The sequence below is a fragment of the Monodelphis domestica genome, chromosome 2 (assembly GCF_027887165.1).
Source record: "Monodelphis domestica isolate mMonDom1 chromosome 2, mMonDom1.pri, whole genome shotgun sequence".
Taxonomy (NCBI): Eukaryota; Metazoa; Chordata; class Mammalia; order Didelphimorphia; family Didelphidae; genus Monodelphis; species Monodelphis domestica.
The window spans coordinates 265,222,778-265,291,599 of NC_077228.1; the positions used below are offsets into that span (position 1 = coordinate 265,222,778).

General features: G+C 39.8%; 1 protein-coding gene across 3 annotated transcripts; it reads right to left on the bottom strand.

The window, feature by feature from the left end:
* Nucleotides 1–18,464: 18,464 nt before the first annotated feature.
* GABBR1 (gamma-aminobutyric acid type B receptor subunit 1) lies at nt 18,465–45,965 on the bottom strand. 3 transcript variants are annotated; one of them, XM_056817807.1, is made up of 23 exons: nt 45,611–45,923; nt 44,924–44,999; nt 44,294–44,497; nt 42,954–43,139; nt 41,797–41,817; nt 40,237–40,409; nt 36,983–37,117; nt 36,322–36,492; nt 34,619–34,720; nt 34,313–34,378; nt 33,740–33,931; nt 29,993–30,247; nt 28,997–29,060; nt 27,740–27,817; nt 25,934–26,084; nt 25,247–25,379; nt 24,216–24,332; nt 23,936–24,043; nt 23,367–23,460; nt 22,432–22,559; nt 21,348–21,476; nt 20,849–20,992; nt 18,465–20,544 (listed from the first exon to the last, which is right to left on the bottom strand). In XM_056817807.1, exons 2-23 carry the CDS (start codon nt 44,997–44,999, stop codon nt 20,371–20,373), a joined length of 2,901 nt encoding a protein of 966 aa, XP_056673785.1. In that variant the 5' UTR covers nt 45,611–45,923; the 3' UTR covers nt 18,465–20,370. The 3 variants fall into 3 exon arrangements, with proteins under 3 accessions (XP_056673785.1, XP_056673786.1, XP_056673784.1); XM_056817808.1 differs by lacking the exon at nt 41,797–41,817 and having other exon boundaries at nt 45,611–45,965; XM_056817806.1 differs by lacking the exon at nt 41,797–41,817 and having other exon boundaries at nt 42,933–43,139; nt 45,611–45,946.
* Nucleotides 45,966–68,822: the final 22,857 nt, after the last annotated feature.

Genomic DNA, 68,822 nt, shown 5'->3' on the forward strand with positions numbered 1-68,822 from the left:
TTTTCTTTCTTTTCTTTTGTTTTAACATAGAAGCCCTAGAATTTGGTTCTGGACTTTTTATTTTGTGGTTCTTTTTAAGGGGGTGATCTATAAATTTTATTTTTACTTCGTCCTCTAGGTCTAATACATCTGGGTAGTTTTTGTTAACAATTTCTTGAAATACAGTGTTCAGGCTTTTTTATTATTGTTTTCAGGGATTACAATGATTCTTTTTTAACTATTCAATTTTATTTTATTTCCCTTCTTTAATCCCTCCTAATTAATTGAAGACAGAAATACAAAATCCATTTCAAATATGAAAACATGAAAAACACATTTTTTCATTAGTCGTGTTCCAGGCAAAAGAAAGAAACAAAAATATATACTTGAAACGGCACTCTAAATCTATCAGTTCTCTATCTAGAAGGGGGTAGTATTTTTCATTATGAGTCCTTTGAAACTGGTGGGTAATTGTGTTGATCAGTTACTGAGTCTTTCATAGTTGATTATCTTTAGAAAACTGATATGATGAAGAGGAAGGTTTCAGAAAAACCCAGGAAGACGTAAAATGTACTAATACAGAACCAAAAGAACCACTCACACAGGAATAGCTTTTGGGACTTTGTTCTAAATTACCTTTCAAAATATGAGGACTAGTTCACAGCTCTTCTAATAGTACATTAGTGTACCTATTTTCCCACATCTCCAACATTTGTCATTTTCCTTTTCTGTCATCATAGCCAATTTAATGGGTATGAGGTGGTACCACACAGTTTTAAAATATTTTATTATTATTGCTTATTGTTTATTTATTACTTGGAGTGGAGTGCTGGTTTTGGCCCTCTTAGATTCTTGAAATTTCACCCATCTTCCTGGGTTGGACTTGAATCTTTGAGGCTCAGAGTGCTGGGTCTTCAGTGCCCTCTCTAGCTTCTCAGAACTGAGTATTAGGTATGTAAGAACCCATGGGCTAGGTTGTCTTCATCTAAGCACTGGAGGGCACCTGGGTCCTCTCTCACTGCTGTCTATTTCAATTCCCCAGGGCTCTAAAAGGTTCCATTTTGGGACAATCTCAGAAGAACCTTCCACTTTTTCTGTCTCTGGACACAAAGCTTCATCGACTACATATCTTACATCTCTAGATAGTCTTTGGTCATGGTAGTATGTGGATGAGATTCAGGGTGTAATTCTCAGAGAAGTATTTGGCTTGTAACTTCAATTTTCAAGACCCCCTAGTTTTACTATTCCTTAGACTAAAACTACCCCACCCAACCCATAAAACCTTTAGTTTTCCTGACCTATTTTCAAAAACCTTGAGAAGAGTTTATCTCTAGCCTGGGAAACTTGCCACCTCTAGGAAGAGGAGCAAGATAAGAAGGAACAAGTTTCAAAAGTATCTTTTTGTCCCAGGCTGGGAATCCCATGATATTCACAGGTTTTTCTTGATCTTGGGATCTTTAGGGGTATGTAATGTTGAAAAATCACACGTTCAACATCACAACACCCCCCTTCTGTGGGATTGGATGGAGCGGAGCAGGAGAATCTTGTGTCAGGATTATTATAAAAGTCTATGAATTGCACCTAGAAGAAGAAAGGGCATTTTTTGGCCCAAGCAAGCCCCTTCTGTGGGCAGAATCCCTTTTCCTTCCCTTCCCCTCCTCCTTCTCCCCCACCCTAATCCTAGCCCCCCATCTGCTGTTTTCTCCAAATAAAGCACCTTTTCTCTGCCAGCATCTTATCAAGTCTCCTGTCTGCTCATTAGAGTGATTTCTGGGGGTACGAGCCTCCCCAGAATTCCACTCTTCACTGTAGGAAGCTACCATATACTGGCACTGACTTTGCTGGAAGAATCTTCTTTCCTATTGTCCATGAGCTGCTAACTGACTTTTAATGTCATTTCAGGGTAGAGGAAGGCATGTTATTTCTCAGTGGATTTCTTGATCATTATTTAATCTGCTATGAACTTTAGAGTTTTGCTGAGATAGATATGTGGGAACTGGGGGATATGTTTCCCATTCAGGTAATCAGTTGGTCAGAAGCCTCAGATAAAATTTCTTTTTTTTTTCTTTTGAATTCTAGTTTATTTCTTTTCCTCCAGTCTTCTTTTTTTTTTTTTTTGAAAATTTTATTTAGTCAATTTAGAACATTATTCGTTGGTTACAAGAATCATATTCCCTCCCTCCCCTCACCCCACCCTTCCCATAGCCAAAGGGCAATTCCACTGGGTATTATATGTGTCCTTGATCAGAACCTATTTCCATGTTGTTGGTATTTGCACTAGGATATTCATTTAGAGTCTACACCCCAACCATATCCCCTCGACCCATGTGATCAAGCAGTTGTTTTCCCTCTGAATGTGGTTAGTGTTCTTTCTCATAGATCCCTCCAGGTTGTTCAGGATCACTGCATTGCCACCAAAGGAGAAGTCCATTACATTCTATAGTACCACAGTGTATCAGTCTCTGTGTACAATGTTCTCCTGGTTCTGCTCCTCTCACTCTGCATCAGATAAGATTTCTAAAGATGCTATTTCCTAACCTACCCAGGGCAATCTTAGATATGTTAAAGTGCCTTCATAAGTGATTGAAAATAAAGACACAGGAAGACAAAGGAAGGTCTGATTTTAATTTGAATCATAACCCAATTCCTATGGTAATCCTAATTGTAATCCTAACTCTAATCTTAACCAATTTTCCATTTTCCCTCAGTAACTCTTAGTTTGAACACTACTGAGCATCTTTACTTCCCTAGGCTAAGATGATCACCGAAATTTCATTATCAGGCATACTGATTTAGTTGTTTGTTTTTCATAAAAACCCTTACCTTCTGTCTTAAAAAAAAAAAATACTGTCTTAGTCCCAAGGCAAGTAGAGGCTAGGCAAACAAGGGTTAGGTGACTTGTCCAGGGCCACACAGCCAGGAAATGTCTGAGGTCACATTCAAACCCAAAATCTCTTATCTCTAGGCCTGGCTCTCAGTCCACTGAGCCACCTAGCTGCTCCTAATTGATTCCGTTTTTGTTGCTCAATACCTTTTCAACTCCATCAGTTGCTTTATTGGAGGGCAGAGCAATAAACTTCTCCCAAAGTCTTCCAGGTAATTTTCCATTTTCCATTAAAGGCTTTGTTTCTTTTCAACTCCACGAGTGTATTATAAGCTCCTTGACAGCAGAGATTGCCTTTTTCTTATTTGTATCCCTAGCACTTAGCACAGTGCCTGGCATATAGTAGGCACTTAATAAATTTTATTTAAATGAATTGAACGATAAAATGTTTACTAATTACATCATCTCTAACTATAACCTCACATCAAAGTCAGAATCAATTTCAGTCTTGGTCTCCATTTTGTTCTTAAATTTTTAGAACTAACCCTAAACTTAATCCTAATTTAAGTTTATCAAAAAACATGAAACAAAGTAGGGTCAATAAATTGGGAAAGTGATAAACAAATTTTAGTATATGAATGTAATGGAATATAAGTCACAGAAGAGATGAATATGCAAAATTCAGTGAAGCATGGGAAGATATATAAACTGTTGCAAAGCAAAGTAAAACGAACCAAGAAAACAATATAGAAAATAAATATAATTAAGTGTAAAGAAAACAAGAAACTAAATCCTGTGTAATTATAATAAAATTTAGTGCTAAAGAGATAAAAAATATATATTTCCCTCCAGAGGTTGGGAATTGTGGGTGCAAAACATTGAATATGTTGTCAGACATATATTATTGAGGTATAGTTTAGCTGAATTGTCCTTTTTCCTTTTTCCTTCTTATTCTTTGTTACAGAAAATGTAGCTTCCTTCATAGGAGAAAGGAAAGAAGATATATAATATATGCATATATATGGAAATGAAGATGAAGTTTAAAATAAAGGAGCAATATATTTAAATAAACTAATAACTTTTTATAACACTTTCCAAAATCATGTTTTTACAAACCTATCTGGCCTTCAATACCATCTTATAAATTCTTCAAAGGCAAGGACTGTTATTTTTCATTGTAATCCTATGCATTTAATTTTGAAATATGATGGGTATTTTCAATAGTTTCCTTGCTCTTCTTCACCTCATCCAGACAACTCCCAAGCCTTTCCTTCTGTTGATATCCCATTACTCAGATATACTAAAGTCAAGATTTGGCAAATACATAAAATGGCCTTGCCAGACCCAGAAAAGTGCAAATGAGCAGAATAGAGAGACTACAGTGAATCTGCTTCTATAAAAAAGATTCACCTCATTAAATGACTGAATATCTTGCTTCCTTTTAAATATGTCCAGAATTAAGTTCAATCTAAAACCTCAACACCTAGAATTAATAAAAATCCTATATTATCCATTCTTTGTGCAAGTTCTTCCTGAGCAACATAAAGTGCTATTGAGAATTCAGGTCCTTTGGCTCCTCTGGTCCTGAGAGAACTAGCAAATGTGACTGCTAAGCCACTGTTGATCATAGATAATAGGACAAGTACCACAAGATTAGATAGGGAAGGACAAATGTTGTGCTGGCTTTCAAATAAAGGAAAGAAAGCAAAGTCTACAAACTATGGGATAGAAAACTTGGCTTCTAGTTCTATGAAATTATAGACTAGATCATTAAAAAGATGGTTGGAGAACATCTTAAAAGGAAACCAAGGATTACAAAGAGTCATCATAGTTCCATCAAAAATAGGTCATGCTAGTCAAACTTCACTTCCTTTTTTCACTAGATTATCAAGCCAGTAGATGAGAGAGTTCTGTGGATATATTTTACCTAGATTTTAGCAAAGATTTTGATACATATCTTATTATTCTTGGGATGAAAATGGAGTGATGTGGACTTGGCAATAATACAATCATATTAATAACCTGCTGGATAGCTGGATTCAAAGAATAGTTCATGAATGGTTCATTGTCAGCATAGTAGATCTCCAGTGGTATCTATGGTTGACCTTGTGCTATTTATTATTTTTCTTAATAACTTAGGTAATCATAGATCAGTGCTGGCAAATCTTGTAGAGATTGAGTGCCCAAGCTGCAAAATGCATGGAGAGGGGGAGGGAAGAAACCTGGCCTTGTGTCCCTCTAGCTTTCTAGGAATGAACTCTGGCAAACTCTATGCTGGGGCAACAGCACAAGTGACCATGGAGAGGGCTCTGAGTGCTCCCTCTGGCACACATGTTATAGGTTCACCAACATGGACATAGATTATATGTTCATTGCATTTGAAGACAACGCAAAATTGTAGGAGGAAGGGGGTGCATAGCTGCCACAATGGACGAAAGGGCCAGAATCTAAAAGAATATTAACAGGCTACAGTACTGGGCTAAATTGAATAAGATGAAATTCACTGGGGATAATGTCTTGCCCTTGAGTATAAAAAAAAAATATCCACATCAAAAGTATAAGATGAGAAGTGGAGAAAGGAAAACCAAAGCAAGTTTTGGACTTTCTGCCACTCAGATGGAACAAACAGTAGTTGGAATGTTAGAAAGAAAATATTGACAAGAATGACAGTTGGTGGGGGGGGGGGGGACTTGAAGAGTGACTGTTGGTCTCGAAGCTCTCTTTTTCCTGGCCCTCAGACTGGAACTCTCCCTCTCTCCGGATAGAAGTACCTCTGTTCCTGGATCTTTCCCAACTGTGTCCTCTACCTGGATTCCAGTGATCATGTCATCAAACAAAAGGATTTAAGGGGAGAGGTTTGAACTGTAAGGCCGGTCTTTAAGGGCATCAGCCCGAAGAGACAGGCCCAACCAGTTCTGAAAGTCAGAACCTTTTCTTCCTCTTGCTGTCTACTGCTAAAGACTTTGAATTTAATAAAACTACATAGTTTAGCATAGACTGGAATAAAAGAAACCTTCCACCAGCCTGAGAGGCCTGGCCTCAGCTCTAAAGCTGAAAGAGACTCAAACCCAATCTAGGGAAATCCCAATTCCCTCTTCCCTGATATCTTCCCAATCCAAACTTGTTATTAAATTCGTTTTTATTTAAATAAACCGCAGTCAGATAAGAGGAGAACTATGGAGCTAAACCTAAGGACAGCCATTCAACCATAAACAGTCCTTATAGGACCCCTGCTGGGTGACCTTGGTCTAAGGGGAGGCTTGTCCTTCAGTAGGGTCCATGCTTACCTGCTCTGGGGTATCTTCAATATCAATCAATAGAGAAGACATCCCCTCAGGCTATCATAGTTGGCCCATTTCTGGGAACCTCATTTTTTAAAGCTAACCTCTTGGCAGAGGGCATCTCTCTCCTTTTACCTCACCTCAGTCATATTCCCTTTGTCCCTTCAACTCCTCCATTCCCTATTACAAAACCTTCCTTATCCCCTGTTCTTCAATCCTCTACAATTCCCTTTAATTATTACAGTTTTGGCAAGCCAGCTAGAAGTGGTTTCTCATTGGCTGTGGTGTTGCTAGGCAGATTAGCTGCACTCAACACTGCTCTCAAAATGGCTACTTTCCACAGTCACACAGACTTTTGAAATGTATGTAGGCTCAATTTCTCTGAAACTTCCCTGACCCCTCCAACTGCCTTCTTCTTCCCAAATTCTTTGCAAAATAGGCTTGAAAACCTAGCTGACTCTGATATACTAAGATCAAAATCTTCCAGGGTTTCTCTTTACTCCCCTCCTCAACCTTGCCATTATGAAGGTAGGATTAACTTTTCCCTTGTCTATTTTTAGCTAATGAAATCAAGAATTCAAAGAACCTCTACTTAACTATTAAATACAAGAGAGTTCATAAGTCACTTACTAGAGTAAGTGGCACCTCCCAAGGCCACTGCCCACCCCCTGGGCACTGCTAGGCAAATTGGAAGGCTGCGATTGGTAAAGTGGGGAAGTGATAGGAAGTGGCTTTGAGAAAAATGCTTTTAAAAGGCCAGCTTGAGGATTCGGTGGTTCACTCTGTATTGGTGAGTCAGGCTGAAGGAGGACTCATTGCTTCTTTGGCTTTGAAGGAGGCTGTACTGGTAGACTTCTGGATGAAGACTCCACATGGAAATGGAGACCGGAGGAAGCCTCCTGTCAGGATGCTGAATGGGGCTTCCCTTCACTGGAGAAGCTCTTTGGGCTGGTAGGCTTGTTAAGAATCTGTCTATCTACATTTCCACTTTCCCTCTTTTCACCTCTTTATAAATAAAGGCTGCTAAAAGTCATTTTGACTTAATCCATAATATTTTAAAATCAGCAACCACAATATAACTTTATAATTCCCTTATTTAGTCAAAAACCCAAATTTTAATTCTTACACCATGTGGGTTAGGAAAGTTCTTTCCCTAATAGTTGGCCTAGAGGGCTGACTCAAGCCAGTTTCCTAGTGGAATTAGATCATTTTAATAGGGTGTTGTGGTCACTATAAGGCATAAGAAGGCCCACAAACACACACATGAAGTAGGGCCCTTAACACTTGGTAGATATCTCAAGACAATACAGGTCTCCAGACTCTGCCCTGATGACCAGATAACCAGTACAGAGGCTATGTGAGCTAAGTGCTATATTCTTATTGTGTATCATTTTTAATGCTATGAATAAGCTTCCTTTTCTTGCCATCAAATGACCTATTTAAAAATAATCTCTTAGATTCTACTATCAACTCTAAATTACCAGGGTACCAACTGAGTCATGCAAATAAGCCTATAATAAACAGTCAGTAGCTAGAACAAGACAGAATCATAGTTCATATCGTGATTAAACTGGGAGAAATGCAATGCACATCCAGAGGATAAGGTGATGAAATAGCCAGGTACCGCAAAATGGCACCCTGTGACAATGGACCTCTGTGGAGGGAAATGCTATGAAGAGTGCTCTTAATGGAACAGAGAAAAAGCCCCACAGATGCTTGGCTGACAGACCACCATGATCAACTCAGAGACAGAGAGCTTCGTTCAGATGAATCAATTAAAATATCTTTGAGGCTGTCAATCATGAAATCAAATCATACTCATATATAATCAAACTCATATATAAATGTTATGACTAAAATTCTCTGGAGATCATTTTTATAATTAATTTATAATTACTATTTATTAAATTGTAAAACACAGGTCAGAAAGAGAGAAAAGTATGACCACATGTGGCTGGCTAGCCTTCTCCATGAGCAGGCTGAGGCAGCCCAGAATGAGACTGTAAGCCCTCCAGAGTTCTTGTTTCCAAGAAAAAAAACCCTCAATTTCTTGTCCCCTCTATCAATGTATACACTTAGTGGTGTCCCTTTCTCAATCCTCTCTGATTGGAGGACTCAGACCTCAATCAAGACAAGAAGTAAGTCTTCCAGATGCCAGGAATAACCAAAAGCAGCATTTGGAATGGCCTCACAGGCATATGCACTTTTCTCTACATGGCTCTGACTAGCTCATTTAATTACTTCACTGCACAAGAGACTTCTTGTTTACAAAAAAAGAACTTGTCTCCATCCTGCCTCAGCCTAGAGGGAGAAGCTAGTTCATAGCTTCAGTCTAAAACCAAACATTTTTCTAGCTTTAAAATCAAAAGGTTTTTGGGGGGAGTGGGGCAAAAAGGAGTACTTTTTAATATTAATTAACTATTGTTAATTAATATTAATTTTCCACATAAAGAAAAGGTACTTTGAGGCCAAGAGGGTCATAAGCCAGAACACTGCACTGTATAAGGGGGTACATGAGTGTCCTCATAGAGGAGAGCAATGGTTTTATACACTCAGACAGGAAAAAAGGGGAGGTCAGATAAATTGATTGAACAAGGAATCCACAAATTATTTCTTGCAGGATAATGGCACTTTCCTGGAAAAGTCACAGGATAAATCACCTTTAACAAACAGAGGCAGGCCACTGACTTGGTCCCAAGAGGCCAAGAGGATCACCTGTAGGGTAAACAAGATAGATGAACTACAGGGAGGAAGGGATTGTAAAAATATAACGGGAAAGTTAGAAACTGCTGGTCAGAGTAGAGATTCTCCAAGAGTTTGCCTTAGGGGTAAGGGGAGTGAATAGAAAATATTAGTCAGAACAGAATAAAAGTCCAGAATTTTCCACCGGTTGACAAGGCAAATCCTAGATGAATGTATTTAGCCTATCATGGCTAAATAAATCTCCTTCTGTTAACTATTGAATGACATACAAGCATCTCATTTCATCCCAGTAATAAACACACTATTGGAGGACTAGTCTGAGGCAGGCCCAGCCCAAAATAACCAGCACAGTAATACAAAATTGAAATAAAATGATCTCAATGAAAAAATGAGTGCAGCCAAAGGTGAGCTCCTATTGGCCTCTGCGCTTCTATTAGTGCTTCTGGTGATGACTCTAGAGGTGAGATTTGCTTATCACGAGGCATCCTGTACATTTGGGAAATCAGAAAGCAAACTGAAGCCATTCTCTAAGAAAATACTGAGGTTTCTATATGATTATATCCTGCCCTAAAGGAATGGCTGAACAAATTGTGCTATATGATGGTGATGGAATACTATTATGCTATAAGGAATGATGAACTGCTTGATTTCTATAAGAACTGGAAAGCAGAACCAGGAGAACATTGTACACAGAAACTGAAACATTGTGGGATGAACAAGTATAATAGACTTTGCTACTAAAAGCAATACAATGATCCAGGGTAGTTCTGAGGGACTTATGAGAAAAAACACTATTCACATCTAGAGAAAGAAATGTGGGAGTAGAAATCCAGAAGAAAACATATGATTTATCACTTGTTTATATGGGTATTTGATTTGGGATTTTGATTTTAAAAGATTATTCTATTACAAAAAATAAATAACATGGAAATGTATTTTGAGTGATAATATTGCATAACCCTGTGAAATTGCTTGTCAACCCCAAGAGGAGGAATGGAAAAGGTGGGGGAGACAAGAATCATGTAACTATGGGAGAAAATTTTTTTTAATTAAAATAAAAAACAAAACAAAAAGAATAGTGCCCTAAAGAGAATTGTAGCAAACTGCTGGAAGTTGCTTTTGTGAAATGTCTTATATTGCAGGATAGTAGTGGCATATTAGTCAGTAGGTTTAGATCTGATCTCCCTTGCTTCATTCCCAGACTGTAATTTTGGGATAGACTGAAAAGTTGTGCCAAAAGAACTGATTGGAACTTTTTATGTGGCATTTGAGAGGTCATTCAGGGCTGTGCCATGGGGAATTTTTCAGAGGAACTGAAAGGAAATTGATTCTTGAAAGGAATGCTTGATTCTCCCAAGGACCTCAGAGACTTTTATGGAACTATGAATATGGACAAATATGCCAATTATATCCTAGCTAAATTGCAAAGGACAGAAGGTTCTGTATCAATTTTTAAAAAAGATATAGCTTTGAATTTTAACCATGAACTATAGCTCTGTCCCTCTCTGGGTCTGTCAGTGATGGGTCTAGGCAGAGCTCAGGTCCTGGGTGCCCTCCCTTGCCATGGAAGAGGTGGCTACTGTTTGTACATGGCATAAATGGGTAACCCTAAGTGGGATATGAGTTCAATGATAGCCCTGAGAGCCTGAGATATCAGGAGTTTCCAGGTCATTCTGTGAGGATCTACTGTCAGAAGGGAAAATTTCTTACATTGAAAAGGAAGATCACAAGCAGGAAGAACTCAAATCCTGGTGTGATCAACCAGAATCACTTGGAATTGCCTGAGTTGCCCCATGTGAGGGGACCTGACCTCATCAACTATGAAGGGCCAATCAGGGGCAGTGACATTCTGGCCTGTAGGACCTGACACAGTAGAAGAGGTGGGGAGGGAGGAGAATTAGACCCAGGCAATGAGGGACAACACCTGCCCTGACTTTGGAGAGAACTTTGGACTTGGCATAGCCTCTGCATAGAGCAACAAATCCCAGACTTCAGTAGTGACTGTTGTCCTATCCTGGCAAATGGGAGAAGTGGAAGCACCATATCATTCAGGCCCCAGTATAGGAAGGTAGCAGTTAATCCAGGAATTCAGATCCTTTCAAAGGGATAGAGCCTATAATATCTGGTCTTAGTTCCATCACATTCAGACACTCCTTCAGGAAGCTTACATTGTTTTATCTTTCTAGTTTAGTGTTTAATTCTCCACCCCACCTCCCTTAGTATTATTTATTATTTTACTTTATTTTATTTAGTATTATTTATGTCAGACTGCTGGCACCCCTGAGATTAGCATTGCCCAGTAACTGACCTAAATTATTTAAATAGTAGAAAGTCCTCTAGAAGACCTTAAGGTCCTTACCACCAAGGGGTAGGGTGTGGTGAGTGCAACGCTCTAACTTCTTTCCCTAGCTAAGGTAGGCCAGTATTTCCTTAAAAGGATGAAATCATCCTCCAGGTTCACTACCAAATTTAATTGGCTCAGTACTAAAAAGCCTAAGAATTCCAAGTACTCTCTCTCAAACTTGGCTGGTAGACTATGAACAATTCAGAAGCAGGAGATCTTCACTCAACTGAATCAATTCTGAATATCTCCAGACTATATCCTTAGAGAATTTCTTTTCTCTGATACGACTAAGTAAATATCCTTTTGTTAACTGTTGGACAATTTGAATGTCTCATTTTGCTCCACTACGGTACTTAACTATCAGAGAATTGGCCCAATCAGATCCAGCCCAGAACACCCATAAAATTGAATTGCCACTGAAGCCAGTTCTCAGATAGGATTCTGCAAGGGAAGAAATATAGTTATTAAGGAAAATGAATTTGATAGATTGAATTTATGCAATCTGCCATAAACTTGGCAGATGATTCTAAAAATAGACTAGAATAATCTGACATTCCATTTCCCATAATAAAGAAGAAAGCCCAGATTCATTTTTGGAATCTAGCTTTTGGAGAGCCTACATTCCCCACATGGATATATACCCTCATAGCCCTTATTAACTGAGTTATCTCAAAACAGGTTAGAGTCTAAAGAGACCTCAGTCTCTTTAAGAGGTATTCAGTAGTCTTAGCTCCTGGACCATTTTGACCTTGTGGAGTATATGTTTTTGGAGGTCTCTGATCTAAAGACTTAAGCCAATTAGAGATTTTGGCAGGCACTTCGATTGCATTAAGAAGAGCAAAGCTCCCCAAGAATAAGGGTTCTAGTGCACTATAGTGATAGTTCTACACTCATGATGTGTCCAGTTCTAGGCATTACCATTAAAGAAAGACATTGATAAGCTTGAGATCATCCAGAGAAGGGCAATCAGGATGGTGGAAAGTCTCAAGTCCATTTCACATGTGGATTGTTTGAAGTTACTGAGTATGTTTGACCAAGAGAAAATAAGACTTGAGAGGAGAGGGAACGTGGCAACTATCTTCAAGTATTAGAAGGGCAAGACTATCATGTGGAGGAGGAATTACATAATTCTGTTTGGCCCCAGAAGGAAGAATCAGGAACAATAAATGAAAACTAAAAAAAAAAAGGCAAATTTAGGCTCAATATCAGGAAAAACTTTCCAACAATTAAGGCTATTCAAAGTAGAATGAGCTAGCTAGAGAGGTGGCAAGTTCCCTGTCCTTGAAGGGCTTCAAGGAGAGCCTGGACAGACCACTTGTTGGGTATGTTATAGTGGGGATCCATTTCATGAGTGAATTGAAAAAGATGGTGGCTGAGATCCCTTCCAGCACTCAAATTATATGATTCTGAATCTCCCTTTAGAAATGCTTTGTCTAATGACAAGAAAGGGAAACATTTCCCCCAGGTGCGAGATTTGAAAATGCTTTTTTTGAGGAAGAAGAATAAAAGACTAAATAGTGTAGGGAGAAATCAACGAAGGCTTTAGTGGTGGCTTGAAATGAGATTGATATACCTTGTATAAATCACATTCAATAAATTTTTGACTAATTAATGGGGAGGAAAGGAGTTAAGGCAAGCCATGAAGGGAAAATGGTCAATGTGAAAGGCCAGATGTTAAAAGAAGTCCTTTATAATGTGACTCCAACCTACCTTTCAAGATTAATTATATTTCACAGTCCAACTAAATCATTCTTGTCTGTTTCTCACATGGCATTCAACCTCTCATCCCCATTTCTTTGTGCAGGCTGTCTTCCATGTTTAGAATGTACTCTCCCTTCACCTCCATCTTTTAGAATTCCTAGCTTCCTTCAAATCTAAGCCACTTCCTGAAAGAAGCCTTTCCTGGACCTCAGCTGCTACCACTCTGTCTATGTGCATCCCTCCTCAATATACTGTATACACACAATATAAAACTATATAGAAATATAACCATGAGGTACTAAAGAGTACAGATTTCTTAAGAGACGTTGTCACCCAATGCATGCTCCAGCGTGACCTAGAAGCTCCAATTTCCTCTACTAGCCAAAAAACTGGGAGAAGTTAGAAATAGAGCCCATGACCAGGGAAGACCCTAAAGATAGGGTACTATGGGAAGAGAGATATGTTTCAACATCTGGAACATCTAAGCCTGAGAAAAGCTCTGAAATATAAGAGCAGCAATGGAAAAGAGCTATCCAAAAATAGGATAAAACCTATTCTTTAAGAGTTAAAGGGACTCTAAAAGTCATAACCCATACATGATAAATAATCCCCAAGGAATAGGTAAGGCAAGAGAATTTCACACTTGAAATTGGAAATTATTCATGTTTTTCAATATCACAATAATAGGTGTGTGATCGAGAGAAATGAATGTCCCTTACATCAACTGTTTTCTGTGTCACCATCTTTCTAGTCTCCCTCTCTCAATATCCATCTTCACTACATAGGGCATTCTCTAACACCTGAGGATGAACAAAAAACATAAGGTGAACACCTAAGGAAAACTAGTTAAGGCAAGGAGGATAAGTATCAGCATTCACTCTAGGAGGTTCAAAGATCAAAAGGTCAGAAAGTGAGCTAGAGCAGAATTGGTAATTTGGGTGGTAAACTCTGATTTTAGGAAAAAGCTATTTCCTCTCCGCTATTTTAAACTTGATGTTGTCAGCTCTGAGCACTAAAGTATTAACTGGGGCAGGAAAGAGGTCAGTCCTGAAGGGGAATCCTGTCCCAGATTGATGAAAAGACAGAGATATCACTACTAGGTCTATGCCCCAAAGAGATCAAAAAAAAGGGAACTGGACCTACATATAGAAAACTATTTATAGCAATTCTTTTTGGGGTGGCAAAGAATTAGAAGTTGAGGGCATGCCCATCAATTGGGGAACAGCTGAACAAGGTATATGATAGTGATGAAATGTGATTGTGGTATAAGAAATGAGAAGCAGAATGCTTTCATAAAAACCTGGAAAGCCTTATATAAAGTGATGCAAAGTGAAATGAGCAGAACCAAGAGAATAGTGTGAGTCATAATAGTAAAATTTTATAATGATCAAACTGTGAATGATTTAGCTATTCTGAGCCACACAATGATCCAAGTCAATCAAAGGGTACAGGATAAAAAATGCTGTCCACCTTCAGAGAAAGAACTGATAGAATCTGAATGCTGATCAAAGCATATGTTTTTAATTTAATTTTTTATTTTGGGGGGCATTATTTTCTTTGCAACATGGCTAATATGGAAATGCATTGTATGACTTCACATATACTATTTATATGAAATTGCTTGTCTTCTCAAAAGGGGGAGAAGAAAGAGGGAGAGAATTTGAAACTCAATTTTTTTAATGAATGTTTTAAAAAAGAAAATAAGACTGGGAGAGAGAGGGAGGAATAGAGATGCTAAGTTTGTTTATAAACCTTTAGGATATCAACAATTCTGATGAGGAAAAAATGGGAATTATTTGAAGAGATTTTCAGTGTATAAATGAAAAACTCATCAACTCATTTATATTTTAAAAGGATATGTATAGAAGATGGAAACAAGGCAAAAAAAAAGAGGATGAATATAAAGCATGGCACAATCCTGTAAAAACAATGTCAGGGATAAGAAAGCTCAAAATGAGCTGAGACTGGTGAGGAAATTTAAGAACAATTAAATGTAAAAAAAAAAAGTTTCTTCAAGTTGGGAAATGAGCACAGTATCTCTAGAAACAGCTAGATAATACAGGGGGTAGAGCCTAGTATTAGAAAGACCTGAGTTGAAATCTGGCCTCAGATACTTACTAGCTGTATAACTATGAGCAAGTCATTTAACTTCTGACTCAGTTTTTCCATCTGGAAATATAGATAATAGCACACATCTTCCAGGGTCACTGCAAGGATAAAATGAGATAATATTTATAAAGTGTTTTGCCACCCTCAAAAGTGCTAAATAAATGCTAATTATTGGAATCTACAAGCTATTGGACTGTCATCTTTACTTTTATTTCTGGCAAAATTCTGGAATAAATTATTAAAGATATTGTTAGTGAACAGCAAGAACAGGAAGTGGTGATCACCAAAAAAAAAAGCTTGAAGAAGACAAGTCACACCTTACTCATCTTCTTTATTTGACAGAGTTACTAAACTGGTGAGCCTGGGGAATGCTATGTAGATTTTGACCAGAGCTCAATAAAGTATATCATGTTATTCTTGGGGGGTGGGGGGATGGAAAGTTATAGGCTAGGCAAGTATAGTAGACAGATTCAGAACTGGATGTAATGGACAGATTCAAAGAGTAGTCTTTAATAGTTCAATGTAAATATGATGTCTCCAGTAGAATGCCCTAGGCCTCAGCACTATTTAACATCTTTATCAATCACTTGATGGGGATGGGGGGAAGCATAAATATTTAAAGCATTTTATGCATAAAGCACAAATAACGCATCAGATTTTCAGATGACCCAGAGTTGGATAGTTAACAATAGCCTTCCAAATGGACTCCCTTCCTACCTCCTCCTGTTCATCGCCACATGGCTGCCCAAGTGATATTCACAAAGCACAGTTCTGACAAAGTTATTCTCTTACACAAAAAGCTCCAGTGGTTTCCTCTTGCCTAGGATAAGATGCAAGCTCTGTTTGATGTTTAAAGCTTTCTAGGCTTATTATACATTATTCCCCTTCATGTATTCTTTGGTCAGATCAAACTGGTTGCTGTTCCTTGTATACCTTTAAACTCCTGTCTTTATGCCTTTGCACAGACTGTCTCCCATATCTAATATGCACTCCTTCTTTACCTCTAATCTGTAGAAAATGTTTGCTCCTTCAAAACTCAGCTCAAATGTCACATTCAACACAAAGCTCCTCCTCTTTAAATTTTGTTTGGATATAGTTTATAATTACGTATTATTTCCCCTAAAAGAATATGAGCTCCTTGAGATTAGGGATTTTTTTTTCTCTATATGCCTAGTGCCTGGCACTCTTCCTGACTCACAGTAACATGTTCTCAATAAATCTTACTAAACAATCAGATGACAAAAAATTCAAAAGTTCTTGACATACCTCAATCTGGTAAGAGGAAATTTAATTTTTTTAATATAATATCTTACACTCAACTTCATAAGCATCAGATGAAAGAGATGGGTGTAGATAGAAGTTTATCTGAAAAAAATCTTGGAATTTTAATACATTGAAAGCTCAACATGAGTCAATAGTGTGATATGCCATTTGGGGGCACATTAGGAAAAGCTTCCTACAATAAGTGATAGTCCCAATGCCTTTTACTCTGGTCAAATGACTTCTGCAATATTTTTCAATATCAGTTTAGGATACTGGTAAGGTTGAGAATATCCATAGAAGATAAATCAGGATAGTGAAGATCCTTGATTCTATAACATGAGGCTCAGTTGAAGGAAATGGGAATATTTGGCCTGGAGAAGATTGCAAGGGGAAGGGTGGAGGAACCTAGACATAATGCCTGTGTTCAGTGGTACAAAAGAAAGAACACTGGTTCTGGGGGGAAAACACCTATGTTCAAATTACACCTGTGATATTTACTACTTAGATGATCTTGGGAAAATTCATTACCTCACCTATCCTCAGTTTGTGGTTATTTTTCAGTTGTGTCAGACTCTTGAGACCCCCTTTAGGATTTCCTTGGCAAAGATACTGGAGTGGGGATGAAAAAAGGTACCATTTCCTTCTCCAGTTCATTTTACAGGTGAGGAAACTGAGACAAACAGGGTTGTATCTTGCCCAGGGTCACATAGCTAGCTGTGTCTGAAGCTAGATTTGAGCATGACTTCCTGATCTACCCTAAGTGTTCTATCCACTGCACCACCTAGCTGCTTCCTGGCCTCAATTACCTCCTCTCTAAAATGAGGCTGGACTAAATGGCTCCTTTCCAGCCAAACATCACAGAGTCTAAGTATCTGAAGAGCTGTCATGTGAAGGAAGGATTTGTCATCTTTGATCCAAAAAAAATGGAATGAGAACTGGGCAGAAGTTGCAAAATGGTCCATTTATATTTGATGTTGGGGAAAATGTCCTAATAATTTAGAGCTATCCAGGTTCAGGACCTGAAGACTTCTTACCTCCTTGGGAAGTAATGGGATTCCCCTAATTGGAAGTCCTCAGGACATGCATGAATGCAGAGGGGATTCTTTGGAGGAGGAGGGTTGCAATAGAGTTGCAGGACAGACAGTGGGTTGAGAACCAGGCCTAGAGATGGGAGGTCCTGGATTCAAATCTGATATCAGACACTTCCTAGCTTTGTGGCAAGTCACCCCCCCCCATTGCCTAGCCTCTACCATTCTTCTGCCTTGGCACCAATACACAGTATGGATTTTAAGATGAGAAATAAAGGTTTAAGAAAATAAGAGAGTTGCCAAGATCCCTTCCAACTTGCAGGTTCCATGATTTCTTTCCATGATCCACTCTTTCTCAGAGTGAAAGATGGAAGGGGGAAAAGAGGAAAGAAAAGCCTTCCTAACTATTCTGCTTTCTACATATTTTGTGTTCTTATCCCCCCAGGCCCTGTTCCTCCATTCCACCTCCCATTTACCCACCACCCCCACACTCATGCCAAGGAAGACTCTTGATTTCCCCCTTATGAACTCAGCTCCTGAAAACACTTCATTCTTCAAACTCTTAATTTTTGCATGAGGATGATAGAAACTATTCTTTCTCCATCCTACCTAACAGGAATTTTCCAGGCCATAGTTATTTTCTTCCACCTCATCTCCTCCCTTGAAGTTATATCACTGCAGGGAGAAGATGGAATTCAGAAGATTTCAACTGCCTATATTCCTTCTATCTTTATAACAATATAGAGAATTGGAAATCATTAATTCTCTTTAAGCTTTAAATAGGATGGTAGAGGTCAAGCACTCTCAGTATTTCTCTGCAAAGACTTGGTCAGGTAAAAGCAATAAACCTTAAGTTCTAAAGCATGAAAAGTAAGGGCCAAAAGATAACTCCCTACAAAGAATGAGAGCCTGAGAGCTCACAGGACACAAAAATCTCAGCAGTATAGTCTTATCTTTTGGCTATTAAATAATAGACTTTTATTTCACTGTCCTCATACTTTCTAAGAAGCAGAGTTCAAAGAATCTCGCTGCTGAAGGATCCCTTATAACACTATTTCATCTGTTCCCTATAAATGTTCTCACTAAATCTTAATTGCAGAGGAGATTTCTCAAACTCTAATGGAAACATGCTTCAGGACCTGGAGACTTTCTATTAAGGAATTCTTCTCTGCAATGATTCTAAATAACAGCTGACCACCACCATCTCCCCAAAAACAAACCTAAAAAAACCCTCCTCTTCAATATCTCTTTATTAACTTCTAAATTTAAGAAATTCTTCAGTCTTCTTTTCTCCAAGGAAAAGAGGTGTTTCTCCTTTCTCAACAACAGAGGAAAGAAGAGATGCCATGTGTCACATTGATCTCTGGTTTATTGAGGGTCTAGGAGAATCTTCCCCAAAAGACACCACAATATAAGGAAATATCCATGTCCAATATGTCCATCTGTTTGTCCTAGTTACTGAAGGCATCCTTCCTTCAGGTCAAGACTACTTGCCAGCTGGCCACGAGAAGTAGCTCAATTGTGCCCCCATGCCTCCTCCTTCAATCCTCCCCAAAACCTCAGCCCAAGGGAGTTGTGTCAGAAGGGAAAGATCATGGAGAGGGCAAATATGAATACGGATCAAGTGGTAAGTGGTTGTGATTACAGGAAGGAGAGTACCATGTGAGGGGAGGCAAATTGTGGTTATAGAATGGATATGATCGTGGGAGAGAGGAAGCAAGTAAGCATAGAGGAATGGAAATCCATCAACATGAGCAAGGAATGTGTGGGAGGACTAAATGGGTTTCTGAATGAGCATACATAGGGAAAGTGAGTATGTGTCTATAAAAGTACAAAGAATACAGAGGTAGCTAAGCAGAATACTTGCAAATGGGGATACCGGTAAAAGCACACATGACCATGAAAACATGAAAATGCACACAGAACCATAAGCATATATGAGAGCATACATGTGATGCTGAACATAGGAATAAGGACTGAAACTGTGATTTTATTGGTATAGGGGACTCTTCATTAAGGAACCTCTATCACTGTCAAGTGGCACCCTCTCTGCAACTTATAGTCTTAGGATGTTACTGAGAGGTTAAGCCACTTGCCCAGTGTCACAAGCTAGTATGTGTCAGAGTCAAGTCTTGAACTTGGGTCTTCCTGGTCAATGTCTTATGCATGTTATCACACTGCTTCTCTGATTTGTTAGACATCTCTAACTACAATGATCCTTCATTTGCTCACATCACCCTGAAATTTCACATGTGTTTAAAATACTCTAACGTATTAAAATTGATTGTTGATATGTCTAATCTCCTCTACTAGACTATAAGCTCCACAGGGACAGGGACTAGGGATTTTTTTTCATCTTTCTCTGTGCCTAGCACATATTAAATCCTTAAAATACATTTGCTAAATTGAATGCAAAACAAGTACTTTTGTGAGCAAAGATGTGTGGGGAGGATCCATATGCAATGTTGAGCATGGGCAAGAACAAACCAGAGGCAAGGAGCAAGTAAACCTGGGCAAGGAAAAAGAGGACATGGGTAAGGGAAAAGGGTAAATAGGACAGCCTAAAGGTATGTGGAGGGAACATGGAAAAGAATGAGAGAAAGTGCAAGGGTGCTAAATTGAGCATTGGAATGGACGAACATTGGAGAAAATAATGGGAAAAGGAGGGAAAAAAACACACGTTTAGAATGGGGAGAACTGTGAATGTACCTTGCATGTGGGAGGAGGGTTCCAGAGGGCACATTGAGTATGAAATAGATGAGCTAAGTGGCTAGGAGATGGAATTAGATGTGAGTCACAAGAAGACAGGAGATGGCAGTGATGAAGATGTATACATCAAGAGATGACTGAGAGCAATTAGAGTTGAGGTAATGAAGCTAGGACATGAAGATGTGTGAGTATGAGGAAAGAGGCTTGCTTCCCAGACTACTGGAAAGAACCCCAAGCCAGCCTAGGAGAGACAGATAGACAGCAGTGGGATGAGGAAGCCCATTTCTGTCACTTGGGGATAAAGTTCTCTCCCCAAGGTCCTCCAAATCTTTCCCCACTTCCCTCTCCCCAACCCTCACCTGCTTCCCTTCCCCAATTCCCACCACCCCAAAGCCCTCATCTGTTTCCCTTCCCCTCACTACCACTCCTTCACTTATAGAGCAAATGGACCCGACTCCCATCACAGCTGAGCCGATCAGGTGGCTCAGAGGTACCCCGAGGAAGGCCCCCTGCAGAATCTGGGGGAGTTGGGGGGTGACGCCGTGAACGAAGCTGCTGCCGAGACTGGAGCTGATGTCGGAGCTCAGAGACACGTTCCTCTTTCTAGTGACAAAAATACAAGAGTAAAAGGGAAAGAGATGATAAGGAGTAGGGAGAGAATGTTGAAGCAGAAGGGAAGAAGATGTAGGGGAAAAAATGGGGAAGAATTGAGAAAGGGGAAAATAGGAAGTAGTGGGGGAGATACCAGGAGAATGGCAAGAGATGGAAAAAGAAAGAAATTGATGGAAGAAGGAAAGTTAAGAAAAGAAAGCTTTCAATATATTTATAAACCCCACAATTTCTTGTTCCCAAGATTATCTGTCCCCCAGAATCACAAGCTGACCTTCCCTTAGACTCCTCTACCCACCTCAGCAATGATCTTCTCTAGCTCCCGGTTCTCTTTCTCTAGGAGTCGTGATTTCTCTTCCTCATTATTATTAGTAGATGAACCTGTCTTCATGGTATCTTGAGCCTCAGATTGCCACTCCCCTCGGGTGATCAACCTCCGCATCTGAGAGCAATTTGTACAGAAAGGAAGGAACAAAACAATCAGCTAAATCTAATGGCAGAAGTAGGAAGGGAAGGAAAAAGCAAAAAAAACAAAAACAAATTAAGTGGACAAAGATGACAGCACAGGGATAATCTGGGAAGGGAGAAGTAAAACAGAAAAAGTCTAGAAGTATGTAGAGGGGGGAAGGAACTCAAGGGTTATGAGAAGGGATAGAACACAAGGGGAATAAGAAGGGGGGCTAAGGAAAAGAGGGAAAGAGATAGAGCCAGGAAGGAATCAGAAAACAAAGATAAATCCAGAATAAGGAAAGGGAATGAATTAAGAAAAACTGCTTCCTTCTATCCCAAAGCCTCACCTTGGGCACAAAAAGCACAACTAGGGTAATGTAGGAAGAAAATACAATGGCAAGAGAAGCAAAAGCAAAAGCGGCATCCTGTTGACTGGATAGGATCATAGTAACTGGGGCAGTGATGAGACACAGGACCTGAAAAGGACAGTAAGAGATTGAAGCCAGTAGGAATTTTAGCATTCAATAAGAGGGGACAAAAGCCCTCCCTCCCTAATTCTTACCTCAATGACAATTCAGGAAGCTATTGAGAGCAGCATGCTGGTGTTGGCCATCTCACTGGACGTAACCCTTGTCAGGGATCACGTTTTCAGGGATCATGGTCACCAATGATTTGGAGATAAACTCCAAAGAAATTTATCCCACCAATCATTTCCCCAATCCTGAACAATCTCTTCCTCCCTTCTACTGTCTCAGAAGTGTGAATATAGCTAATAGGCAGCAAAATATCTGCTACACAGACATTTGCTATTCTCCATCTGCCTCAGAAGTGAAAAGACATTTAATTTCATTCAACAACAACTTCTTAAGTGACCACTGTAAACAAAGCACTATGCAGAGGCAGAGCAGAATCCATTTCTTTTAAACTTACTATGAATCTTAGCCAGAGCCTCAAGGCAGCTTTTATCCAGGGAACTAACAATGGAAGGTAAACTTTTAGTCTGTGTCTCCCAGCTCAATCCATCACCCAGTCCAAGATCATTCACTCATCCCAAAGTCTCTTAGAGGTGGCACTGTTCTACTATTATATCTCCTCTGCAACTCTTCCTAAGGTTGGGGGGAAGGTGATAATGGGGCATGTGGAAAGGTCAGGGACTTTTCCATACCTTAGAAGTATAGGCCAGGCTCCCTGGGGGACAAATCAATTATTTTCCCAGCATGATTGCAACTAGAGAAGACTGTGCCACCTCCCCACCTCCCTACCCACTCTAAGTGAATTTGCTCTAGTATCATAAATTCCTGGTTATGGCTCTGATCTTAGGCTCCACCACTTTATTATTGTCAGACCCTCCATTTCTGGATCCTGTGATGATCTTCCCATATGTAGCCAATCATAGGCCCTAGATTCAAAGATCATGTCAAAGTGGCTCACCGCCACATTGTAGATTGCCATGCCAACAGCACGGTGGTCATTGATTTTCTCAGTGGAGACACTCTTGGTCTCATAAGCAAGGAAAATCCCAAGCAGCAGCAACAGTCCCTTGTACCCATAGAAGATGCCTAAGGGATTAAAAAAAAGGGGGGGTCACATGGAAAAAACTGATCTTCACTCATTCCCAAAACCTATTCTTTCTTCAGCCCCCTCTATTTCCCTAATCTTTTGCTAACTGCCATCTTTTATAATAACTCCATAATTTATCATTAAAGGTAGGTGACCTTTATAGCCTCTCTTATCCAGTAGCATCACCAATCTTTTCCACCCTTCCACACCAACCTCACCTCCCACTCATCTTCCCCAAACCACATCCCTTTTCCCTTATAAGGCACTATCCTTTGAATATAAGATGATACTGCTGGTCTCTTTTCAGCAAGTCATTTTTTCCCCTAGTAATGATAATGGTCTATACCGAACTGTGCATAGTGGCTTACCTAGCGTAGATAACAACAAACATGGTATATATATGAGAGGACTTTCCGAGGCTATAGATGTAGTCTGTGACTATAGAATAAAGTAAAACTAACTAAATGAAAGGAGAAGGAAGCCTATGATTTGCCAATTACAGATGGTAGATACTTGTGGATAAGGTAGTCTCAGTTTATTCTTCTCCCACTACAAAAGTCTGACTCATATCTTTATCTTTGAGTTTCAGTTCCTTATAGACAAAGACAAATTTTCTTCCATTCTTGGAAAAGCCTTTATCAGATTTCATGGGAGACATGCAATCCAAATTGTTGAAAATGTTAAAACTTTGGCATCTTGCCCCAGGTGCATCCTACCCATGTCCCCTAGCCCCCTTACTGTTCCTGTCCTCCTCCCTTCTCTTTTCATGACCACTTTTATCTCCAGATCCCCCCTGCCCCACCCACCGAGCCAAGTATTCATCTTCTTGGAGCTGCAATGCTCCAGCTGGGGTAGAATGGAGATATCAATATCTTGCTTTGGCTCCTCCTTGGTGAAAGACTATGGGAAAAAATGGGACCATAGGTACAAAGACTGCCAACTTTCACATTCTGCTTCCTTTCTAGGATTTGGTCTCCAACTTCTCCCCATTCCCCAAGTAAGTTATCATCACTATCAGTGACTTCCATTCAATAACATCCCCAGTTCCCATTCTCTATCCATGATCTTCCAATCCCCATCCCCATCCCCAAATTCCAGTTTCCCACTTTTGAGAGCATTGCTTCCTCAAAAGTACCCTGCTATCAAAAGTACCTTACTATCTACATAACACCTTTGGTCCTCTGCTTCCTTTCCCCACCCCTCCCCGCAACTTTAAACTGTATAATTAATGTCTTTGACAGAACTCCTTCTAATGTCTAGTAGAGACTAGAAAGCTATCTCAACTGTGGTCTTCTGGACTAATTTCTAACAAGGTCAAAGCCTTTATGATTGCCCTCAGCCCCTTCAGTTGCAACTTCATAGCATTTAAGTATACCTCAATAGTTCGATGTAAGGGATCCACAATCTGCCAAATAGCCAATGTAAAAACATCCAGTCCCACCAGCAGCCCCACTGTAGCATAAAGTTTCCAGGATTCTAGAGTCTAGACCAAGGAGGACATGATAATTATTACTAGAGAGAGTCTTGGATCCAACCATTCCCCCCATCTTCAGTACCACCAAAGACCTATTAATTATCCCTGAGGAGGATCAGTGGATTGAGGTAGGGGAATTTAGGCTTGGCAGAGGATCAGGGGAGAGGGCAGACCAGTTCACCTTTCTTCTTTCCTTTTTCTCTTCCTTCTTTGTGAATACTGTGTGGACCCACCAGATCTTAGTGAACATGGAACCATAGCCCAGACTGAAGCCCAGGCCTAAAAGCCAAAGTCGAGCCTAAGGAAAGAAAAATAATGTATACATACATTGTAGAATAGAAAGTAGAGAGAAGGTGAGGGGCCAAAGAAAGTGGAGACTAAGGAAGAGATTTGAACAAAGAAGTTTAAGATGATGGAGCAACAGAGAATGGGAGACAGAGGAAGAAGATTGAGAGAGTACACACAAAGTATGAGGATTCAGACAAAAAGAAAGAGAGCCATAGAGACAGAAGAGAGTGAAGAGGATCAAGAAAATGGACATAGGATAGATTTGATAAAGTACTCCCCATTAAATGAGTCAGAATACAACATAGACTTCACTGGAGTGAAGGAGATATTTCCCTGAACATACCTTGAGCTCACTCCTCACCACATATCCTGAAACTTTCTCTTGATCTTCTAGCTCACTACTCCCAATTTCCAGTTTTCTGAACCCAATGTGATGCTTTCAGTTGTTATCCTGAACCCTACACTGTTAGGCCATTGCCCTACCAGGTTACTTGTCCATGCATGTTTTTTTTTTCTTCTCTCCACTTTATCCCCTACATCCAAGTATCTAATAGTAACTTTGGAATCTTTTTTTTTTAACAGAATTTCATCCATATAGGGAGCTCCCACTCTGGTTACTATCTTAACCAATATGGATGGCACCTGCCAGAGAGTTGTCTGACATACTGAAGTTAATGGATTTGCCCAAGGATCACTTGCCCAAGTAGAACTTGAAACCAAATCATACTGATTCTGAGGCCATTCTTTGTTTACCATGCCATTCCCTGGAATTCACTGCAAAATGAAAAAGGTTTGGAAAGACTTAAATATTCAGAGACAAGTATGGAATATCACTGGTTGGAGGAAAAGAATACGAAGGACGAAGTTGTAGAGGGAAAAGGGAAAAAAGAGAATAAAGCAACTTCTAGAATCAAGGCTCTTCACCTGACAGACAAAGGGAAAGTGGCCCTTTCTAATATGATGGCCATCTAGCCCAAGTGGGAAAACAGCAGCCAGAGCCAAGGAGCAGCCCACAGCAGTCAAATTGTTCAAGTTTGGCTGTGAGTTCTGGATATACCTAGAATAGAGGGAGAAGGATAAAAAGTCAATTACCCCTCTGTGGATAAATCTAATCTTTCCCACTCAACACCACAGGTCTAAGCCCAGAAATAGAGACCATGGAACCACAATAAAGTATGCTTTAGGCTTCAGAGAAATCAGGTTAAGGGAAGATTAGTATTTGAATATAGATGGAAATTTCTCTCCCTAATCCTAGGAAGGAAGAGTGGAAGGAAGCATGTTCACAACTGGGCAAAAGGTAGGGTTATATAGGACCTACCAATATCAGAAACACTTTGCCCAAGAAAAATGCCTCCAAGGGGACATTTTCACCCCAGATAGATAACTTGCAGGACAGGAAGAAACGTATAACCTATATCCCTACTCTGATTTCCAGGGCTTACTTGGAAGTCAGTGAGTCAACATGAACCCTTGGGATACATGGCTTTATGATGAGGCAAAGCTTTGTTTCTACCACAAACTCCATTTGTGGGTAGACTGATTGGCCATAGTGATCATTTGAGAGGTAGAAACAAACAAACAAAATCAGAGAAAGGGGTAGGAAGAACTGACCGGACATGAGAGTTGTAGATGTTAAAGGACAGACAAACGATGGCCAGCACGATGCCCAAACTGGACAGTACTGAGACTGAGATAAAGAGCTTCTGGGACAGGAAGCGGAATGTCTTGATGACCACAGTTTGGTCAGCTGGAGGAGACCCTCCTGGATTAAAGAAGGAAAAGGAAACAGGAAAGGAAAAAAAAGAAAGAACATTAAAGGGAGAAGGATCTCAAGCAAATAGTTCTGAGTACACACACACACACACACACACACACACACACACACACACACACACACACAGATACACACACATATGTGAAATCCTAATCTCACTGAAGAAAGGAGAAAGACTGACAAGGAAGTACCTGTTGTACTACAGGAACAAATATCCCTAACAGGTTTGGAAAAGATGCCAAGTTTCATCACCAAAGTAGGATGTTAAGCTTTCATTTCTTAAGCAAAGGGAATTATAGTATAGTGAAGGGAGCAGAATACAGCCATGATCAGGCAAAAAGGTGGACTAAAAGAAGTTTCTTCCAGGCTTGAATCAAAAAATCAACAAGTGAGAGAACTATAGCATCACAGAGCTAGAAAAAACCTCAAACATATAATCTAATATACAATGCTTGCTTTTACACAGAAGACTTTCTAAACAATACCTCAGAGTACCTAAAACTACCTTAAGGAGCACCACAAAATTCTTCCAAAATTCTCCAAAAAAATCTTCACTTAAATAGGACACACACACAGAGTACATGTGTGTATATACACATATACACATAAAACATTTATATATATATATGTATATATATATACACACATACATATTATATAAGCAAACAATACTTAGGAGTGGAGCAAGTTGTATTTACATAAAACAATAAGGTTCTGAAACACCAAAAAGAAAAAAATTAGGTATCAATAGCCTAAGTCAATATGATCTGATATTTGGCTAGCTTCTAATCTTTCTCTTAAATGTCTTCAGGACAGAGCCTACACATTTATCCTCAACTGCCCACCTAAGGTCTCCCCCTTCTGAAATCCTTTTTTATCTAATTGTTATCTCTATTTTTATTTAAACTCATTTCCACATAAATGAAGAGTAGCATTCTTCTCATTAAAAACCCTTTATATGCTTGCTGGAAAAAAACTATACTCCTCTTTAGCCTTCTCTTCCATAGGATAAATACAATTTATAACCTGAATTTTCATCTCAAGTCAGTTCAGGGGTTTAAATTCTCTGGAATATGTCTATGGTAGCACCAGAATATAGAATTGTAGAAAAAGAATAAAATATCAGATAAAGATCTATAAAGAGTCTTAGATATTATTGAGACCAATTACCTTATTTTTCAGACTAGAAAGTAAAGCACTGTAAAGTTAAGTGTTTTGCCCAGAGTCATACATTGAGCCAGTGGAAAGAACACAAGTTCTCTTATCCTCATGGTCTTTTCCATTGTATAAGAAACTCTCAATGTGGAAATCATTTCCTTCCCTTCAACCACCCCATACCTATGGTGGTAGATGCCAACCCTGTATTTTGATATACTTACTGCCAAAATCTCTGACTCTCTTTGTACTCTATTCCATGATCTGGCTATTAACTACTTAACCTCAACAGTTCTTCACAAAGATAAGAATCATTATCAATTCCCCTCTAATTTTCTGATCTTAAGTCCTATGCTATAGGTTACTTCATGGCTATTTCAAGCCACAGCCCTCCACCAACATTAATGACCTATTTGTTTTCCCTTTTCTCAGAAGGGCAAAGGATATGAAAAATAAAGTCACAGAAGAAAACTATAGATGTCACTTACCAATCCACTTGTCAGCACCCAACCAGTGGAGATCATCCTTGGTGCTGTCATAGTAGCCAATCTGCATGTATTTTCCACCTGGGAGGAGGAAAGGAAGAGGGCAGTCACAAGAAAAATCTAGAAAACAGAACCTGAATCCCCTTCTCTCCCCATTTCCTGGAAAGCCACACCATCATTGTCTTTCATTTCTCTTTTATCTGGCCCTAAGGATGTCAAGAATCGAGGAATCCTAATGATAGGAGGGATCTTGGGAGTGGTCATTTCATTTATCCCCAAGAAAGTAGTACAGCATACCTAAGCCAGCTCAGACAGGTAAGAATTTCTCCTAACTTTAAAACCCTATAGGGAAGGATTGCTCCACAACTTTTCCCAGTTACCTATTCCAATGTCTCACACTCCTCTGTTCTAGGCCGCTTCTACAAGGACTACCTTATATCCCTTCCACCGTGGTTAAATATCTATTTCTTATCCTGGACACAAAGAGAAGGGGGTGGGGTAGGAAAAGAATCTTTTCAAAGAAGCTGAAGAAATAATTCTCTTTACCAAAGACTGGAGAGGGAAATTCAGAGAAGCTGATTGCCAATCCACATCAAGAAAACTCAATACAATACTGATTCATAAAATTAAAGAAATGTCATATTTAAAAATCTAAGTGGTTGCTGGCATTAAAATTTTTTTGATGAGTTCATTTAAATAGAAATGTTGTTTGAAATAATTAGATTCCTTTGTAAATTTAAAACATATGCTTACAGATCAAAATTCCTTAACTGGAAGAGCTAAGATGAGATTGAGAGTACGGTGTAGAGAAAATTTAATATAGGAGACTTGGCCATTTTAAGATCTATCAGAAATGAAATTGAAGGATCTATGAAATAGTAATGTGTCACAGGGAAAATAGGATTTAATTCAATTAAAAAATATCTTTTTCAGGGCAAACATATTACATCATAAAATGTGTTATATATGTATAGCATACACATGTATGTATATGCATACATAAGTAAGTTAGAAAAAGAGAGACACAGAGAGAAGGCAAAAGACAGAAAGACAGAGATAGAGAGAGATGAACTTTTAAGGTTGTCACTTTCTTAAACCTGAGAAATGGAGATGATAAGCCAAAGCACAAGAGAAAAGGAAATGAGACAACCTTGTAATTTTTCTCAGTTTTCCATTTGACATCTCTCCGTTTGGTGTCTCCCTCTCCATTTAGGAGCCCTCCCACATCCCAGTTTTCCTCCCCACAAACCTTGCCCTCACCCTGCAGCTGTTCAATGAGAGTCCGTGCCATCCTAGAACCACTAGCATCAAATACCACATGGCCCTAAAAGGAGGAAATGGGGTAGGAGGAGGGAAGTGAGGAGGGATGGATAAAAAGAGGACAGAAAAAAAAAAGAGCAAATCAGGAATACTTTCATTTCTCGTGTTTTCAATAAATGCTATTTATGGTATTTTCCTACATATAGGACACACCCCAGTTGTCAGTACCCTAGATTTTAAAACATCATTCCCCTAAAGAGATGAAGCTAAGCATCTGTGATAGCAAATCACCTTCAAATTATAAAGCATTCTAGACTCAGTTAAGAGATCTACAATCTAGTCTTAAATTTTCCTTTAGCTAGCTGTATGACCCTGAGCAAGTCATAAATCTCTGTGGGCTTCAATTTCCTCATCTACAAAATGAAGACATTTGTGTAGATGCTTTCTAAATTATCTTCCAACAATGAAAATTCTATGGTACTAAGGAAATTTATGAAAAATAGATGATAATCTGATAACAGATCTAAAGGAAATTGAATACTCTCACTTTTATTATAATAATTCCCTTTTATAATAATAGGTAGCATTTATATAGAGCTTTAAAGTCTGAGGATTATCTCATTTTATCCTCACAATTCTAGGAATTAGGCACTATGATTATCCCCATTTTACAGATGCAGAAACTGAGACAGGTGGCTTATTCAAGGCCTCATAATTAGGAAGTCTCTGAATTCATTATTTGAATTCAGGTCTTCCTGACTCCAGGTCCATCATTACTACATCATTTAGCTGCCTTTATATTGGGTATTTCTATAACTCCTTTAGATACAGGTAAGTGCCAAAAATGATTCTGAGGGCAAAGGAAGGTTAGTCTAAGGAAATTCAAAGAAATCTTAACTGTGGGTCTGGAGCAGGTAAGGAAAATATTCTAAAGCATAAAAGTATTTGAATGAGGGGGGAAAAACAGTGGAAAGTAAAAGATGAAGGAATACTCACAGAAACTCCTTCAAAGGATGAAGAATTCATTGCCCGGTAGATCTGGTCCGTAATGGTCTGGTTATTATAGTTGAAATCTTCCAGTCGTACCCCGCCACTAGAATGGACACCACTGCCCCCTGATGTCTTGTTCAGTGCCAATGCCAAGGCCCAAATGGCATCATAAGCCAGGGGTGCCTCCTGAAAGCCACCAGTCTCCTCAGCTTTCTTGCTCCCCAATCGCTGGGTCAGTTTTTGCACAAACTCCTGGGATGTCTGATGAGGGAAAGAATAAAGGAATAAATATGCAGGATTCTCACTGGCATATCCAATTCCCATGATTCCTGCTACATTTCCCATTTAACTTCTATATGTGTTAATTTAATATACAAATGAGGATCATAAGTCTAGAGCTAGAAGAAACCTCAGTAGCCACGTAATCTAAAAACCATCATTTTACAGATGAGGAAACTAAAGTCCAGGAAGCTAAAGACACCCAGAGTCATACAGGTAGGAAGGATTTGAACCCAAGTCTTCTGACCCCAAAGCCCTTGCTCAATCCATCATACTATGCTTCGTTCTTGTTCTATACATCTGTCTTGGACTGTGTATCTGACATAGCTTAAAAAATAAATACATAGAGTGGGGGAATTGAGTCTTTTTAATTTACTTTGATTAGCATTTAGCAGAGAACCACATATAAGCAGATTAATTTATAAAGACTTTGATTTATTGAGGGTTACCAAAGAGTGAAAATTAATGAGGATGGGGAAAAGGGGGAAATAAGCAGAAATTCAAGATGGTTCTCTCTATATTGATACATGAACTTTCCTCAGAATTCATCAGTTTAAGGCCTAGGGATAAAGTGAAAAGAGAATCAGATTTAGGGTCAGAAGACTCAAATTTGAATTCCTGTTTTGCTATTTAGCCTCAGAAAAATTATTTACTTCCACAAACTGTTTACTCCTTAATAAAACGAATATTATTTGACCTCAAAGGTCCCTTCCAATTTTAAATCCTATGCACACTTCACCTCAGATCTAATCTTTTATCACCAATTACTTAAAAAACATCTCCACATGCACAACCCACTAAATCATTCCTTCCCCAGAAAACTAGCTATCACTTATTTTCTCTATTTTCACTATTTTCTCTGTCATAATGGCTTGAAAACTTTGGAATAAATATCACCTCTTCATTCCTTATCACCCATAGTCAATGTCTAAATCCCGTCATTTCTCTTTTTGAGACCTCACTCGGATTTGTTTCTTATTCTCACTGTGATATTCCTATTCCGGGTCTGAGCAATGTCATCTTTGACACAGTTTCCCTCTTTCCAAACTCTTCTCATTATAATCTATCCTAAACATTATGTAAGAAGATTGTCTTAGGAAGAAAACATTTGCATCCACATGTGATGACCTTAACCCAATGGCCAGCATAACTGAACTCTCAATCCTTTTTCCCATTTTCCTACTTTCAATCTGCCCCAGTACTACTAATTTCTGAGTTGGGATAAACACTGCTTCTAGTCCAGATTCTCCTGTCTAGCCCAAGTTACCTAGCCTTTTAACATTTGTGGAAAAAAATTCTTTTTGCCAAGACAAGGATATATATTTTTTTAATTTACTACAAACTAATAGAAAACAATAAGCAAAACAAAATGCATAAAAATGAACAAGTCTACAGAGTACATATTTCTGTTCCTACCACCTAGCCGGAGATCAATTCGGCTGGCACAGCTCACAGGAAGCCAGCTTTTTCCTCCCTTTTCTTCACCTCATCCTTGTCTGGGTTAGATGTGTGAGAACGGATGCTAGACCAAAATACAGAAATTCCTGGCTCAAGATCGACTTGGCTTAGCACTGTTGCTAAAGCTGGTGGGATTCACAATCCCATCAAAAGCCAGCTGCTAGGCCTGATAGAATTCACAATCCCTCCAAGAACCTGCTTCAAGGTCTAAGAGAATTCTCAATACCTCTCAGAATTTGCTTTCTAACCTTATTTTGGAATGTGAAGCCCTCTGGCTCTAGATGTTTCCTACATTTTCATTCTGTAGTCACTCTAAGTCCCTGCTGAAAGGCCCTTTCCTACATTACTTGAAAGAATTTTCCCCCTAGGATTCAAGCCATCTTAAAGTGACCTGCCCCCATTTTCCCATCCTATTCAATATTCCTAAAGCCTGCTCACTAGGCAATTCAAGCCAATTCTACTCTTTGATAAAGATAACTTTACATCTTTTTCTAAACTAGCAACCAAGCCTAGTCTTATGAGTAGCATTGTAGCCTCGGTGGTAAATGTCATCTTTCTCTAGAACCTATCCAAATGATAACAGCTTCCTCAAACAACCAGAAACAAATTCCCTGTCATTTCCTATTTAAAAGCCGGAGCACCTTTTTTGAGAGGCCTATTAAATTCCCATTTACTATCTGAGAATATTTGTAGTTAGCAGTTCATTTGGAGGGAAAGGGATGACTGACAGGTCCTTGAATTTAAAAAATGAAAAAGTCTTTCTGGCCCTATCCACTTTCTTCAAATTCCCTTTGGTTATTCATTTTTCAGGTCTCCCCATCTGAGCGTTAGGGGCTTTCCAAATTCAAGCATTACTCCAAGGGGAAGAGAGGGAAGATAAAGAACTGGGGACAGCTGTACATGTTCATTCAGTTCTTGATGAAATTATTTTCTGTAACTAACTGTTTCTTAGGGTGCTTTTTGGAATCTAGAGTCCTGGGTTTAAACTTTGCCTCTGTCATTTATTATATATGTGACCTTGAACAAATCTTTTTACCTCTCAGGGCCTCAGGAGTTCCTCAACTGTAAAATGAAAGGATTGAACTAGTTGGTCCCTGAATTCTATCTAGAATCCAATTCTAAATATATAAACTGTGACCCGTTCTCCTAAAAGTTATTCTTCAAAGCCTAGGTCAAATCTGATTACAATGAAGCCTTCTCCAATTTCTTCAGCCCATATCAATTTTCTCCTTTCTCTGAACTGCTTTAGTTGTAACTCTCATACCGGCTCTTTTATATTGCCATGAATTATCACCATAAATGTTTTATGCATTTCATTGTGTTTCCCCAAATAGATTGTTTACTTCGAAAGGGCAAGGACCTTATCTTTTAAGCTCTCAGTAAATGTTTATTGAATCAATGTACATAAGAATATACAAAACAGATAAATTAGATGATTTTTGCTTTTCAAAAAAAGATTCAACTAACTCCCTTAGTTCTTTTAAGTATTTATTTATAAACCATTAACTGCTTAACATAAAAATTTAAAGGACGTATTAGGAACCAAGCCAACTGACTATCAGTCAGAAAGGATAATACATCTAAGTAATATAAGTCCCTGGGAAAATAAAATCTGATTTATACCCAGCTTTTCAGGAACAGAATGAATGCTGAGCAAAGTACTGTTGTACATTCAAGGATCTAAGTTATTAACTCTGCTGCCCTCCCTTTACACTTCTCCAACTTCCTTTCATCCCCATGGTGACAGTCATCCCCCCACCCCCTTCAGTAGCACACTGAACATATTGAGAATTCAATTCCCCACCCCCACCCATCTCCAGAGCAACCACAACAGAGACAGACCCTTCAGTAAGTCCCATTCAAGCATTTTCAAAACGGGAAAGTGGCCACATTCCCTAACTAATGCTGACTCCCGTGTGTCAGTTCCACCAGCATACTCTTGATTATAACCCTCGCACTCAGATCTCTGACCCATTTTACAAACCTATAAGCTATCTAACACCAAACACTCCTCACCATGTTAGAGATACCACGAGTGTTCTCAGGGTTTAGCATGACAATCTCTGTGGTGACGTGTCCCTCCACCGCTTCTGCCATCTCCTGCTCAGTACAGTTGATGGCTGGGTCCGGGGTTCTGAACCAGTTATCTGCATACCAGCCAATGAGAAACCAGACATATTTCTTCCCAAAGAGTCGCTCCTTGTAAACCTGAGTATAAATAAGAGAGAGGCTAAGATTGGCTCAAATCCTAGATCATCCTCTTCAGAAGAGAATAAAAGTTGAGGTAAAATATGTCATATAGTGGTTTCAGGGGGAGAGAGAAAAAGGAAGACCCATAAATCCCCCCTTAGAAGTCTCTCTTTAATGTCCTCTATTGATTCATAGGACCCCTTAATGCCCTCTACTGATTTATAGGACCCCAAAGGAAACTGAGAGAAATAGCAATGGTATGGGTATTTGAAGAAATGAATGGTAGAAAAACTAGACGATGGTAACCACTAGGTATAAAGACATAAAAACGATGATATAAGAAAGCAAGGCTTGATGTCTCCTCCCTGCCCACCCTCCCTCTTCAGAGTCCAGTTCCACCTCACAGAAAACTTTACGAGCTTCGGTTTCATAGAAAAGTCCCACGATGATTCGAGCATCCTGGCGCTACAGAAGGAAGAGAGACTGTGAGTCTCCCAAAGTGCCTAACACAGTCATCTCCATACAGTAAATGTCTGGTTGATATTAACTAAATTAGTGAAATGAACCATTCCCCTTCAGTACCAAGACCTAGATTTCTTGTCACCCAAGCTCAGACTTTCCCCACTACTCCCAAATCAGCTCTTACATTCTTCACCAGCTCCTCGCTCAGGCTTTCCCTGACCTCTGTTTAGTTCTCCAGCCTACCTTAAGGTTCTTGACTGGCACAGCTGGGTCAGAAAAGAAGCTCTGGCGAAAAGTAATCTCAATTCCTGCTTCCTTCACTCGTTCCTCTAGATCATCCAAAGTCTGATATAATGGGTAACAAGCAATTGGGGAAAATAAGAAGTATGCTTTTGAGTAAGGACAAAAATTATTAACTTAGGACTTATATATTCAATACATGTTCTTAGAATAGTACTTTTGTACACTTTCTCCCACAAGATCTCTTTTAACCTAAATCAAAGTCATATTATGAATATGAGGAAATAGTTTTCAAACATATATAATGTCTATGTACAGAGTTGTGTCCAGGGCAGCTTCCTAGGAGGTGAGTACCTCCTAGATTATTTATTTACATCCTTGATGAAAACCAACAAGGAAAGTTGAAAGCCATAAGAAGAGCTAGTACAACACACACACACACACACACACACACACACACACACACACACACACACATGCACACACATTCATAGAAAGAATGAATTGGTCTCCTAAGTTATTTATAGCAGAAAGCCATGATGCCTCAAATTTCAGTTTCAAATACTAGATGAGATTTGAGGGGGAAACTAGCTTAGAATTGGCCAATAATCCCCATTGTCTGCCAACTACAAAGTTATCCTAGTACCACGGTATCTTTTTCTCTCTCTGGAATCTGTAAGTTTTTCTGCTACCCTTTAAAAAAGTAAATAAGTCTTCCCAAACTAATTATACTTAGATATGAAAATGGGAAGACAAAAAAAAGAACAAATACCGAATTCATATGTGGCAATAGGGACCAAGGGGACCAATAATATTAGAGAGTGCCAGTTGAACTGAACTCATCAGATTTAAATCAGTAGGATGTAGAACAGGTCCTCCTCCCACAATCAGGGGGCCATATTAGCTACAATGACTACAGGTCATTGGATAGACCATAAAAGTTAATGGAGAACTGTGCAGGTTTTCCATATAGGATGTGATATAGATAGATGATTAATGGCAAGGGAGAAACAAATGTAAAGATGGACAAGAAAATCAGAACTGAATCTAGAGTAAGAGAAAGTAAGCAATGCCAACTAGGAGAGTGGACACAGGTCCAAAATAATAGAGCTGGAGTGAGAAACACATATTCATGTTAATAGGTCTCCTCAGATGCAGATCCTTTCTCTACACACATACACACACACCCAGCCTCTCTCTCCTTCAATTCATTCTCTCACCATTTCTATTATCTATTATCAGTGTCTCTGTGTCTATTTTACCCAAAGTGTATGATCATCTGTGTATCTTTGTTCACCTATCTCTTTTTCTGTGAATTCAACCCTTTCTCCTTTACTTTCACAATCACACACCCCTGCCTCTTCTTTCTGACTCTATTTGTACTTTTTTTCTGTGTTGTTCTCCTATCTTTGAGTTTGGGAAGAACCTCCAAAAGATCTAAACAATTTTTTATCTGATTTACAAGGTAAGAGCAAAAAGAAGAGAATATCAGAACCCTGGTATCAGAGAGGTCAGCTATTGCATCTAAGAAATGATTTCTCTTTTTATGAACTTAACACAGTACTTGGCACACAGTAAATGCTTAATAAATGCTTTTCCATTCATTCATTTACAATAGGCAAATGATGTCCATAATATTCCTCCCCATGGTAGTTTAAATAGCTTTCTCCCACCTCTGATCCCCCCACCCGTCTCCATATCCTCACCGAAGTGAAGACTTCAGTGGTCTGCTGAATGGTGGCGATCTTCTTCCAGCCCCACTTTTCAAAGAGCCTCACCCGAGTAGGATTATGAAGGGTGGCTGAGGGATGAGTTCGAAAGAAAGTGGGAAAACGCTGTCGATTTGATAGGGCTGGTGAGCTTGAACCATAAGAAAGCTGAAAGGGATGAGAGTGGTACAATAAGACTTGTTCAACATAAAGTCCAGGTTATTAAGAGTTACTAGAAGTCAATCCATTCCTCTCCTTTCCTTCTTCCTGACTATACATACAATTGTTCCTTTTGTGCTAAAAAAGTTGTATGGTAAGAGGTTACTCTTAGTCATTCCTATAAAAATTTCACATATCTCCTCAAAATTGGGAAGTTTTCCCCAAGATCCAACTAATTCATTTTGCTAGACAAACTAGCTGAGACCCCAAACTGTCATATTTCAAGCAATTTCTACTGTCTGAACATCCCTGAGATACCAGTCAGAGTGGAAGATTCATAAATTTGGTCTTTAAGAGTCTCTGAATCTGGGGCCACTCTCCAAGTGCTCTCAAAAATACCCCCAAGCATTCATCCCCACAGCCAAAAAGTATGTCCCTTACCTCCTGAAACACCCTGCTAGGCTGAATTTCCTAGATAAAAATCCACACTACAGCTCACCACAATGAGGTTCCACATCCTGGCAGCCTCTGCTACAAGGGTGGAGACCGAGCTGCAGCCTGGCAAGAGGATGATCTTGATGGGATCGTTGTAGAGCAGCTCATATAGGTACTTGGTGGCTTGTCCAGGATCACACTGCAAAATAAGGGTAGGAAATCAGGAAGCAACCTTATTTAAGATCCCTCTCCCCTTTACTTCCATTTGCTTTTTATTTAAGATACCATTATCCCCTATCCCTCCCCTGAGATTCTTTCCTTCATTACCCTTCTGTCCCTCCTTCTCCAGTTGTACTTGACCATCATAGATTTTCCTCCCTGTTCTATCAAATAGCATCTTCCCATGTCATTTCTCCTTCCCCTTAACCATGACTCTATTTTCCCTTTTGCCCCTTTCTATTGATCTCCAGATACTCTCTCTCTCCCCCTTCCTCAGACCTCTCAGGTTTCTCTATGAATAGAAAGAAATTAATAAGAATATAAACAGAATCCCATTAAGTCCCTACCCCATTCTAAATTTCCTCTGCCATCCTCCATATTTTTTTTATCTTTTTTCAGGACTGGTAAGAGATAAAAGGATAGGAGAAGGAACACCATGGGAATCTCAGCTATCCATCCCCCCTACTGTGTCCTGACATTTTGACTGGTACTTTAGAAAAGAAACAGTTGGGGGATGGAAGGAATCAGGGACCTTAAAAGGAACAAGAGGACAAGAAATAGGAAAGGAGCTGAGAAGAGATTGGAAAGATACTTTGAGGTCTAGGAGAGGAAATTGATGGTAGAGGAAGGGGTGCAGGAGAGAGAAAGAGACAAAGGGAGGAGGGGGAATAAAAAGAAAGGAGTTAAAAAGAGCAAGCATGAGCCACAGGTCTCTTAATATATGTTCTCTTCACACTGCCTGACCTTTCAAAAGCTGCAGAAACCCAACAGGGGAGCAAGGGTATAAGGGAGATAGGCAGGAAACACAAGTGGCCTGGACAGTGAAACATTGGGGCAGGTAGAAAGGAAATAAAAGTGGCCTCCTGGAGATACCTCCTTCCCCACTGAGGTTTGATATTTGGGCCACTGTAGGAAATCAGGAAATCAGGGAAAACTAGAGGGAGGTTAGCACAAAGTGAAGAAACAACATTCAAAATAAACTTGACACCCACCCACCCCCTGTCAAGGTCAGTTCTCAACAACATTCTGATGTGTGTTTTTTTCTTAATCCCTCACTTTCTGGCATCTCTTTCCAGACTATTCTTCTCTCTCAGGGACCCTCTTCTCCCAGATATCCATCCCAGTTCCTTTCCTTGGCTCTCCCCAATGCCAAATTCTGAGCCCCCTCAATGTTCCTCTAATTTTTTGCTCAAGGTAGAAGTTGTCATGAGTAATAACCTATGTTTCAATGAAACATTATATATGAAAGTACTTTCAAAAAATAAAGTACTATATAATATTACTGATCCCTGAGAATGAGACATTTCCTCTCTCACTGTATCTGACTCTGTCTCTGTCTCATTCCCTCATCTTTCTCTTCTTTTCCACCTTTTCCTACACTTCCCTTCTCTGATCCACACCTGTCGGGCTAGAATGTATTTGGCTCATCATGAGCTAAGAGACTCATATGTTACCAGTGCTCCCCTCCCCCACAGACTACCTCTCCTCTCTGTTGCAGTGAATCTAGGTTTGCAGTCAGGGAAAACATTTTTCTTTCTCCCCTTCCCCCTCTCTTCCACTTCTATTTTCTCCTCCAGCTCCAGCTCCCATGTCCCCCCATCTGCTTCCCCTATACCTCCAGGGAATCACCTGTCATGGTGGATGAATTTGAGCTCATAGTCAGGTCTTCCTCATCTCTCTGTGATCTCGTCTTACAAGGGATCTTCCTGTATTCCATCCCTCATCATGATTCTTTGCTGTATCCAGTTATCTCCCTCTCTCTTCCCAACAGGATTATTTTGTATCTCATACTCAGCATGACCTCTTAAAAAGAAATTCTTCCTCTCTTTTTACCTATCTTTCCCCTCTCTCTGTACTTTTGTACTTCTCTTGTATTAACTTGCTCTTCCCATGTATCCTAGGGTTACCTGATCATCTCAGGGATTAGTCAAGAGTTGGTTTTATTATTCTTCTCCTGCCCCTACCTTGGGTCATCCCCCTCATGCAAGTTTCCCTGAAGAATCATATATCTGGGTTTACTTTGATGTCCTAAAAAAATCAGCAAAGGGTCAGCCTTACAGAATATTACTAAGATGATTTCTACCCCCTGCAGAGCATTTTCCTCCTATACCCCATTCTTCTCCATACATCCCCAATACTTTCTTTGTATCTGGGATTACCTGTCATGGAGTATGCCTGGTCCACTAGAATGCCCCTTGAATTTCTCCCCAAATCTTTATTCTCAGTATCACACTTGCCCCACATTGTTGGGAAATGAGAGATTTTTCCTCTTCTTGGAGGAACTTGTGCCCCTGTCCCTAGCTCTCTTCAAATATCCTTTTTCTCTCAAATACATACTTCCTTACTGCTAAAAAAAATAATGATGATCTGTAGTCCCTCACAATGACCAAGGGTTCTTCTCAGTTCCTGTTCCTTGCCCCAACCCCTTCCTTTAATCCCAATTACATAGGGGACATTTTGGGGCAGTGAGTATAAATCTAGATTCTGCTCTGCAACTAGTTCCATTCCTACCTCATCTCCACACCCATTCTTTTTACCCCTGCATAACCCTATTTCCCCATATTTCCTCCTGAGAACCCCAGTGTCTATCTTGCTGTAACTGAGTTTCTAGCATGTCCCTGGGTCTCCCCACCCCCATCCTGTTTGAATGGTTCTAGCTCTCATTCTCCCTCATACCTTACTTATTTCTTCTCATACCCTAAATCACCCCAACCCCCAACTCAGGTTCCAACATCATAACAATTACCTTGATAGTGTTGTTAGCTCAGCTTGTACCCCTAAACTATTTCCCTCTCCAAGTCTCTCCTCCCCTCCCCCTCCTTCATAAGCCATTTTCTCCCATGCCCCCTTACTCCCTGCATGAGAATTTATTTTGAGATTATTTTGCTAGGTAGATTACCTTGGACTCCTAGCTCCTCAAGATGATCCTAAGTCTCTCTCCACCCTCCTATCCTCCGAAACTCCATACCCCCACATGGAAGAGGGGGCTGGGCTTGCCTCGTGATTCTAGAGGCTCGGTTTAAGTCCCAGGTACATACATCCTCCAGTGCCCCCAGCCCAAACACCACAGTACCCCGCTTCCCCATCCCGGGGGGCTACCTTGCTGTCGTGGTGGATGAGCTTGAGCTCGTAGTCGGGCAGGATGTCCCTGCGGCTGTTCACGTCCTCCAGCGCCATCTCCACCGCCGGCTGGCAGGCCTGGCCCCCGGGCCAGCCCCCGCTCATGGGGAACAGCGCCCCGATATAGACCGCCCGCCGGCCTGAGGAGGGGGCTGAGGGGGCCCGGGGGTGTGGGTGAGGGTGCGGGAGCCCAGGTCGCGAGGGAGAGTGAGGGGCCCACACCGGAGCCACCCCCGCCACCACCACCATCCCCACCAACAGCGACCAACCCACCCTAAGGGAGGGAGACCCCGGGCCCATGACCAGCGGAGGGGGCTGTTTGGGGGAAGGAGAGGGGAACCTCAGCATGGACACTTTTTAGGGGGGGCTGCGGAGGAGGGACCGGGACTGAGGAAACGCCTCCATCCCGAATTTGGGAGAAAGGGGGGAGGGGGGACTCAGAGGGTCTAGTCTCCCTAAACCCCGGCCGCTCCCGTTGCCGCTGCCGCGAACTCTTCTATAGCCGACTGACTGAGCAAGGGAAGGAGGAGGGAGATATGGGGAGGGGGGAGGAGGGGGCAAGAGGCGGGGAGGGGGCGGGCTCTGACGTCACGGGCGGCGGCGCGGCCGCAGGGGGCGCGAGGGGCGGCGATTGAAAGGGAGGATGTGGGGCGGGAAAGGGAAGAAGAGCTCTCTGGTCCAGAAGGGAGCTGGGAGCTGCAGCGTGCTGAGAGGGGAGAGGGGCGAGCGAAGGCGGGGGAGAGGAGTGAGGGCGGGGAGCACGTGAGAGAAGGTGAGGAAAGGACGTGGTGGGGTGCTAGAGGTGGGGGAGGGAAGGTGGATGGACTGAGGGGTGGGGGTGACGGAGAAGAGGGGGGATGGGTGAAGAGTTGAAGAGAATGAGAAAAGGAAGAGGGAGGTAGAAGAGGAGAATGGAGTGGGAGGCCAGGAACACAGAATAGGGAAAGGTTTGGGAGGAATGATTGAATGGAAAGGAAGGTTGGAAATGGAGAACGGAGTTGGGGGAAGGATATTGGAGCAGTTAGACGGATAAGAAGTGATGAGGGATGTTTTAGGGGGCAAAGAAATGGGACACTGGGGAAAGGACTTGGTAGAGTTAGAGAAAGGAAATGAACAGGCTGTGGGAGTTTGGAGAGTAGTGGTATAAATTGATAGACAGTGTTGAGGAAGAATGAGGCAGGGGTCATTTCAGTTAGGAGAGCGCTTCAGTGAGAGCAGGGGCAAAGTTGGGTAAAAGGAAGAGGTCCGTTAAGAAAATGAACAGAGAAATGAAAGATATAACAGTATCCTGCCCTCCTGTTGGTATCCTGACATTCAGCTGAACAGGATCAAGGAGCAGAAGTTAAGGGGAGGTGGGGACTGGAAGTGGGGGATGAGAGAATAGAATGGGAGTGGACACCACAGCCCAGAGGAAGAACTGGCAGAAATCATAGGGAGCAAGAGGTGGCAAAGAGAGCAAAAGGAGTAAAGGACTTCATAGTCTAGGAAGGAGAAAGGGGAGGTGGTGCATTAAATGGAATATAGGTTTTCTGGTCTCACCTGTGTATGTGGTTCTCTTCACTGGCAGCAGGAAAGACGAGGATGCAGAGAAGAGTTATCACTGATGCCCAGCTTTCCCCGGCCCGATCCCCATCACCCCCCCACACCTGTCCAAGTCCAGCACTTGGGAGAGCAGAACGCCTGAGTTTCTGGGAAGGGAGGGTGTCTGGGGATAAGAGCAAGTTGGGGCTGGAAGTCAGAATTTGTATTTTCTCAGTAGGAGAGCAGAGTTTGGGGAAGGAGAACCAAAAGCTAAGGTTGAGATAGCTGAGTGTCAAGGAATAATGAACATCATGGAAATTTGGGGCCCAATGAGGGAAGTAAGGGGTTGAGGGGTTGGACCAGGATCTTGAGGGAAGGGAAAAAATCCATCTATAAAGTTGGGGAAGTTGGGACAAAGAAAAGGATGCCTGGGTATTGGGAACCAAGGATTTAGAAACAGGAAGCCTGGTTCCTCAATGTAGAATAAAGGTTTGATAGAGTAGAAAAAATGGGGAGGGGTGGTGGACCAAACACCAGAATTACTTTAAGAAACAGGCTAAGGGAGGAGACCTAAGTACCAAAAATCCTGAGTGGACAAAATACATTTACTATAAAATCCCCATCATCCTAGGTTATTCCCAAATGTTGTGTTCCCTTCTCCCAACTCCCCTCCCAACCCAATCTCTCCATTCCAAATTTTGGAATAATTTTAAGTTGGATCTGAATCTTGAGGGGAGGATGTATGTAGGAAATGTGATGGCTGAAATGAAAAGTGGGGCCCAAGGAGCAGGAGGAAAGAGTCTTAAAGTATAAAGAGAAATTCAGAGAGAAACAGTAAGATTACAGAGAAAACAGTGGAAAATTTATAGCACAAGAGTTAGGTGAGACATATTGAGATAAAGAGAAAAGTTTAGGGTCAAAGATGAGGAGTAAAGAAAAAGAAAAATTATAAAAGAAGTCCAGGGGTGGACAAAGAGTAAGAGAAGTAAAGTTGCAATTAGAGGAATTGATGCTGGGTTATCGAAAGAGGGAATAGAATATTATTTCTGGCCCCACCCCACCATTCATTCTTCCTGGCATCTGTATTTTCTTCCCTATCTCCACCCAATCCTACTTAAGACCTGTCCCCTAAAAATTGTTGTCATTAGATACACCCAAGTGTTTATTCCCCTCACCCTGGCAGGAGGGCTTCGGGGTGTCCCACTGTCCCCGGGCACAGATGCTTCGGGAACTGCCCACTAGATGGAAACCAGGGTCACATCTGAAATCCACCCAGGCACCATCCAGGGCTGGACGGTTCCCGCCCCTGAGGAAAGCTGTCCCATTATCCAGAGTCAGATAAGACTTGGAACAGGTACGTACTGTAAAGAAACAGGAAAAGAAAAAGAGATACAAGTATACACTATATACATGTATATGTAAATATATATACTTTTTCATATATGTATATACTATATATAGTGAGCTTTGTCCTTTGATACATATATTATATGTATCTCCTTTGATATATATATCAAAGAAGAAAGCTCTTTCATTTCAATGACAGGAAGGAAGCTAGGGTGAGGATAGGAAGACATGAACATGATGCTTTACAAGTAAGGGGGTAGGGAGGAAAGGCAAAGTCCCAAAAGAAAAAGAGCCTAGGATCTGTAGGCACGCCAGAGAGAGTCCCTTTCTAATAGTTATTCATTTATTAAACACTTAAGTACCTACTATGAACAGTGGACTATGCCAGGTCCTTATGAGGACAGGAAAAATAAAATATATCTTTGTCCTCAAGAATTTTAGTTGATTATAACAGTTAAAATTCAGTTGTACATACTAATCAAATGCTTACTAAATTATGGACAATGCAATAATTTGTTTTGAATAGTGATGAATATTACTTTTATATGTAGTACATAGACTTTCCTATAGTTTACATAATCTAGTATTAAAATTGAGTTCATAGTATCACTGCTTTAGACCTGGAAGGAATCATAGGAGTGATCTAGTCCAGTGCCTTTATTTTATGGATAAGGAAACTAAGGGCTAATGAGCTTAAGAGGGATTGCTCAGAGTAGCACTGCTGGCAAGTGGCAGTCCAGGTTTTAACCCAAGTACTCTAGTCCTTAGTCCAAGATGCTTTCTACTGAACCATGATGCAGTAAACATATGTGGCCACTTTGAGAAATGGGAGTGGTCAAGAATGTGATGAGATGGTGTGGATAAATCAGCCTGGGACTTATTTTTGTTAGGTGCCATCAATAATCATCAAAATAAAATAACAAGAACTCAATTAGGCATAGCCATAATGTACTATGTGGAGAGTATGGAAAGAATGCTTTAGGCTGATTATTTCATTATATCACTAACAGTACTAGCACAGCTCTATAAACATTTATTTCATACAATTTTAGGTCCTTATTTTCAAGATTGCAATGCCAAGGGGTTTGGGTAGTAGAGTGAAAGGAGGAAAGAGAAGGATCCCTTAAGGCAAACGAAGGGCAAAAGGAGCCATTGCAAGTTTACTCACCACACCGGCTTGGCATGTCCATATCTGTCCAAGAACCATTGGAGAGACACTTGCGAACCTTGGGCCCCACAACCTCACGATCCCCCCGGCACACATACTCAATCTCATAGTCAACAGGCAGGAAGTTGATTGCCCGAACCTGATCTCGGGTCAGGCCCCTGTAGCGGATCCCCCCTTCCCATGGTGGGTGTATGATTTGGCAGCCTGTCAGAGGTGCAGGGGAAAGGGAAAAGGTAGTCAATTTTAAAGAAATGTGATGTAAGAGAGCAAGAATCAATGAGAAATGTCACAAGGGGACAGAGAGGGATAGGAGTGGTGTTAAAGGTTAGGAAGAGAGCGACCAGAGGGAAGACAGGAGCAGAATGGCTGAGAGTATGATTTGGGAAGATAACAAGAAGCCAATAGGATCAGGAAAAGAATTGGGGGACGTGGAGGTGGGGGGGGGTGTTCAAAGAGGGTGGGGAAAGGAAATGGAGTATAGTAAAGAGGGAAAGGATAAAATGGGTTGTCCAAGCTAAGTTAAAATGAAAGAACGATAGACTGAGTTTAGATAGTGGATGTGAAAGCATGGAAACGGGGAAATGAAAGTGGGAGTGGTCAGGTATCGAGAGATTTTAGAGAAAGGTGCACCTTCGGAGGTTGTGTTGGAGTTCTGGGCCCCATCAGAACCCAAGGGAAGGAGGAGATGCAGTAGCAGCAGCAGCATCTGGATAAGAGGCACCCGGGTTAGGACAGAACTGAACCTCACTAGAGCGGACCGGACGGGGTGCGGTTCTGTCTTTCATTCCCCTCCTAGGTTCTACAGTGTTTCCCAGGCTGCTGCTTGATTCAGCATCGGGACGTGTGGACAGCGCCCCGTGGAGGAGGCAGAGGCGGAGCACCGCGCCAAGTCGGGATGAGGGGGAGGAGAAGAGATTATGTCCCCTCCCTCTTCCTCCTTTCCTAGGTACCCCACATCCTTTTGGGACTCTACCTTATCATCATCACCCCGTGCCCCCTCGTTCCCCTCCTCGGGAATCCATTTCCCCCTCTCGTCTGGTTTACGGCATCTCCCACCTCCCCCTTTCCCTCCTTCTCCGCACCATTCGTCCCCTACCTCATTTACCACCTTCCTTCTGGTCTCTTATTACCCACTTTCTAGCCCTATTACCCCACACACACACACAACCCGGCCTTCTCGTATTTCCTTCCATTCCTGCTCCCCTTCTCCATTCTTTTCCTATTCCCTTTTCCCCTTCTTCCATCTCCTCCCTTGTCCTTTCCTGTCTTCCGTCTGTCTTCCCTGCCCTCCTCCCTCCAGGCCCTTGGCTCTCTTACCTCGGCGCTTTGGCCCAGCTCACCCGGCTCTTTCCCTGGCCCAGCTCCCCGCCTCTCCCCGGGCCTCAGGGCCCCAGGCCGGGCCGCTCCTCCCTCCCCCCCACTCCTTCTTTCTCCTCCTCCTCCTCTTTTCCCTTCTGCCTCCGGTATACGGCGCTGGGCCGAGCAGGGGTCTTTTCCCTCCTCTCTCTCTTCTACCCAACCCCCCAGTCTCTCTTTCCCCCGGGCAGCGGCTGTAGCGGGAGCCCAGAGCCGGGAAGAGAGTAGGCGGCGCCGGGGACCCGGGAACCTCCGGGCGGAGGGAAGAGGGAGGGTGGAACGGAGGACAGGGAGGGGGACAGGGGAGAGGGCGCCGCCCACAACCGGAGCCCCGGGAACCGCCCCGGATCCCGGCCTCGCCCTGGACCGCCCACCGTGATGGAAGAGAAAGGTGGGGAGAGGGAAACAGAAAAACCGAATTGTGAGTCAAGAGCTGGGGAAATACTCGAAAATGGAAAATAAGAAGAAAAGAAATGAACTCTAGTCAAAGAAGAAAATTAGGCTAAGGGTTTGGGAGAAGAAAATGAGGAATTGAGACTGAAAGCAGAGAGAAAGGATAAGAGGGAGAGATGGATACATGCATGTAAAACCATGGTTGGTCTAGAGGACACAGCCTGGGAGTAGAATGGGGAAATGGAGATTGTGTAAGTGAAGAGAGTGAGGTGAAGGTTTAAAGAAGAGATCAAGAGAAGTAAACTAGGAAGAGAAAGAAGACAGAAGAAAATGGGAACAGATAGCTCAAGGATGGATGGATAGCTGTATGGATGAGACCTAACCTAATGTACTAAGTACTAGATTTGGAGTCAGAAAACCTGAATTCAAATGTTGCTTTCTAGTACTACTGCTATTCTGAGACACCTACACAGGGCAGGAGACTGAAAGAGATTAAGCACTTGAAGCAAAGGTGAAAGACTGGGAGAAAAGAATTTTTAGAAATGAGATAAATGGATCGAGAACTCAGAACAAGGGGAAAGAGATTGCAAACTTCTTGTGAGTAGGAACCATGCCTTATACATCTCTTTAAAGTAGCTCCACTAGTTTCTAACAATATACTGGGTACAAAGTAAATAGTGAATCAATACCTGTTGATTAAATGAGAACTGGAGAAAAATCTCAGAAAAATTCGTTCCTAATGCATTTATTAAGCATCTATTATGGTCAAAACACTGTAAATCTCTGAGATTGATGAGTTTAGGTAAATCATAATACCTCCCCAGAATTTATAATCTAGTAGGGAAGAGAAGCATAACAATAGACGAATAACTAAAATACAGTGTGATTCATCACATGTATAATAGAAGTGAAAAATGCTATGAAGTCTGACAGAAAATATTCTTATAGATTGGAGCATCAAAGAACAATTCATGAGACTGTGAGGAAGTGTCAAATAATGAAAGAACTCTGGATTTGGAGTCAGAAGATTTGGGTTCAAATTGTTGTTCAGTTGCTGATTAGCTATAGTTTTCTCATCTGCAAAATGAAGGTTGGACCATGTAACCTTTAAAGTTCCTTTAAGCTCTAAATCTATGATCCTCTAAGTAAATGTTAAAGATAGGTAGTAATGCAATAGACAAAGACAAGGAAGGAAACAATTCCTGAAAGAGGCAACAACATGAGAAGGCATAAAAATGGAAAACAAGGGTCTTTTTTAAGAAAAAAGAATTTGATTAGTACATAATGTATGCATTAGGGAACAGTATTGTGTACATCTGGAAAAATGTAGTGATGCCAAACTTTGGAAGATCTTGAATGATATTGATATAGAGCTTTAAGATTTAAACTTCAAGTGATTGACATCTATTCAATAATCAATAGGTAGAGCAGAAGTGATATAACAAGGTATATGTGTTAACCCTGGGATATTTCCTCACAAGTGAACACCTAGAAAAGTTTCAAGGCACTCTAAGGATCAGCATCCTCTCCAAACCATAGCTCATTAGTCCCCATCAATGTTTTTATTCATAGTCAAACAGGAAGAACATGGTTCAAAGAAAATGGCACTTAATGAAATGGCATAGCAAATAATATGACAAAGAAAAGGTCCCCATATAAACACATGAAATACACACTCCCACAAGTTACCATACTACCAATGAGCAAAGGGAGACATGGAGAAAACACTTATAACCAAGGAAATATACATGGAAGAGACAGACAGACAGACAGACAGACAGACAGACAGACAGACAGACAGACAGATAGATAGATAGATAGATAGATAGATAGATAGATAGATAGATAGATAGATAACTTGACTGGGGCAATTGATATCTTCAAATACTACATACCTATTAATTTCATCTAGCTGGATGTCTCTACTGATGTTGTGTTACCAATCTCTGTCTTCTACTATTAGTTGGGCCTGTCAAATCCATCTACTAGGCTTTGGTGCTCCCAACTACTAAGATGCAGTGGCTAAATCTCAGGAGAACAGGCTTAAAGATATTTTAATTAAGCCATAGTTCTGGACCAGCTAGCTGGCTCAGTGCATAGAGCACCAGGCCCAAAGATGGGAGATCCTAGGTTAAAATCCAGCCTCAAACATTTCCTAGCTGTATAACCCTGGGCAAGTCAACCCTAGTTGCTTAGCTCTTACCACTCTTCTGCCTGAGAACTGATACTTAGAATTAATTGTAAGTATCTACTTTGTAAGAAAGTAAGGGTTTTTTTTTAATATAGTAGGAAATAATTTCTTGCACATCTGTGTGATAGGCAGAAATTAATTGGGTACACCCCAGGACCTTGGATATATTACCATCTTGCAAAAAGTATAGGAATTGCTCTACCACATATGTAGGAGCCTGATTGAAGAACCATATAGTCCACCTCTCTCCAGTTATTGAGTGTACCTTTGTGTAAAAATGGAGATTTGAACCCCAGACTTCAATCCCCAGAAGTCCATGGCAGTTCCCAGAATTCCCTATAACTCACCTGAATCTCCACCTGGGCTAAGATCACAATTTGTATTTAAACTGACTGTAACCTACTCCACTCTCTTCCTGTACTCTGAGATTGCAAGGATGTAGTGAGTAGACTAAGTGTGGGGGTTCTGAATTTGGCCTTCAGCCATGGGCACGTGGTTTATTATTTTGTATCCTTGATTTCTAATAATCTTAATAAACCTCTAAAAATATAATACTTTTAGTAGAGAAACTAAATTAACTATTACATTTGTAAATAAGACCAAGAGGGGTCATTTTAATTGTATATTGGTGTACTCCAATACAAAAACAACTTCATTTGAGTATTTTGGTTCTAAACACTCCATTTATACCAGATTAAACTGAATTTAAGCTAGAACATAAGCTACAAGTTACCACATATCCAAGGAGAACTAACAAAGGCCTACAAAGTGACCTGAAGCTAACTAAGATTATTTATTCTTTTTACACACTGGCATCTAGTGCTGATTCCAAGTATGTGGTCCCATACAACATTCTGATTTAAGATTAAATTACTATGAATTCTTTTTATCCCTGATTGGAATCATCTATTCCCAAAATCTATTTAAAAGATGTTAGTCAAAAAATTGCTACAGAGAGTTATGTAGAAGTTATGACAATGTAATCTACTATAATACAATCTTATTTAATTTGCATGCTAATTGGATTGGGAAAAAGAAAAGCTAAATGAAGAACATAAGACCCTGACCTTCCAACTACTAGTCCTGATTTCTGCCTTTATTGTACATCACACACACACACACACACACACACACACACACACACACACACACACACAAATCTACAAACAGATGACTTTTATACTATTTTCTAGTAGTACAAAAATTAGCTATCTCCTCATGTGCATACAGAAGATATGACTAAGTTTTGCAAAGAGGATGGTTTAGTGAGGAAAGAAAGTAAACACATGAAAAGTAAGAGACCTAAGAGGATTTTGTAATAACTTAGGTTGGTTGGTTGGTTAGTTGTTGTCCTTCATCCTTGAAGAATTCCAAAATGACATCACTGCTGATAGCTTTTGACCCCCAAATAAACAGGATTTAAGTAAAGCAGAGATACCCAAATTAGCAACCTCACTCTATCTTACAGAATCATCAAAGTCCACTGGCAAGATAAAAGTCAAGACGACTGATGATGGCCTAGGATGTAGCAAATGACTTCAACATCTAACCAAGCGTAAGCACTCTATAGTATGTGCTTCAGCCACTTTCATGGTCATTGGGAAAAATTGTTCTTATCCACTTCTGCTGGGGGGAAGTATTCACATGCTTAGGTTAAACACTCTGCTCACTCACCTCTGGGTTCAAGGTCCTTGAGTTACCCTCAATCTGATTTAGCACACCTGCTGGGAAGATTTACCAAAGGGTGGCTTTTGTGCATACCAGAGCTTCTTAGAGCCACCAGTGAGAATTAGGTGGACCCTGAAGAAGGAAAGCAACTCTGAAAAAGACTTAATAAGCCTTCCCACCAGAGGTACTAGTCTTCCTTAAATGCCCTGCATGTTCCAATAATCTAGGAAGGCGGCAAGGGTGGTAATGAAAAAAAAAAGAAACTAAATAACTTAATCCTAAACATTTGCAGCAGTAGAAGAAAGAACAAATAGATCAATGAAGTAGACATGCAAAAAAAACCACCTCGAAATTCAAAATTTTAAAACATCAATTAAACACCAAAATAGAAACCCTGAAAATCAAAGATTAAGAAAGTTATAAACAAAAACAAAACACTAAAATAATAAATAAAACTAGGCATTGTTTTTTATGAACAAAAAATAGATAGTATATGTGGAAAGTTTCAGATATAAGCCTATGGAAAGGTCCCATGGTCCTTGTGGTGCAGTGGCAAAGCTCTGTAATGTCATTTCTGAAGTGCATTTACATAGCACTTTAGAATTTGCAAGACTCTTTACAAATGTTATTTCAATTTATCCTCACAACAGCCCTGGAAAGTTGATGCTATTATTATCCTCATTCTACAGATGAAGAAACTGAGGCATCAAGAGGTTAAGCAACTTATCCAAGATCACATAGCTAGGAAGTTTATGAGGCTGGATATGAACTCAGGTCTTCCTGACTCCAGATCAAGTGCTCTATACACTCTATCACCTACCTACCTAGAGATAGAAGAGTAACCTACTGAATAATAAAAGAAGCATGCTACTTTCTTATGTACCAATCTGCCATAGAAAATAAAGTAGAATTTATCTTTCAAACCAAATCAATATATTCTTTAATACTCATTGATTTCAATACATAAAAAGATGGTGAAAAATGTTTTAGAAAATAAAAACAGCCAAAAGCTTGTAGATTGCTTTAAAATCTGACACCTAGGAAGAAGGAAGAAGGAAGAAGAAAGAAGAAGAAGGAAGAAGGAAGAAGAAGAAGAAGAAGAAGAAGAAGAAGAAGAAGAAGAAGAAGAAGAAGAAGAAGAAGAAGAAGAAGAAGAAGAAGAAGAAGAAGAAGAAGAAGAAGAAGAAAGAAGAAGAAGAAGAAGAAGAAGAAGAAGAAAGAAGAAGAAGAAGAAGAAGAAGAAGAAGAAGAAGAAGAAGAAGAAGAAGAAGAAGAAGAAGAAGAAGAAGAAGAAGAAGAAGAAAAAGAAGAGGAAGAAGAGGAAGAAGAGGAAGAAGAAGAAGAATTACACACACACACATACAAAGTTAGCTTTTGCTTAAGGCTAGAAAATGATTCATTAGCAACATGGGGATCATTTCAAAACCAGTTCCCTTTGGGCAAGTCATTGACTAATTAGAGCAAGGGTCCAAAAGAGTACCAAATATACCCTTCCTCCTTTCCTCTGACACAGCCACCACTCTGGGGAAGGCCCTCATCACCTCAAGCCTGATTTATTGAAATAACCGGCTAGTGGATCTGCCTATACCAAGTCTCTCCTGGCTCCAACCCATCCTCTATTCAGCCACTAAAGTGACTTTCCTAAAGCACAAGCCAACTCATATCACTCCCTATTCAATAAACTCCAGTGGCTTCCTTTTACCTCCAGAAGCATATTGACCCTCAAATCTGACCCTTCATAATCTTACACTCTCCTACCTTTTCAGTCTTTCTACAAGTTCCTCTCCCACAGGAACTCTTCAATCCAAGGCCACTGGCTTCCTGGCTGTTCCACAAACAAAACACTCCATCTTTCTTCTCTGGGCCTTTTTTCTGGCTGTTGTCCAGTCCTGGAATGCTCTTCCTCCTCCACTGTGACTACTGACCTTCCTGGCTTCCTTTATGTTCCAGCTAAAATCCTAATTTCTACAGGAAGCCTCTCTTAATTCTGGTGCCTTCCCTCTGTTAATTATTTCCTATTTATTCTGTTTATAGCTTTTTTGTATATATTTGTTTTCACGTTGGCTCCTCCATTAGATTGTAAGGACAATGACAACTTTTTGCTTTTTTTATATCTCCAGCACTTAGCACAATAAAGGCTTAATAAATGTATATTGACTGATATAATAATCCTTGTGCCTTAGAGAAATTTAGTTAATGGAAAATAATCTCCAGCAAAAGCAAGATCTCTGTCATAAGGAAAGATGGGACAACCATGGGCAACAACAACTTAAATTTTTTTTTCTTTTGGAAAACATTACCTAGGGGGATAGATAATACAGTTTTGTCTCATCATGCATATCTAACCAGCAGGGGGAACTCTAAAGTAAATTCCAAGTTCTCTAGCTTCAAAATTGACTTGTTTCAGGCTGTCCTCAGCAATTGTAAACCTTAAAATTTCTTAGACTTATAAATGTTGGAAATTTCACCATTGGGAAATTTCATACTTGAAAAATTTCCTACTGATGGTCTATTGGAATGTGAACCCCATTGGCATGGGAGGGTCATTCTCCTCCCTACTTAAGATTTCTTTAGGACAGAAACCTTTTGCTGAACAATGGAAAGGGCTTTGACCTATGCTTAAGCATAGAACAGGAAGTTCTTTGAGTCATGATTGATTTTAGAATTGATACAATAGAGATACTTGGAATGACAGAACCAGGTCTTGGAACTTCCAATCTCCACCCTGCTCAGGGTAACAGGATTTAGGAAGGGCTGCAGCAAAGGATCAAGATTTAATTATTTGAGAATATGACCTTCAACAGACATGTACAAAGCCACAGACCTCTGGGCGGTCCTGGGTTAAGCTAGAGCCACCATTGGCACAGGGAAGACATGGACAGTGATTGGTAGATGTGAGAACTGAGGGGAGGGGACTTGGATGTTTTCCTTAAAGATAGCAGGGTCTGAGGACTGGGAGGTGGTTGGAGAGTTTTTTGCTCTGAGAGGTTGTGCTCTGAGAAGCTTGCTCTGAAGGAAGCTGGAGGTGGAGGCCCCTGAGACTGTTTCTCCATTTTGGTCACATGAGTGATAGGGACTGATCTCTTTCCTTTGCCTCAGCTATCTAAGGGCTAGGGCCTTTTGGCCCAGCCTAAACAGAGGGGGTATTTAAGCCCTATTCCCTTCTCTCTCTCTCTCTCTCTCTCTCTCTCTCTCTCTCTCTCTCTCTCTCTCTCTCTCTCTCTCTCTCTCTCTCTCTCTCTGTCTCTCTCTCTCTCTAATACTTTTCTTCCTCCTGTTTGTAATTAAACTCCATAAAAGGTTGACTGCTGACTTGAGTTTTCATTAAGGAATTACATAGCTGAATTCCTTGGCGACCTTAAATTAATATATATCAGTCTTTTAAAGTGATTTCCTTGTCACACAATACTGTACTAATTAGGCATGCCCAGCCTCAGAACTGGCAAGAAGATTTTACCTGCTTCACCCTAGGATAACAGTTCTTAACTTTTTGTGTGTCATGGACCCATTCAGTAGTCCAAGAATGTTCTTCGATGAAGAAAATAAAACATACAGAATTACAGAAAATACATACATATATTATATATATACATGTATAATTATTCAATGGAGTAGCTAGGTGACTCAGTGGATAGAAATACAGAAATAGAGCTGAGAGGACCTGGGTTCAAAACTGGCCTCAGACACTTCCCAGTTGTATGGCCCTGAATAAGTCACTTGACCCAAATTGTCTAGTCCTTAATATTCTTCTGCTTTGGAATCAATATTTGTATCAATTCTAAGACAGAAGATAAGAGGGGGAAATAAAAAAAGGAAAGAAGGAAGGAAGGAAGGAAGGAAGGAAGGAAGGAAGGAAGGAAGGAAGGAAGGAAGGAAGGAAGGAAGGAAGGAAGGAAGGAAGGAAGGAAGGAAGGAAGGAAGGAAGGAAGGAAGGAAGGAAGGAAGGAAGGAAGGAAGGAAGGAAGGAAGGAAGGAAGTTCATGGAGCCCAGATTAAGAGCCTTTGCCCTAAGGGTTATTCTTTTCAAATACAGCATAGGATGTAGCAAAGGGAGTGAAGGTTCTCAGTGTATTTGGTTTTCTTTATTTTTCTTTTTCACTCTAGCCAGCAGCATAGGATAAACTTTATTTTAAATCAGTAACAACCCCAAAGCCAGGTTTTTTTTAACATTATTTTTTTATTTGGTCAATTGCAAACATTATTCCTTGGTTACAAAAATTATTTTCTATTCCTGACCTCCTCTCCCCCCCCCACCCCTCCCATAGCTGATGCGCAATTCCACTGGGTATTACATGTGACCTTGATCAGAACCCATTTCCATGTTGTTGTTTGCACTAGGATGTTCATTTAGAATCTACATCCCCAGCCATATCCCTTCGACCCATGTATTCAAGCAGTTGTTTTTCTTCAGTGTTTTTACTTCCACAGTTTTTCCTCTGAATGTTGATAATGGTTTTTCTCATAGATCCCTCCAGGTTGTTCAGGGTCACTGCATTGCCACTAATGGAGAAGTCCATTACATTCGATTGTGCCACAGTGTATCAGTCTCTGTATACAATGTTCTCTTGGTTCTGCTCCTCTCACTCTGCATCAGTTCCTGGAGGTTGTTCCAGTTCCCATGGAATTCCTCCAGTTTATTATTCCTTTGAGCACAAAAGTATTCCTTCACCAACATATACCACAATTTGTTCAGCCATTCACCAATTGAAGAGCATCCCCTCATTTTCCACCATATTGTTTTGATGATCACTGCTTTATAATATAGTTTGAGATCTGGTACTGCAAGTCCTCCTTCCTTTGTATTTTTTTTTTCATTATTTCCCTGGATATCCTTGATCTTTTGTTCTTCCAAATGAACTTTGTTATGATTCTTTTCTAATTCAGTAAAAAAGTTTTTTGGAAGTTTGATGGGTATGGCACTAAATATATAGATAAATTTGGGTAGGATGGTCATTTTTATTATGTTAGCTCGTCCTACCCATTAGTAGTTAATGTTTTTCCAATTGCTCAGATCTAGTTTTATTTGTGTGGAAAGTGTTTTGTAGTTGTGTTCATATAGTTCCTGTGTTTGTCTTGGCAGATAGATTCCTAAGTATTTTATATTGTCTAAGGTGATTTTGAATGGAATTTCTCTTTCTAATTACTGCTGCTGAGATGTAGTGAAGATATATAGAAATGCTGATGACTTATGTGGGTTTATTTTGTATCCTGTTATTTTGCTAAAGTTGTTGATTGTTTCCACTAGCTTTTTAGTTGATTCTCTAGGATTCTTTAAGTAGACCATCATATCATCTGCAAAGAGTGATAGCTTGGTCTCCTCATTGCCTATTTTAATACCTTCGATTTCTTTTTCTGCTCTAAGTCCTACTGCTGGTGTTTCTAGTACAATGTTAAATAATAGGGGTGATAATGATCTTATTGGGAAGTTTATCCCCATTGCAGATGATGTTTGCTAGTGGTTTTAGATAGATACTGTTTATTATTTTTAAGAAAGACCCTTCTATTCCTATACTTTCTAGTGTTTCCAATAGGAATGAGTGTTGTATTTTGTCAAAGGCTTTTTCTGCATCTATTGAGATAATCATGTGATTTTTGTTGGTTTGCTTGTTGATATGATCAATTATGGGGATGATTTTCCTGATATTGAACCATCCTTGCATTCCTGGTATAAATCCTACCTGATCATAGTGAATAACCCTCCTGATCACTTGCTGGAGTCTTTTTGCTAGTATCCTATTTAAGATTTTTGCACCTATGTTCATTAAGGAGATTGATCTGTAGTTTTCTTTCTCTATTTGGTTTTCTCAGTTTATGGTGTGTGCAGTGTTTTTTCTCTAAGATTATCTCCAGTTTATCCTTTCTGTATTTTGTTTGTACATAGTTGTTCTATGTTGTCTTCCCATTAGCTTGTGAGTTCCTTGAGACCAGAAATGAGTTTTTGCCTTTCTTTGTCCCCCAGAGTGCCTGACACATAATAGGTGCGTAATAAATGCTTTTTTTCTTGACTTGAAAATAGGGTAAATAGGGTAACGCCAAAGGTTACCTCTAAAAGAAATGTAACCAGAAATCTGCTAGAAACAAAAGAACTCTTTAATAGTACTCAAAAAGAAATGCTTGTACTTCCCTGAAGGTCTTGTTACACCTGAAACTAAAACACAGAAGAGAAACAAACACCTCCAAATTCATTTCTAGAACAGAAGTAAAAGAGGAAGAGCAAGAGAAGGCAAGTAATCCCTACCCTCTCCCTGGTTTAGTTCATGATGCCCATATTGATTTCAGAAAAGAACACAACTGAAAAAAGAAAAGAGAGCAATAGTTCAGTCTCTCCAATTTTAAGGAAGCAGGCCTCAGTATCTCTGACCAGATGAATCATCTCCCAATCTGAAGTTGAAAGAATATTTGTAATCACTCAAATTTTCTGCCATTATGGAACCCATTACCGTATTATCTCTGCTCTATGATCCATGATTTGACTGGCTCCCTAAGACCAGGTAGCAGTTTGTCCTAAACTGTCTCTCTGATATATTTGAATTTTGTTTTTGTTGTAGAAGGGCAAATAAGGACCTTAATCTTTGCTCTAAGATTGGTGGTAGAACACAGGAATATCTTAGTCAGAGTTGAGTGGTCTTTTAGCCAAATCTATTTGTTTTCCTGGTTCTGCTCAATCAGTAGTCAATAATTTAGAATTAAATCACTGTTTAAAGCAGCAACAATAAGCTCACAAACTCCTGAGTGATAGTCATTATTTAATTAGCAATGAACCCTGGGAGACATGTGCTGAGTGGTCTGGATTGACCTGTTCAGTATCAATCTAAGATAAAGGAAAATTTTCCTGCTGTAACAATTGCCTTCCCCATAGACAATACATAGGCCATCATCAATCTTTCAGGGGCATCATCCAGGCAATAGCCTATCCATGAGCACCTCAGAAATGGAGACTTTTATGTTTCTTTTAGCCCCATATATATCCATCTCAAAATTAAGCTTTTAAAAAAAAAATGATGCTCAAAAACACTTGATTAGATGCCAATATTTGTTACCTAGAAATTTCTCAAAGACCATTCTGAAAGGGCATAGTTTTTAATAAATTAAAAGGACAAATGTAAAAAAAAAAAAGATATCCTCAACCCCTCAGGGGAATCTCCATAGTACCCAGAGGGAGAGATATAGCCTTATTCAGAAATCTGACATTAATGAGAGTCGGAGACAAGATAGGAACCCCCAGAGTTTATAACTACTGAAAAAGAAGTTTTTTCTCAATTTTATTAAATAATTAATATTGAATCAACAGGAGCGATCATGCTAATTTTTTTATGTAGAAAGAAAGAGAAGGTGAGCCTTATGTGTAGAGAAGGGCCCACATATTGTGAAGCCTGTGACTGTGTGGCTCAAGGAGAGGTAGAATAGTCATTCCTAGCCTCTTTTCTTCTCCCTCCACCATTTTCCAAGGGACACTTTAATTCTTGTCAGGAGGGGAAGCAGAAAGTGGGGCCAGAGGCCACTCTGCTCTTCTCAAAGAAAAGAGGTACAAGATTTGAAGAATATCTTTTTGCTCCCTTAAATATTATTTGTCTATGGGATATTTGAGGATATCCCCTCATCATCTTGAGGGAAAGGGAGACCCCAAACTCTCATGGTCAAGGCTTTATCCCTTTCCCATCAGATACCAGTTCCACAGTGAATAGGCATAGCAAAGAAACCCATCTATCCAAATCACAGCAAAATAGAAATCAAAGAAAAATATATATCAGAAGAATATATACCAAACAATACAGAGTAAAGGAGCTCTCCCATTGAGAGAGAAATAACTCAGCTCAACCAAGAGAGAGTATCTTTGATCTCATCCAAGGCAGAACTCTCTACAGTCTTCAGTGTAGCAAGCTGGTCTTCCTAGAATCTTTTCCTTCAACAACCTGAAGAGAGGTTAGCTTTTTCCATCTTCTTATTCAAAACTGTAAGCCAGAAGCAACAATATGCTTGAAGAATCCCTAAGCAGACCCGAAATTTGATGGAAGGTACTTCATAAATTCTTGTAAGTTGTGCAATTATGGGTGAGTCATTCTATCTTTGTAGTTTTATTGTCAAGAATTTACTATTACTATGTGCCAGGCTGCACATGGTAATATTAACCACAAAGACTGAATGACTTGGCCATGATCACACAACCACTAAGTGTCAGATTTGGAATCTGAAGTTCAGGTCTTCCTAACACCAAGGCCAACCCTATCCACTATACCATGCTTCTTCTCAATAAATGGAAATTATATGGTAACATTAATGACCTCTTCTTATCCTCAATAACAATGGAATCCCTATAGTTGAATCCCTATAGTTGAACTTTTAACATCTCATATCAGAGGTGAGTTTTCTAAGAAAGGATAAATAGCATTTGCGTCAAATTAAGAAAAATCAGCTAACTCAGATCCAATAGAAATCTCTACTAGAAACAACATAATTTCAAAGAAACTTGGAAAATTATTCTCAAGTTTCAATTCCATTTAATTTTTCATTCAGTTTCTTAAGTGCCTACTATGTGCAAGACACTGTATTAAACAATGAAGATACAAAACAAAACAAAATAAAACAGAAAAATCCATGTACCAGTTCCTGTCTTCAAGGTCATCTAATTGTTTTTATAAAGTCTGTCTAGTGGCCAGGCATAGAGAGGGCCTTAACAAGACCTGCTAAGAATGTTTTTGCCTAGAATCTTGCAACTCTAATCAAAGTACTTTATACTAAAAAGGAAAGGTAGGAGGGGAAAAAATGTCAATGTATATATGCCAAGCTAAATACCCATAAAAAGTACCTACAATGTAAAAAGAAAATTAGCAATAGAGATGCTCAGCAGTTAAAAGGAGGCAAAACCACAGAAAAGAGACAAAATAAAATATCTATATATTTTATACAAAAAAAATCTTCATAGAATATGGGTTACAAGCAAAATGAATTAGAAAGTCTAACTCAAAGAAGCATATTTGCCTTCATGGTATCTTTGAGACTTGTTGAGATGAAACTCAAGACTGTAATATGTATATAGAAGGGCATATCTGGTTAAAAATAAAGAAGATAGTTAAAAATGGGATTGGTGAAGGAACTGGGGTGTACTGGCAGACACATATGAAGGGGAGGACACACTTTTAAGTTTAATATGCTTCACTAACACTTTCTCATCACCAAAACAATAAATCAAGCCCTGATTTGTGGTGTTTGTTCATTTCTGAGGAGTAAATGTTTATAATAAAATGTTAACAGCCTTTAGGGAACCAGTAAGAACTAGGTTCAGCACACTCATTTATCAGAATGACAAAGATGACAGAAAAGGAAAAGGAAAACACCAATTGTTTAAGAGGCTACGGGAGTACAAACAAATGAATGCACAGTTTTGAACTGGCCCAACCATTCTGGAAAGTAATTGGGAAGTATACCCCAAAAGTTACTAAATTGTGCATACCCTTTGACTCAGTAAAGCCACCATTAGGCAATATGCACCAAAGAAGACAATGAGAAAGAATCCATATGTACAAAAATATTTATAGTAGTACTTTTTGTTATAGCAAAGAACTGGAAATATATATCCTTCAATTGAAGAACTGATGGACAAAGTATAGGATATTAGAAATGGGGATTGAACTTGTAATTTCATTACTATAGAGGACTTTCAGATGAGGAAAGTCCCTCTATAGTCTTTTCAACTTACATTCTCAGAGCAATAAGTTAAGTAACTTTCCCAGTCATACAGCCAGTATGTTTCAGAGGTAGGACTTGAACCCACTTCTTCCTGATCCAAGTCTTGTTATCTCTTTACCATTTCATGCTGTCTCTCCATGACATATTAATGCAATGGAATATGTTTGCTTCCTAAGAAATGGTAAAAATGATTAATTCAAAGATACCTGAGAAGACATGTATGAACTGCTACAAAGTGAAGTAAACAGAAATAGGAGAAAAATTTATACAGTGACTACAATGTTTTAAAGGAAAGTAGTTTTGAATCACTTAAGAACTCTGGTCATGAAATTACTTCAATCATGACTTCAGAAGATTGATAATGAAGCATTCTTCCGACCTCTTGTCAAAGAAATAATGACCTAGAGGTTCTTAGTCTTTTTTCACATCATGTACCATTTTGGTAGGCTGGTATTGCTTGTGGACTCCTCAAAATAATGCTTTCAAAGACATAAAATAAAACACATAGGATTACTAAGAAAACCAATTATGCGGAAAGATTATTTGTCCAAAAAAAATGTTAAGTTTACAGGCCACAGTTTGAGAACACCTGAACTAAAGGTACAAAATGAGACATACATTTTCAAAATATGGTGATATGTTGATTCTTTTTTTGCTAAACTATATGTTTCTATTACAAGAGAGGGCTTCTGTTGGTGTGTGGAATTAGATTTGTGGGGGTAAGAAACAGCAGTAGTAATGTGTAACCAGTAGGTGGCACTATCTGGCAAGGTTGGAGTTGTAAGGTAGCAAGCACAAAAAAAATGGGGAAAAAAAAAGGCATTCACTCTCAAGTCTGAACCCTCTCTTTGATTATAGCTATGGACACTTTCCTAAACTCTTCCTTTCTCCTCCAATTGCCCAAACCTACTCCTTAGTCAGTGCCCTTGTTCCACAAAAAATGAATGAAGGAAAAACAATGGGGAAGATACTATATCTCACCAACTTCTTCAGAGCACCTCACCCCCTCACCAGATTGCCATCAGTATATTTCACTTCTGCCTGAGGGCAGAAAAGCTGCTGTTTCAATTTTGTTTTATTAAGAAAGTTTGTGAAGACAAATCAATAAATCAAAAGCTTACGATTTTAGCTCAGGCTCTCCTTCCATATCTAGTGTTTTAGACCAAAATTCAAAGCTCTATTTTCTTTTATCTCTGTATACCAAACGTAATTCACTTGTTCTTTCTCTTTCTGCCCTACATTTGTAGTTAAGAACAAGCAAAAAGCATTTTTACCCAGTCATAATTTTATATCAGGTGCAAGCTAGCTTTTAAAATAATATGCAGATTAGGAATTATGAGCAATTTTAAGAACAAAGAAAAATCTTGCCATAAATATCCGTCACTTATAGACTGGGGGGGCGGGGGGGGGGGTAGGGAGGGGAGTAAGACATAGCCAAGGCTTTTGCAGATCTCCTGACTTGATAACAGTTTAAGACTTCAGTCTATCTCAACTATATCTCCTTCTCAGGAGTTCGAATGGGTTAGGGAAACAACTAAGGAAGGGATCAACTGCCTGAAAAATCTAGTCTCTGGTTTATGGATTAGCATCAAAAAATTTCTGATAGCTCTCTATCTATCTATCTTTCTGAACATGTATCCACAATCTGCCAGGTTATTCCTAACACACTTGCTCTTCTCCATGGTGAAAAACAAAAACAAAATCCCCTTGCTGAGCTTTTCCTTTCAGCTACAATTTCCAGAAGTCCATGCAGTCCATACAGGACTCTGGAATCTTTTTCTTGCCTGCAGAGACTGGACCATCTCAAATAAGGTTACAGATGCAAAAAGATAAAGAAAAAAGAGAACTTCAATGAAGCATTTTTCAAATAAAAAGAAAGCAGATGGGAGTTCAGTGAAGGAGATAGACAAATGGGTTGGGGTTTGCTTTCATTTTTTGTTGTTGTTCTTTTGCTATTGTGTTAAATTTAACATACTTTTTTAAACTGTACAAAATAAAAGTTCAGAGTTTCACATATAATTCTCTTTTTTTCTGTTCTTTTTATTGTAGTCCACCTTCTGGAGTACTATCAAATGGGACTGGACTTGCAACAAGGGAAAATAGGGGTGGGTAGTCTCCTTTCCCAAGTGTGACTGGCTTCTCCATCCAGCTTTTCCATTATAGGACAGTTGAAGCAAATTAGTAATTGGTATGACAACAGAAAAGGGGATCTCAGTTCCCCAGAAAAACATAACAGAAATAATTTCCAAAGCAGTCTCACCAACAGCTCTGTTTCTGTCTCTCAGATGGTAGCTAGCTTGCTCTTAGATTCAGTCTCCACAGGCTAAGGGCTTGCTCCTATTACTTAGAAGTGGTTAGTTTGATGGTGCTCAACTTAAGCCACAATGACAAAGTTCTGCATATATCATCTTGCTAAATATCTGTTCTGCCTCCAATTTCCATTCCTTATCATCCACAAAGGTAAAAATCTTTGCTCCTATACATCTTACTTGTCTGGCTTTGCTTCCACTCACCTACTCAGAAGTTTCCTTCAAGTTCAAGGTCTCCTTCAAGGCAAAGCACTGTGGCAATATGACCTCAAGTAAAATCTGAAGTCTACTGAAAACTGCCCCCAGAAGACATACCTACCTCCTACTCCTTTGCCCTTTACCTAAGCCCTTTTGGAAGAGCTCAAGTCTGATTTAAAAAAAAATTTAAGAGGTTAAATATGCTTCTTGCCCCCTTCCTATCTCCAGGATCATTAAATTCCAGCAGCAAGACAAAAGTCAGAATGACTAGCAGTAGCTCAGGATACAATGGATGACTTTGACATCTTTGATGTCTGGCCAAACTCTAGACACTCCACAGCACCTGCTTCGGTTGCTTTCATGGCTGTTGGAACAAATTGTTCTCATGTGCCCATTGGGGTGTTAGGGAATAGGCTATACTCTCTCAAATACCAGCTAGATGCACTGCCTGCTGCTACTTGTGTACTCATTCTGATGGCATCAGGAATTGGGAAAGGTAGGAGAACAGAGAATTGGGAGAAGAGAAAAGAAAAGAAAAGAAAAGAAAAGAAAAGAAAAGAAAAGAAAAGAAAAGAAAAGAAAAGAAAAGAAAAGAAAAGAAAAGAAAAGAAAAGAAAAGAAAAGAAAAGAAAAGAAAAGAAAAGAAAAGAAAAGAAAAGAAGAGAAAAGAAAAGAAAAGAAAAGAAAAGAAAAGAAAACAGAAAAGAAAAGAAAAGAAAAGAAAAGAGAAAAGAAAAGAAAAGAAAAGAAAAGAAAAGAAAAGAAAAGAAAAGAAAAGAAAAAAGAAAAAAAAAGAAAAACTCTCCTCCCAAAGGGGGATTCCTTCTCAAAAACTTAACTCCATTTTTTTAATTAGAAACCTCCAAATTAGCATTTCCCATCACTAAACTTGTTCACATCTTGAATGAACTGGAGATTTATAATAATGTGAGAAGACATGCCAGGGCTCCCTCTCCTCCTTTACCTGAGTTTAGAATTAGAGTGGACATGACTTTCTATCACCTGGGGATCAAAGATGTTGGAGCCTACATGGATATTGGAGCCCTTCTAATGTGGTAGAAGTCTGAAGACCAGTACAACCTGCCCTGCCAATCAGACAAGCTTCTATATGGAAACAAGAGGAGCTACAGCTATAGAATCTAAAAGCTTTTGTATCCATGTACATATACTTTCCTACATTAGGGCCAAGTAAACCTCCTTCTGTCAACTTTTCAATGACCTCCAAATGCCCCAACATCACAAAATCTGAACTGAGTGCCATCATTAGACCCTGACATTTGGCATAGTTCACAAATGAGATGAGGGCCACATAGATCACTTTGTGGTTGAAGTGAGGGAAGGGCAGTATGGACAGAAAATTTGGAGTGATCAGATGGTCAAATATGGCTTGGTAGCACTGGTGGCCAGGGTCTTTCTGGTCAAGTATAAGAAGTCCTCTCAAAGGAACAGGGGACATTCTTCTGTTCACATAGAATAATGTAGCAAAACTCAGTAAGTGCCAGAAGAAGCTGTTAGAGAAGGCAAAAAAAAAAAAGCACCAAGTCCAGCATGCTCTGGTGGTTGTTGGCCATCCTGATAGTGAAATGGCCCAGCAATGAAGGGCAAGGGCAGCTGATGGGACTGTTAACAGTATAAATGAAGGGATTTCTCCTGAGGGAAATAGAGACTGACAGTTAATAGCCAAAAACCTATGATATGGTCACTGACCTAGAGGTTTTTACTGCACCCTGCTGAGATCAGAGCTATTAGACTGAGTATGAGAGAGTAAACGAGGAAGAAATTTGGGGACTCCCACCAGTGGAGGGAGGGGAAGCACCAGACTTTTCTTATTACTGCTCATGAGAGGAGGATTTCCACCCCTAAGGCAGATAAGGGCTCCTTATGAAGGAACTGTGGTGGCTATATAAGAAGTTTAAAGAGAGTCAGCTAGATGGTAAAGTGGAAAGAGTTTTGGACTTGAAATCCAGAAGACCTGAGTTTAACTTACTACCTGTGTGACTCTGAGCCTGCCACTCAGTTTTGACCAACTACAGTTTCCACTTCTGTAAAATGAACATAATAATATCACCTATCTCAGAGTTGCTATGAGGGATAAATGGTATGTACAGTGCTTTGTAAATCTTAAAGTTAGCTAATATCATGAGCAGATAGGTGACACAGTGGACAGAGGGCCAGGCCTGGAGTCAGGAAGACACATCTTTCTGAGTTCAAATCTGAACTCAAACACTTAGCCCTGAGTGACCAGGGGCAAGTCACTTAAACCCCTCAGTTTCCTCATCTGTAAAATAAGCTAGAGAAGAAAATGACAAACCACGCCAGTATCTTTGCCAGGAAAATTCCAAATGAGATCATGAAGAATCAGATACAATTGGAAAAAAAAAACTGAACAACTTGAATTTCCTAAGCTTGAGAAGCTATCTGAGTGATCTATGTTTACAGATACAATTAAATCAATTAGAGTGTCGAGACAGAAATGGCTCTTTCTCCCTTTTTAAGTGGCTGTGATGGGGAATTATTTGTACCTTGAGTCTTAAAGATGAATTTCTATTGTAGCTAACTTCCCAATGAAGATCTGCAAAGGAGAAAGTAAAGTTCCTAAAGGAAGTGGGTTTGGTAGATTGGAAATGTACCACATTCTCTGACCAGCTTGGCCTAGAAGCAATTAGATCCCACCTTCTATGTGGAACCCCACCAGAATGGCTTCAGATTTTAGCTATGGGTCTCCTATGCCACATAACTATATAGGAATAGGCTAATCAACATAGTGAAATCTGTGCAAACTAAATGTGGCTTCAAATACTGCTGTCAAGGTAAGGTAAATAGATGCTCTGGGAATTGAGAGGAAGAGTCACAGAACCCACCATTCTATTAGGTGGGTAGAAAGTGATAACACTGGAAATTTTCATATTGAACTGTAATAATTTTCCTACAAAACTTTTCTTAAATCTTGGGTTTCCAGCTTGCAAGGTAAAGTAATTTACTTCCAGACCTCAGGGCATCTCACTGGGCTGGCTTTTGTTGGAGATAGAGTAGAGATCTGCTTCTTATTTATCTGTGAACAAAAACTCACTTGGTTGATGAAGTCAACAAGCTCCAGCCACCATGTGCTAAGCAGTGCCATTTTGCAATGACCCTGCCACATGACAGACTGTGTTGGCATTTTTTTCTTAGTCTGTTAGCATTCTCCCCTTGTGTCTCTGAGTCTACTTTCTATGTGACTATTTTCCAATCAGTGATGTCCTGGAGTAGAACTGAGTGATGACATCACAAGGAGCATATATTGGCTTTCCCCACTGTAAGTCATTCTCTTTTGCCCCTCTTCTCTGTCTGAACTCCCACCTCACCCCCTCTTTCCCCCCCCCCCCGCTTTTTGCCCAATCCTCCTTGTTCTCTGGCATCTGTTCAGATTGTAGAGGAAATCCAGTAGTTATATTTTCTTGAGCTGTCTTTTTAATTTTTAAAATTAAAAAATACAGCCTCCAAAGAATTTCATTCATCACAACCCTGTCCCAGAAGGAAGCTTAGAGGTGGCTCCTAAAACATAGGGTTAATAAGAAAGCAAATGATGGTCAGTTCATGAGGGTGTTGGTAATACTCCATAGGGAAATGCAGCATCATGGTAGCAAAAGCCCTTCAGCCCTGCCCAAGCTTGAATTGTTTCATTTCCTTTCTTTTTTATTTTGTTTAAAAAATACTGTTGCTATTATAAGTAAAAGCTCTCTGGGTGGGAAAAAGAAATTGGGGGAAACTATGATGATGGAAAAAAGGAAGAAAAAGGAAAAAAAGAAAGAAAAACTTATCTATTAAAAACCTAGGCTGAATGAAGCTTTTGATATGTACCAAGATTGTCCAGAATAAATGACCATTGGGCTTCTTGAAATGCCAGCTCCCCCAAGTGGCCACTCACTGTGTCTCTTTAAAAAAGCAGTTGCTCAGCTGTTATTGGGTCCAAGTCACTACTGAACAGATGGCGCAGAGTCACACAATCACCCTTTGTCCAGAGTTGCCTCTTATGAGTTGGGTGATTCAAGATGATCCCTTTAACAAGATGAGTAGGGTATAGGAGGTTTCTATTGCTAAATGGAATTGGTACATTTAGAATCATGCTTCCAGAGTCCCTCTTGAATAGTGTCCTTTAAAAATAAATATTTAATATACCAGAAATATATTACTCAAGGGCTTTAGGTTCAGGACCTAGAAGTCTGCCTCTTCCACTAGCCCAAGGATCCCCCAACTATAAAGACATGTATTCTCAGGAATGCTATTTTTGTCTAGTTTATCCATAGCACCATCCACTACAAGGGAAGCATACACAGCTGGACTTCAACAGCTGTTAATCTAGTAACAGGGGATGGAGGTCTTGCCAAGTATTCCCAGTGGGCTGAGCTCTAGCCTGCACAGCTGGCATATGAGAGAGCCTGCAGAGTGTAATAGATAATATTGCTTCTTGTCTTGCTGCATGATTTCCCTCTGGCTTTTGCATGCTTTCCCAATTCCTCTTTCACAAGGGATAAGATGGAGAAAATCTTCATTTACACTCATTTGTGGATGATGGCCATGGGGCTGACCAAATGATCTGGGTAACTGGAGAGTGAAAGAAGACAAAAACTGTCCACCTTATTTGTTTATTCTTTCTCATCAAAGGAGAATGATCTTTGGACTGAAAGGTCAGAATGAAAACATCTACAGTACTTGTATTGTACTTTAAGTATTTATCACTGTGCATTTATAGTTCTTTTGTGTGGATGCATAGCATATCTTTTGTGGACCAGGAAATAAATAGCTGTCTTTTCCCTAACTTGCTTCATACAGTGAACATCTTTCCAGAAGGGACACTATTAATCCCATTTGAGGGGATCCTAGACATGAAACAAACTGAGGTTTAAGTTATTTACTGAGTTCCTGCTATGTGCCAGACACTGTGCTAAGCACTGGCATAGAACAGGAAGAAAAAAACAGTACCTGACCTCAAGGAGCTCACAATCTAATGAATATCAAGAGAATGAATTATCAAAAGAAACTCACAGTCTATTAGGAGAATTAAATGTATGAGTACTTAGTTTATTCCAATAAAACTTGAGAATAAGTAAAAAAAATAATGAAGTATAAAAACAACATAGTCAAACATATTATGTCAAACAAGTGCAAAGTAATAAAATACAAAACATGTACATAAGTGCTAAGAAATATGAACAATAAAGTAGTGATAGGACGTGATGAGCTTAATCTAGAAAGGTTTCCTTGAACAGTTGAATCTCAAAGCAGCCTTATAGGAAATGAGGGCTATGGACTGATAAAGAAAAATATGGCAAACATTGTAAGTAAAGAGGTATAGTGTTAGCTTAGCTGGAGAGGAGGGATTGTATTAAGGAATAGTAAAAGAGGAGCAAAAGAGCTATGAAAAAGGGAGGTCCACTTGGGAGAGGGATCCTGATAGGCAGCAGGGAGTTTGAAGAAAAGAGCTAAACTGGGAATTGAAAGACCTGGGTTCCAGGGCTTAATCTAATACATTATCTGTCCTGTGGCCTTAAGGAAATTCCTTCCATTCCCTGAAATTTCCTCCATCTGTAAAATAGGCACAATAATACTCTTATTATTTCTCTCAAAGAGTTACTGTGAAGAAAGCACTTTGTGAACTGCAAAGTATTATAGAAATGGGAGAGTATCATTGGCTGAGGAGTTTGGTTGGAGCCTAACAGACAAAAGGGAGCCATTGTAGATTCTTGAGAGGCAATATGGTATAGTAGGAAGAGCTTTGCCATCTGTGGTTCTCTCAGTGCAATGAGTCTCAGTGTCCTCATATGCAACAAAAAAGGGGAGGAGGAACAATAATTTTGATATTACCTAACTTACTGTAGGATTGTGAAAAATATTAAGTCCAATAGAAATAGAATTGTTGTTACTGAGATGTGAAATAATGGGGTTAGGGGAGGAATAGTATTTGAGGAAATCTATCTGGGCTGTTGTGACCTAGTCTCTTATATTAATTTAAAATAGCTTGGCTTTTAGAAAATGGTACCAGATACAGAACTAGGCAAAATTACAAAAGGGGTGAAGTTTGTATAGTCCCTCAGCATCGTTTTTGTGTCCTTCCCCTCTTCCTTTCAGATTCTCCTCCACTTAATTTCACACACTACAATTCTCCTCAGATAATCTCAAGCTACATGGACTTTCATATTCCCTCCAAATTAGGAAGGGAGTGGATGTGAAAAGTTACTATAATCTTAGTATAAATTAGTTTCATGTGGTAGACCTCTCTGAAATCCTTGCATCTTAAAAAGAAGAAGTAAATAGAAGAAAAAGTAAATTCCTAATAGTAGAATTTCAGATGCAGTAGCACCTAAGAACAGAGTTTTGAGGAAAACAAAGCTTTCTCAGAGCCCTTCAAATGACACAATATAGGTGTAGGGATAACCCTCTATAGCCATAGGATATGAAAAAACATGAGACAGGGAATGGGCAAAATGAAGTAAGCAGATAATAAGTAATATGCTTCTGGAAATCTATGAAGTAATGAAAAGCAGAAGTCCATAAGTTTTCTGCCATTTTAAAATTTGTAAATCTTCTACTTCTCCTCCCCCACCTTTCTAATGGACAATATCAAAAAATATATATGTTAACAGTTCTCCCAGCAGGGATATGCTGGTAAATATTTAACAATCTGCTCTAAGAAAAGCAAATATATACATATATATATATATACACACACACAAAACACTTTTTTTGA

What these genes read in the sequence shown, in the direction of transcription:
- GABBR1 (XM_056817806.1), bottom strand. Translation starts at nt 44,999, where the DNA reads ATGCTGCTGCTGCTACTGCATCTCCTCCTTCCCTTGGGTTCTGATGGG. An exon ending in TGAGGGGAATAAACACTTGG is followed by an intron (nt 40,410 to 42,932) that starts GTGTATCTAATG and finishes GGGCCCCCTCAG; the next exon opens with CCCCCTCCTCAGGCCGGCGG. An exon ending in TCTCATTGAACAGCTGCAGG is followed by an intron (nt 27,818 to 28,996) that starts GTGAGGGCAAGG and finishes TCCTCCTCCCAG; the next exon opens with GTGGAAAATACATGCAGATT.